At 34.8% G+C, this 69764-nt stretch overlaps 10 protein-coding genes and 3 long non-coding RNA genes across 24 annotated transcripts in view; 6 read left to right on the forward strand and 7 right to left on the reverse strand.

Moving 5' to 3' along the window:
- The first annotated feature begins 1872 nt into the window (after positions 1 to 1872).
- Positions 1873 to 4151, forward strand: LOC108843622 (protein WALLS ARE THIN 1-like). The gene is made up of 6 exons (XM_018616853.2): positions 1873 to 2151; positions 2248 to 2310; positions 2392 to 2508; positions 2815 to 3235; positions 3335 to 3486; positions 3594 to 4151. The coding sequence occupies exons 1-6, from the start codon at positions 1937 to 1939 to the stop codon at positions 3793 to 3795; spliced, it is 1170 nt and encodes a 389-aa protein (XP_018472355.1). The 5' UTR covers positions 1873 to 1936; the 3' UTR covers positions 3796 to 4151.
- A 561-nt stretch (positions 4152 to 4712) lies between these two features.
- LOC108841244 (dehydration-responsive element-binding protein 2D-like) lies at positions 4713 to 6519 on the reverse strand. Its single transcript, XM_056992180.1, has one exon. The coding sequence runs from the start codon at positions 6219 to 6221 to the stop codon at positions 5637 to 5639; it is 585 nt and encodes a 194-aa protein (XP_056848160.1). The 5' UTR covers positions 6222 to 6519; the 3' UTR covers positions 4713 to 5636.
- Positions 6520 to 12704: 6185 nt separating this feature from the next.
- Positions 12705 to 14086, reverse strand: LOC108831125 (purine permease 14-like). Its single transcript, XM_018604693.2, has 2 exons — positions 13977 to 14086; positions 12705 to 13876 (listed from the first exon to the last, which is right to left on the reverse strand). The coding sequence occupies exons 1-2, from the start codon at positions 14011 to 14013 to the stop codon at positions 12705 to 12707; spliced, it is 1209 nt and encodes a 402-aa protein (XP_018460195.1). The 5' UTR covers positions 14014 to 14086.
- A 10717-nt stretch (positions 14087 to 24803) lies between these two features.
- LOC108837742 (uncharacterized) lies at positions 24804 to 25955 on the reverse strand. Its single transcript, XM_018610763.2, has one exon. It carries the CDS (start codon positions 25881 to 25883, stop codon positions 25050 to 25052), a length of 834 nt encoding a protein of 277 aa, XP_018466265.1. The 5' UTR covers positions 25884 to 25955; the 3' UTR covers positions 24804 to 25049.
- Positions 25956 to 29087: 3132 nt separating this feature from the next.
- Positions 29088 to 30831, reverse strand: LOC130499955 (uncharacterized). 7 transcript variants are annotated; one of them, XR_008938817.1, is made up of 5 exons: positions 30610 to 30831; positions 30207 to 30359; positions 29789 to 29979; positions 29575 to 29701; positions 29088 to 29491 (listed from the first exon to the last, which is right to left on the reverse strand). It is a non-coding gene; the product is annotated as an uncharacterized LOC130499955 (long non-coding RNA). The 7 variants fall into 7 exon arrangements; XR_008938814.1 differs by having other exon boundaries at positions 30237 to 30359; positions 30610 to 30823; XR_008938815.1 differs by lacking the exon at positions 30610 to 30831 and having other exon boundaries at positions 29789 to 29976; positions 30237 to 30589.
- Positions 30832 to 30986: 155 nt separating this feature from the next.
- LOC108831174 (26S proteasome regulatory subunit S10B homolog B-like) lies at positions 30987 to 36490 on the reverse strand. 2 transcript variants are annotated; one of them, XM_056994518.1, is made up of 9 exons: positions 36251 to 36490; positions 36052 to 36174; positions 35664 to 35965; positions 35506 to 35592; positions 35348 to 35434; positions 35132 to 35269; positions 31460 to 31633; positions 31263 to 31361; positions 30987 to 31184 (listed from the first exon to the last, which is right to left on the reverse strand). In XM_056994518.1, the coding sequence occupies exons 1-9, from the start codon at positions 36411 to 36413 to the stop codon at positions 31119 to 31121; spliced, it is 1239 nt and encodes a 412-aa protein (XP_056850498.1). In that variant the 5' UTR covers positions 36414 to 36490; the 3' UTR covers positions 30987 to 31118. The 2 variants fall into 2 exon arrangements, with proteins under 2 accessions (XP_056850498.1, XP_056850493.1); XM_056994513.1 differs by having other exon boundaries at positions 31442 to 31633.
- A 4060-nt stretch (positions 36491 to 40550) lies between these two features.
- On the forward strand, positions 40551 to 43310 carry LOC108816902 (BEL1-like homeodomain protein 3). 2 transcript variants are annotated; one of them, XM_018589465.2, is made up of 4 exons: positions 40551 to 40710; positions 41197 to 42316; positions 42484 to 42544; positions 42654 to 43310. In XM_018589465.2, exons 2-4 carry the CDS (start codon positions 41277 to 41279, stop codon positions 43035 to 43037), a joined length of 1485 nt encoding a protein of 494 aa, XP_018444967.1. In that variant the 5' UTR covers positions 40551 to 40710; positions 41197 to 41276; the 3' UTR covers positions 43038 to 43310. The 2 variants fall into 2 exon arrangements, with proteins under 2 accessions (XP_018444967.1, XP_056850487.1); XM_056994507.1 differs by lacking the exon at positions 40551 to 40710 and adding an exon at positions 40775 to 40902.
- Positions 43311 to 45639: 2329 nt separating this feature from the next.
- Positions 45640 to 46275, forward strand: LOC130499958 (uncharacterized). The gene is made up of 2 exons (XR_008938818.1): positions 45640 to 45830; positions 45903 to 46275. It is a non-coding gene; the product is annotated as an uncharacterized LOC130499958 (long non-coding RNA).
- A 426-nt stretch (positions 46276 to 46701) lies between these two features.
- On the reverse strand, positions 46702 to 48272 carry LOC108820047 (uncharacterized). Its single transcript, XR_001944288.2, has 2 exons — positions 47738 to 48272; positions 46702 to 47171 (listed from the first exon to the last, which is right to left on the reverse strand). It is a non-coding gene; the product is annotated as an uncharacterized LOC108820047 (long non-coding RNA).
- On the forward strand, positions 48248 to 51660 carry LOC108820039 (disease resistance protein RML1B-like). Its single transcript, XM_018593034.2, has 4 exons — positions 48248 to 48650; positions 48805 to 49921; positions 50040 to 50339; positions 50419 to 51660. Exons 1-4 carry the CDS (start codon positions 48301 to 48303, stop codon positions 51580 to 51582), a joined length of 2931 nt encoding a protein of 976 aa, XP_018448536.2. The 5' UTR covers positions 48248 to 48300; the 3' UTR covers positions 51583 to 51660.
- Positions 51661 to 53611: 1951 nt separating this feature from the next.
- Positions 53612 to 54671, reverse strand: LOC108840671 (bZIP transcription factor 44). The gene has a single exon (XM_018613497.2). The coding sequence runs from the start codon at positions 54220 to 54222 to the stop codon at positions 53737 to 53739; it is 486 nt and encodes a 161-aa protein (XP_018468999.1). The 5' UTR covers positions 54223 to 54671; the 3' UTR covers positions 53612 to 53736.
- An 8157-nt stretch (positions 54672 to 62828) lies between these two features.
- Positions 62829 to 63427, forward strand: LOC108831141 (uncharacterized protein At4g04775-like). Its single transcript, XM_018604708.1, has 2 exons — positions 62829 to 62984; positions 63071 to 63427. The coding sequence occupies exons 1-2, from the start codon at positions 62829 to 62831 to the stop codon at positions 63425 to 63427; spliced, it is 513 nt and encodes a 170-aa protein (XP_018460210.1).
- Positions 63428 to 68957: 5530 nt separating this feature from the next.
- The window catches only part of LOC108841185 (uncharacterized), a 2053-nt gene continuing 1246 nt past the window's right edge, over positions 68958 to 69764 (forward strand). Inside the window, exons 1-3 of one of the 4 annotated variants that reach the window (XR_008937969.1) lie at positions 68958 to 69408; positions 69476 to 69611; positions 69710 to 69764. The exon at positions 69710 to 69764 is cut by the window's right edge and continues 16 nt beyond it. The gene's annotated coding sequence lies outside the window, so the exon portion shown is untranslated. The remainder of the gene's footprint in view (positions 69409 to 69475; positions 69612 to 69709) is intronic. The other 3 variants (XR_008937970.1, XR_001948077.2, XM_056992844.1) reach the window with 3 other exon arrangements.

The following is a 69764-nucleotide window of genomic DNA, read 5'->3' on the forward strand; positions in this document are numbered from 1 at the left end:
ACCATTAATCATTAAAATTTATTATTTATTATTTATTATTTATTTTAATTGCAGTAGCATGAGATAATAAATATTGTGAAAAAATTAAGGTTAAATAATATATGTACTTCAATTTTAATAATTTAGACGTAGTTTCATGTCAATGGTGTTGCTTTAAATCTGTGTTATTCTCCTGGCACTTATTGTATAAGTAATAATTAGTAGCAAAGCCATGCTCAAAATATATGAAAATAAAGGACAAACTAAAACCATTATATAATGTCTAAGATATTGAGTTCATATCGAGGGATTATAACTATAAGCGCTGGGTTATAAGCAATTGTGATTTTACTATTTAGTTTTACTTTTTTTTTTTTTTCAGATTAAAAGTTATTTTAGATACAATAAAAAATTAAGAAGAATAATGATGGTTGCGTTAATGAGTAGTGGCGTGAGGGTTGTCATGTCAGCTACAATAGGCAAAGATAAAAGAATGTGGGAGACAGCCTTTGAGCCTTTACACATTTTTAAGTTCTGTTCTTTATTTTCTAAGAAACACATTTAAAATCGCGGGACTTCGTTAACTTCATTCGTGTAGTTAAAACTTAAAACCTATCATAATATTTTTTGTTGAGAAAATGTTTTGTTTATTTGCTTGACCAGAATTTCACTTTCGATGATTTTTTTCTTTTTTTTACGCTGATTAGGGTCTCAATAATCAAAGTTTAGAGATGATGCTGAAAGTTTTATGATCTATATACTTTCTGAGCATTTTGATCTCAATATTAACGATCATTTAAGTAATTGATCCTTTTTTTTTGTCGTTCATTCATAAATCACAGAAAAACCATATCATATCCCCGTAAACATAAAATTATTCATAAATTACGGCAATACCACGTCATATTTAACTAATTGATCAAACAAATATCTTTTGTGGTTTATTGGATTTGACGTCGCTAACAATATATATGGGGTTTTTATTTGCATCTGTAAAATATGTTTGATTCTAAATTTCTAATATCATCTTCTTTTGAAAAAGTTTTTAGGTAATGAATTATTGTTGAGTTTGTTTTTTACTTCTTGAAATAATTCATATGTTAATAATAGCACAACACACGCATATATATAACCAAAGTATACCTTATTTGATCATGCTTTTATTTGGTTAAATATTAAAATTCAGATGGCAAAAAACTAAAAAAAAAAGATTGAATTGGTAATTCGAATTGGCGGCAATGATATTATCGTCATGTACAACTTCTAAAAAGCTGTTGAGCAAATAGGATTAGGAAGACCCTTTTGTGTAAACGGTAATTGTGTTCATGCTATTAAGCAGTAAAAAGTTTACTGCACCACAATTTCCCTGAGAATCTGATCATAATTCATAAAAAGTATATAATATTTCCGTTTCATTTTACTTATCGTTTTAGACTCGTGCACATATATTAAAAATATTTAATTTTGTATATTTTTAATATAAAACATCATTACTATACAACTAATTAATCATATTTAAATTAATAAAAAATAAACATGAAAATAAAATTAATAAATTTTGTCTAGAAATTCTAAAACGACCTTTAGTTGGTAGCATATTTTTTTCTACAACTACAGTTGATTTAAAACAGATGGAGTATCAAATGGTAATAAAATCAAGGAGTGAGTGAATGCATGCTTTGAAAATTCCAGAATATACCGAAGTAACAACAAAAACATCATTAATATGCCTAATTCCATTTATATTCAATAGTATTTCAACATTGTTACAAACTTATATCAATACACAATTAATAGAGATACCATATTAAGAAAAACTAAAATGTGGTGGTTCCCACAGCAAAGGGGAATGAGATAGCCATCTACCTATATTTATATCTCCATAACTTCACTCATTTTCCTCAATCAAACACACTCATTCATTCTCCATCGTCGTCGGATACAACGGTCTGTTCCAATGGCGGATAACACTGATAACCGGAGAGCGATATGGGGAGTTCCGGAGAAGCTTCAGCTTCACATAGCCATGCTCACGTTACAATTCGGTTACGCTGGATTCCACGTGGTCTCGAGAGCTGCTCTAAATATGGGAATCAGCAAACTCGTCTTTCCTGTTTATCGTAACATCATCGCCTTGCTTCTTCTCCTTCCCTTTGCTTACTTCCTCGAAAAGTAACCTTTTCATATATAAAACCCTTTTCTTTCTATAAGTTGTGATTAACTAACAATTAATTGAGTAATCTAATTACTATAACTTACGTCGTTTAGGAAGGAGAGACCAGCGATTACTCTAAACTTTCTCATCCAGTTCTTCTTTTTGGCACTCATCGGGTACATATGTTCAATATATACTCACTTAGATATTTTCAGTAACAGAATTGTGTTACTAATAAATAATATTACACGACACAGAATAACAGCGAACCAAGGGTTTTACTTGTTGGGACTGGACTACACTTCACCAACATTTGCTTCTTCCATGCAAAACTCTGTCCCAGCCATTACCTTTCTCATGGCTGCTCTTCTCAGGTATTGATCCACCTCTCTTTCTCTTGTGAGCTCAATTATGAAAACAAAAATATAATTTAGATTTAAAACTCATGGACGACAGCAAATTTTACGTAACATAACGACCCACTTTTTGATGACAAAAAAAAAGAAGGAACCACTTTAATAATTTCATTTGACTTTGTCAACGTAGAATAAACCTACCATAAGTGGACAATGTATATACCTAGACGATATTAAATGCCATTTCCGGTTAACTTACAAAATAATGTGATCAATAATAGTAACAACACTGTTTATGGGTTGTATATGTAAAAAAAAACACAGGATTGAGAAAGTTAGAATAAACAGAAGAGACGGTATCTCCAAAGTCTTAGGAACAGCTCTTTGCGTAGCCGGAGCTTCCGTCATCACTCTCTACAAGGGTCCAACCATCTACACTCCCACTAGCCACCTCCACGCCCACCTTCTCACCACCAACCCAGCCGTACTAGCGCCGCTTGGAGACGCCGCGCCGAAAAACTGGACTCTTGGTTGCCTCTACCTAATTGGTCACTGTCTCTCCTGGTCCGGTTGGCTCGTGTTTCAAGCTCCGGTTCTAAAATCATACCCGGCCAGGCTCTCGGTTACGTCGTACACCCTTTTGTTCGGAATCATCCAGTTCGTGATCATCGCTGCTTTCTTTGAAAGAGATTCTCAGGCTTGGGTTTTTCACTCTGGCTGGGAGCTTTTCACCATCCTATACGCCGTTAGTTCTTTTTTTTTTACCTTTTCATTTTTATCCCTTAATTTCTTAAATATTTCGTTTTTAGCCCGTATGTTTTAAATCGATATTTTTGGTCCTCAGGGAATAGTGGCGTCTGGAATCGCGTTTGCGGTTCAGATTTGGTGTATTGACAGAGGGGGTCCAGTGTTTGTTGCTGTTTACCAACCTGTTCAGACTTTGGTCGTTGCGATTATGGCTTCGATTGCTTTAGGCGAGGAATTTTACTTGGGCGGGTATGAAACTAATAAATTATATATTCGGGTGCTTTATAGCAATTTTAATTAGTTAAGGACCGGAAAGAGAATTTAAATTGTGTCACGTGGCCACTCCCTAATGGCAGGATTATTGGTGCTGTGCTGATCATAGCGGGACTTTACTTTGTGCTATACGGTAAGAGTGAAGAGAGGAAATTTGCAGCTCTTGAGAAGGCAGAGATCCAGTCCATCGCGGAGCATGGTATCGAGCGAGTACCCGTTTCTCGGGGCTCCATCAAGTCGTCCATCACAGTTCCACTGCTCCATAAGTCAACGGACAACGTTTGACTTGTTCAGGGTCTCTCCAGCTAATAATAATTACAAACGCCATTACCCATTTAAAAGGGAACAAGAATGGTGTGCCGTTGTGTTTTATGACTTTTGTGTCTGCTTTTTTCTTTACTTTTTATTTTATTTTAATATTAATCACCTAAGCAAGGTTTTTGAGGGGGAAGAAAAGAAGCGGATGAGACATCATTGTTCATGAGGATAGTAGTGAAGATGACGATGATGATGAAGAATATGTGGGGGCTTGGATAGGGACTTCAATATATGTTATATTTGGCTGATAATTAGTGCCCTTTTGTTACATTTCTTGTGGTTTTTGGCTTCTATATCATCAATAGAATGTTATAATTTGCATTTATGGTTTCTATTATTGATCACTGTCAGAATATTCAATTTGGACCGCCTCACCTGCATTCACGTAAAAATACGGATCTACTATTAAAAATGATATAATATTCATGTATCCGAATTCCAAAGCCTTGACAATGAATTTAAAACAAATGCACAAATGGTTAAATGGTTATGAACTTATTTATCTTAGAAAATATCCCTGTTCAAAACTACGCTAAGCGTTAGTCGGGCGGCGACTCCGGGCCTAGCGAGTTACAAAAAAATCGAGGATTAATCGGGGTATACGCGAGGATTAGTTTATATTATTTTTAAATTGTAAATATAGGTATATATATGACTACGTGTTAAAATCAGACAAAGAGATGATGTAGGTCAGTGGTACGAGAGTCATCTAATTTGGGGAGAGGTGCCTGGTTCGAATCTTAAAAGGTGAATAAATTTTCTCTTGTTTTTAACTCCGCGAGTCAGAAAAAAAAATTAAAAACCAACTACATTTGTTCCACATCGACTAATTCTACTTTCAGAGGAGTCTTGAGTCTTCTATATATACAAACACAAGTTCTCCCTTCATCCCAGACGAATGGGCCTGTATCACGGGCCAATCATTTGTCACTGAGCCCAAAATTTAGCTAAAATAAATCGGTTCAAGCCTGATTAGGCGGCAATTAATCGCATCTTAAGCCATTAATCGCATCCAAATCGAGACGTGCCTTTGACGCCGAGCGCCTAGGCGGCCGCAAAATCGGCTAGGCGCCCGCGTTTTAGAACATTGGAAAATATCATAGAAATTTCTCTTTATTTTATTTTTCTGGTCTTTATATACAACATCTCCATTAAGAAAATAATTTACTATACTTCTTCTTTGATCAACTTCTATGACCAGAGAGACACACGAATTAATCGAGTTAGGCCTTTAACCAAATGTTAGTGGACTGTGTGGATTCAAGATTTGTTGTTTGCATCAACTATCAAGCGGAGACCAACTATATGGGCCGAAAATATATATTTGGGCTTAGTACAATCGTGCTAGCGTAGGTAGTGTACCTTGCCATGTAGTAAGGACACGCGAGGGTACATTATCACAGAGGCCAGGTAAGAATAAGATGGAAAGAAATTGCAACAACTAACCAGAATACAAAAAGATACAACACAACAAACAAGACAATAGTCAAGCCCACATGAAACGGACATGCAATCTTTAACACTAACCGTTACACAACGTAGTATCACGTTTTCATTACACAGATACATTGCACTTCTAAATTTTTCCATGACCCATGTCTGTATTCGAGACAAACAAATGTCGTTTTTATGTTTTTGATGGAGTAAGAATCTGATTTCACATTACAAAGACAAACCACATTTATATGTACCATATATAATTACACGGAGTTTATAGATTATTCACACATATGCATATATCACATTGATTATTTAGTGTATTTATATTGTATATGACAATGCCTTAATTAAGAGACTTTAGTGAAACCTTAAAGTGGCGAATGAAAGGAATCCCAATTAGAATAGCCACCATTAATACAAGTACTAAACGGAGAAATATCATCATCTCCTTCATGAACCCATGGAAACCCTAACGACATTGTAGCTTCTTCCCATATAGAAGAATCATCCGTCACCGGTAAATCAACGTTCATATGTTCCCATGATATCTCCTCTGTTGTTCCCCATGATGACATCTCGTTGGATGAACTAGGCGACTCCTCGTTGATCGAGTCGCTGCTTTTCCCACTGGTGATGCTGCTTGGCGTATGGGACACTTGTGTTTCCGGGTAACTTCTTAAGGACTCAGGGAGGTTGAGGTGAGCCTCGGCCCCATAGAGCTTGCGAGCTGCTGAGTCATAAGCCAAGGCGGCCTCTCGGGAGGTGTCGAAAGTACCGAGCCAAAGACGAGCTCCTCGGTTAGGCTCACGGATCTCAGCCACCCATTTGCCCCAAGTGCGTTGTCTAACGCCTTTGTAAGTACAAGACGCGTTGTCGGGTCCACCTTTTCCTCTCATGCATCCTTTCCTCGAACTAGCTTGGACCGTTCGTTGTTTCTTATTTGCACCAACCATATTGTCTTTGTGGAGTGGATAAGGCAAAACATGAGGGAATGTCTAAGTGCGTATATATAGTGGAAGATTGTGATGAAACGTGGCAAGGAGGAGACATAGCTGGCGCAAACATGACGGAGGGTCGTGTCGAGAAGAGGAAGCTGTAGTGTTGTCTTTGTGATCCTAACACTACACTTGTCTCGAGAGGCCCTTCTCTTTTTGGCAACAAAGATCGTAAAACCAGCAGACAGAGATCGAGAGATGAGTTTTAGATTTTCTAGTAAGAAAAGAGAGATATGGATAAGGTCTTCCGTGATTGGGGAAATATAAAAATATATCACTGAATTACAGGACCGGTGTGAACGCTCTCCACTCCAATAGTTAAAATTATAAATTATAAATTCAAGTAATACCCAACAGATAAATATGATAAGAGCATATAGTGGAAGACCTTATCAGGTTATTAAATTTTACTGGAAAATATAGTGGAAAATATAAGGTTATATAATTTTACTGATAAACAAAAATATTGCTTTTGTAAGAAGTATTACACCATTATTTATTTGAAACAAAACATGATGTGCGTTCTGCAAATAAAACATCTGGTTAGCCTAGGGCGATAGCTTTTTTTCTTTCTGAGAATGGCTTAGGAGTTATGAAAGATATATCACAAGATCATCCTACTTGTAAATTCAGTGAAATATTATAATCTTTTAGTACTTGGAGTCCAATTTTTTCTAAGTTATCTGTTCTTTCTGCCTTTGAAGTTTTAACTGTCACGTGGAGTAAAGCCCTTTTTCAAAAAAAAAAAAACTGTCACGTGGAGTAACAAAGCAATACACAAGTAACGTTTGCATGTAAGAGTCAGTCATGTGGCGGTTAAGTGTACACGCATACAGAACTCAGGGACCAAAGTTGGCTCCTCGAGAGTCAAAAGACTCAAAACAAAGTTCACTGAATCTTTGCTCTCTATTTCAGAATACATTTGTGGTCGAGAGTCGAGACACATGTGAAAAGGCAATCTCTTCGCTTATAATCTTTTAACCGATAACTACAAAGCTCTGATTCCGATATATATACTAATATACATTTTCCCTTCTTTCCAAATAACAATTCTTTAAAAATCTATAAGTAGGTACAGAACTGTAGAAAGATTATTGTGGTAGCTACTAAATATAACTCACAGAATCAGTGTTTGACAAAAAAAAAACTCACAGAATCAGCGTAATTGCAAAATTATTATCTAGTAATATAAAATTTTGGCCAAAAGTAACATATTAAAAAACCGGCCTTATGTACAATGGAAATTACATAGAATTTATTTTTAATAATACAAGAAAATAACAAGATTATTCAGCGTGATTTATCTTTCTTATAAAATTACAAGACGTCGAAAATAGTTCGGGAGTACACTTGTCCCTGATCCGATAAAATTAGGAGTGAGCGTTCGGATACTCATTCAGATCAGTTTCGGGTTTATTCGAGTTTCGGATTTTCAGGATAAAAAATTTCAGCCCTTTCGACTATTTATAAAATTTTGGTTCGGGTTTAGTTCAGATTTTGCGGGTTTAGATAATTTATTTAAATTATTTTTTCAATTGTGAAATTTATATATATTTAAAATTTCTCAAAACGTAAAAATAAAATAACATATAACATATAAATTTGAGTAATGTATCTCAAAATACTTAAACCAAACATAAAAAATGGTTTGATTGAATATTTGGATGGACAATTCAATAAATATTTTGGTGTTTTGAGTATTATTTAGGTATTTTAGATATTTATTTTTGACTATTTCTACATATTTAAAAAATACTAGATTCTGACCCGTCCTTGAAAGGACGGGATTATTTTCTGATATATATTTTTTATTGCGTATATAATTTGAAATGTTACACATAAAGTCTTATATTTAGTGTTTTGTAACCCGGTCTGAACCCGCTGTTAAACCAATAAAATCGATGACTCTATATGTAATCTGGTTAAACTCGCTATTTAAAAATTCTATTAAACCTGTAAATTTATTGTAATCTTTTATATTGTTAAAATTTATTTTATTATTATGTTTTCTGTCATCATTATTTTAAAATTAAATATTGTCGTTCAACCCGTTTTATACTTGATAAATAAAATAAAATATTAATATGAAATTATTTATTAGTTTATATATCATACTTTAATATATTTTTTAATAAGTTTAAGTATGTTGTAAAATTCATGCATATATTTTATTATGTTTTTTATAATTTAGAAAATAGTTAATTAGATGGATTAAGTTACTTTATATTTATTACTTAGTGTACTAATTTAATTACGAATATAAATTATGTATATATACATACTATAGAAACTTTATTTCTTAGTATATATACTTTTAGGCAGAGTTAGTTGATATATGTTTAATGATTTTGGGTTATATGTTTTGTTAGGTAAGGTTTATCCGATTGTGTAATTTTTGACATTGGAAAAAGATAACACAAAATCAGGAGTTGTTATCTGCGATTTAAAAAAAATTAAATAAAAAAAATAGTCTAAAAATTACTCAGTAGCATATAAATACTTGTGAAACAGAAGGTTGCCTTAAGAAAAGTCTTATGTTTAAATAGTATTGATGAATTTTGATATTTAGTTATTTAAGAAAAACAAATCAAGAATTTTTTTTGAAAAAAGATCTTCTCTCTTACTATATTGTTTTGGTGGGGAGTAGTTTTTAGAAATTTTTTTGTTTTGTTTAAATAAATAATAAAATATATTTTTAAATTAGTAAGTAGTGGCAGTCCTGTAAATACTTTGAAAGATCATGGATATCTAAAAAAACTGTTGTTTTAATTGTATTGATGGATATCTAAAAAAATGTTGTTGTTTTAATTGTATTGATGAGTAAAATACTTAGATTTGTTACAATTCAGTTAAATTGATTATTCAAAAATATTGTTAGTGTATAAGAATATCTTGTAAGCAAAGAATAAAATATATTTTGCTAAAGATATTAGATGAAGAAAAAATATTGTTTACCTAAATATTTAAATTTAAAAACACATGTAAAAATCTTTGTTAAATATATTAGAGTTTTTAACATTATTTACTTTTTTTTTGTCGGCAATATTATTTACTATGTATATAAATTTATAATTAAATATGATTACTATAAAAACATGTGAAACAGTTGTTTGATTAAACATAAGAAAATGATATATTAAATAGGCCTCAGACTTATTATCCGGGATCTGGATTCGACGCGAGATATGCTCCGTCAAAATCGAATCTAGAACCTGGTATCTTGATTATTAGATCTAGATTCATATTTTTAAATTATTTTATAATATCATAGTATATTTTGTTTTCTTATGTTTTATATATATATATATATATATACATATATATATAACTAATCTAAATATTTAAAAGAGAGCCCAAAAACACCAGAAAGCCTTATGTACCAGAGATAATGAAGTTCTAAGCATCAATACTAACAGCCATATCAGGGAATATTGTTTCCACACCTCGAAAAATAAAATATCGACGAACACCACATCATTCCAGACTCAATACACAACAAACATAGATTAGTACATTCCATCGTTTCTGTTCTGATGTATCTTTTGGAAACCTTAAGTTTCTCACTTGTAAACCCACCACAATTAATCCACCATATAAACCTCATCTCATCAGTATTAAAATCAAACTCAATACTTATAGAAATCTCAAAAGAAATCATTGTGATTTCATCCCTCTACCATTCGATAGCCATAATTATAACTAATACTCTGAATTGCATCCTAACTTAAATCACCAGATTTCAAATCGATTTTAAACCTAGTCATGTCCGTTCACGATCCATCTCGTCTCCGTTCTAAAATGATTAAACGAAGTACACGAAGAACCCTTACCTTTGAGAGAACCAAAAGATATGGTGTCGTGAACCACTGTGAAATCCAAAGCTTTGCGGGGGAAAATCAATGTTTCCATCACCTCCGTAGTAGAAACGGAAAGGGAATTAGAAAAATAATAAATAGTTCTTGAATTAAATTGTTTATCGTTAATATATTTTATATTTAAAACTATAGGTTTTAAATATTTCAATGGCAATGATCTGTAAATATTGTTGAAAAAGAAGGGCACCTCAAAAAAGGGCCTTCTGTTTTAATAGTATTGATTTTGGACAACTTCAGAATATCTTATACATTTTGGATAATTTTTGGATATTAAATATAAAATAGCTAATATAATCAAGTATATGAATTTGATTCAGATATATTATGATATCCAAAATATTTTGGTTTGGATCAGGTTCGGTTACGATTCTCTAGATACCAAAATTTTGAATATATTCGGATATTTAACAAATTTTGGTTCGAAGTTGGTATTATTTTTTTAGATTGAATTCAGTTTTCCGGTTCAGAATTTTTTGTCCAATCTAGATAAAATACTTATTAATAAAGTTCTTTTTGGAAAAAAAAGGTTCATCAAGGTAAAATTTGTTTATTAAAACAGCGACTGGTGTTAATATATATTGAAATGGCATTCAATTTCATTCTGTTGGAGAAAAGGAATGATATTGGAGGGAGAGGACTGTCATGAAACATCTCAAGAAGTCAAGACAAGTAACTCAGCTAGCAAAGTTGATTGGGAAAACAGTGAAGAATCCTATTTTATAAGAGCATCTCCGAGAGCAATCTTATATTTGAGGTTGGATGAACCTTATATTTGAGGTTTGAGGGTGCTCTTCTCCAATGGTAAACCTTAAAATAAACCTTAAAAATTTTAGATATTTACATTATAGTCCTTAACATTAGACAAAAATCAAAGAAAAATACAAAACTTTTATAACAACTAAAGTGTACAATAAAATGTTATAAACAATATTTATTAATAAACTATTACACTGTAATAGAAAATTACAGATATATAAGAGATTATTACAAACAAAATCATTTTTCTAAGAAAATATAATTATTCATCATTGTTATTTATGTAATAAACTATTACACTTTAATAGCAATTTTTGCTTTGTTTTTTCATTTAAAACTTATTTATTTATTTAAAGTTATATGCAAAAGTTGAATTTATAAAAAGATATATAAAATTTATAAAAGAAATAAAATTATATGGACTAAAATGATAAACAAAAAAAGTTATCAAGACTATTTAAAAAACATAAGAATACAAGGACCACAAAAATATGAAACCTCAAATATAAGGTTTTGTACAGTGAAACTTCAAATATAAGGTTTCACTGTACAAAACCTTATAATTTGAGGTTTTGAGATTACTCTTGGAGTACATAAAACCTTATATTTGAGGTTTTAAGGTTGCTCTTGGAGATGCTCTAATTAAAATACTCAGAGAAGTCACGTCTGCGGGGATTGATATAACTTTGGTTTAGCACACATAATTAGTCTATAGTTTTTTTTTATAACGTCAATTTTATTAGAGTTTATGAAGAGTTTACATAATTCTCATGAAGAGGAGTTTTAATGAATCTCGGTACATAATAATGATAGACAAATAAATTATCATTTTGAATTCTAGATTTAGCTAAAATGCCTGCCACTTTATTTGCTTTCCTTCCAATCCAAACAAACTAAACATCTTCAAATCTTTGTTTCGCGAATCCAATTGTAAGCATCAAAATGGAGTTTTCCAGTCTTGATCACATCAATAGCTTTTTTGCAGTCACTTTCAATGATTATCTTCCGGTAACCCATGATCCAACAGTGCTGCAGAGACATTACAATTCCTTGTAGTTCACCCCTGTAGCTTGAACATATTCTTTATATCCTCCATACTCATCTCTTAATATCCAACCGGCTGCAGCTGAAGTTGTAGCGTTAATAAAACTTCAATCCACATTACATTTATATTTCCTTGACTTGGATTTAGTCTATAGTTATTTTTGTTTCTCATGTACATAGCTATTCTCTCCATTAGATCATTGATCAATGATGATTAATAAATTTAACATTTCATTAAAGAAAAAGGAATGATATTATTGCACAAACGAATGTAACTGACAGTCTGACACACCGTTACCAGTCTCTTGTTTTGTATGTGAAAATTTTAAATTTGGTGAATGATGGTCAGTCCATTTCAATTTTTATGATGAATGATGGCATCAGTTTCTTTTTTTTTTCAAATAAAATCTGACTTTTCTTTAGTATCTAGTCATGTGTTTTGTTATCTTTCAAAGTGAAACCGTCAATATGGAGAATCTAGAGAAAGCAACTCGTAACGGATTCAATGACTTTGTCATTCAATTTTGACTTTATCTATAAAAAGGGCCGGGCAATATGATTTTGCTAATTTATCCATGCATGTTTGGAGTTGAGAAGATAAGCTAGGGGAAATAAACTAATAAAATTGAGATCCAACTTAAGAATTTATACAAATCTTGTATCACACGGCACCATCACAAACACACGCACATATTGATAAAACTGAAAAGTACACACAGATACTTTTTGTTATTTCAGTTTGAAAATTATCTAGAAGTCAAAAACCTCACAACAACTCAAATCCCGTTGAGGGAGAGATGTAATGATCAGGGTTTAACAACTCAGACAAGTAAAAAGAATACATGACAAATAAAAACAAAAACAACAAAAAATTTGGAGGCTTCCAGTTTCCAATATCTTTCAAGAATCTTATGTGCTTGTAAAAACAAGTCACGATAGAAATAAACGAAAGCCCTAAAGCTGCTCCAAGAAAGCCATCAAACTCATCTTCTTCGTAGTTGCAAAACATTATCTTCAGAACCATCACGATAGAGTAAGCGTACACAACAGGTCCCACACTCTCAACGTTCGAGGTCACGATAGAGTCCACGAACAAAACAAGCCCTACGACCCCCACCCAATAGATCTGCCATGAGACGACTTGACCAATGATAGTCATAACGTAGACACTGTTTCCTTTAGAGAAACCATCCATCTCTCTCTTTAGATCGTGATTCTCGTCGGAGATGAAAACGGCTGCAAAGGTGGCGAAGAGAGACGAGAAGATCAGCAGTTCAAGAACGTATGTGAATCTTGGTATCTTGTTCTTGCTATTGGTGATGGAGTTGTGGAATATGACCTGTATGTTGCTGAGGAGAAAAGAGAATGTGATGGCTGATAATAAAGCGGAACGCTCACCGTCTACGTTAAAGGAGAGAATGGTGATGGCTACAGTGAAGATGAGAGAGATGACAATCCATATATTGGATCTGATTCTGTTGAATATGCCTGCCAATACCGTGGCGAAGTAGAGTTGTGTCCCTTCATAGAGAATGAACTTTGTAGAGGGTGCCTCGTGTTTACCCTTGTTGTATAGTTTTATCTGAACCACCATGGCTACACCTATACATAGGTAAAGTAGGGCGAGGGAAGATTGACCGGAAGTAATGAGAAGTTGGTTGTGGTTTTTGGAAGAGAGGAAGAGGAAAGGGAGAATGAGGAGAGGGAGACCGATGACATGGAGGAAAGGTTGAGCCCAAACGCAGTCGTGTAGGCTGGGGTTAGTGGTATGGTGGTGGTGGAAGGTCTCGAGGAGTCTGGCGATGGATTGACCTGTAATGGTCAAGATGATGCAAATGATGATGCTTGTCCGGTTTGATCTTACGGTTTGGTTTGTTAGTGTGGTTGAGTTGTGTTCTTCCTTGTTGTTGTTGATCGCAATATGCACAATCTGCTCCTCTGCATCCAATAAAAAAAAAGAGGGAAAAAACATGACTAAAAAGTTGTGCACGATAATGAGACAACGTTCATGAAACTCTTGGTAGAAGAATCTACCTACCTTGTGGTTTGGTTTGTATCGGCTCATTATATCCCATAATTTATTGAATTCTTGGGATGTCAGAAATTATTTTGATCTCGGACAAGCTTTTTGTTCAAGGAAGAGGTGATTATTGTTGTGTTTTGGTCCTTTTGGATGATGTTTGCGCATTTATATATTAAGTCAGTGTTGAAAAGTAAACTTGATTTGGGTATTGGGCTAATATTTTGCTAATCAATGTTTAGCCCAAACTTAGTCCAAATTCTAGAATTATCCTCCACCTCCTTAAGATTAAAAATCTAGATATTTCCATAGAATTATCTAGATAATTAGAATAAAATAATCTAGATATTATGTTAGAATTCTCTAGATTTAGAATTAAAATATGTAAGATATTTTGTATTTTGGAGGCTATAAATACCTCCACTCTCCTCTCATTTTGAATCAATCCAAGTTTGTAAAAACCATCTAAGTAATAAGAAATCTTCTTCAAAGTTATAAAAAGCTTTCTTCTTCATAAAGTTTCTTTCTCTTCAAACACTTAAAATACTTTCTCCATTTCTATAAAGTTTTTCATTCCAACAAAGTGGTATCAGAGCTACAAGTTCCTTTTGAAGATGGCAAACAATGGTGTTCTCCTCCAAGTTCCATTGCTCACTAAGAGCAACTATGACAATTGGAGTCTTAGGATGATGGCTATCTTAGGAGCACATGATGTGTGGGAGATAGTTGAGAAAGGCTTCAATGAACTGGAGAATGATGATGGTCTATCTCAAACTCAAAAGGATGGTTTGAGAGATTCAAGGAAGAGAGACAAGAAGGCTCTCTGTCTAATCTATCAAGGATTAGATGAAGATACATTTGAGAAGGTTGCTGGTGCAAAAACGTCCAAAGAAGCATGGGAAAAGCTTCGGACTTCTTACAAGGGAGCGGAACAAGTTAAGAAGGTACGACTTCAAACTCTAAGAGGAGAATTTGAAGCATTACAAATGAAGGAAGGAGAACTCATCTCAGATTACTTCTCAAGAGTCTTGACGGTTACTAATAACCTAAAGAGAAATGGTGAGAAGTTAGATGAGGTGAGAATCATGGAGAAAGTTCTTAGATCGTTGGATACGAAATTCGAGCACATTGTTACCGTGATTGAAGAGACAAAAGACTTGGAGACTATGACGATGGAGCAACTTCTTGGATCACTACAAGCTTATGAAGAAAAAAAGAAGAAGAAAGAAGATATTGTGGAGCAAGTTCTCAAAATGAAAATTGATCAAAAGGAAGAAGCTGGCCGAAATCATCCGAGACGTGGTGGTGGTCATTTCCGAGGACGAGGTCGTGGTGTCAATGGACGAGGTTGGAGACCATATGAAGAAAGCTTCAATCAAAGAGGAGAGAATTCATCAAGAGGTCGTGGAAGAGGAAATCCAAAATCAAGGTACGATAAATCAAGCATCAAATGCTATAGTTGCGGAAGGTTTGGACATTATGCTTCTGAATGCAAAAATCCAAACAACAATAGATTTGAAGAGAAGTCCAACTATGTTGAAGAAAGGAGTAAAGAAGAAAATATGCTATTGATGGCTTACAAGAAGGATGAACCAAATGAGGTTCACAAGTGGTACCTTGATAGTGGTGCAAGCAACCACATGTGTGGGAATAAAAGCATGTTCGTGGAGCTCGATGAATCAGTGAAAACTGATGTGGCTTTGGGAGATGAATCGAAGATGGAGGTGAAAGGTAAAGGAAATATTCTCATCCGCTTGAAGAATGGAGATCATCAGTTCATTTCCAATGTTTACTACATTCCAAGCATGAAGACCAACATCTTGAGCCTAGGACAACTCTTAGAGAAAGGTTATGACATTCGACTAAAGGATAATAACCTTTCTTTAAGAGATAAAGCAAATAATCTCATCACAAAGGTGCCAATGTCAAGCAATAGAATGTTTGTCCTAAACATTCAAAATGACATTGCACGATGTCTCAAGATGTGCTACAAGGAAGAATCTTGGCTTTGGCATCTTCGATTTGGGCATCTCAACTTTGGAAGCTTAGAGCTACTTTCTAAGAAAGAGATGGTGAAAGGATTACCTTGCATCAACCATCCAAATCAAGTGTGTGAAGGGTGTTTACTTGGAAAGCAATTCAAGATGAGTCTTCCAAAGGAGTCAGAGACAAGAGCAAGAAAGCCACTAGAATTTATACATACAGATGTATGTGGCCCGATCAAACCAAGTTCACTTGGTAAGAGTAACTATTTCCTTCTCTTTATTGATGACTTTTCAAGAAAAACATGGGTTTACTTTTTGAAACAAAAATCAGAAGTGTTTGAAAATTTCAAAAAGTTTAAAGCCCATGTTGAGAAGGAAAGTGGTCTTAAGATCAAGTCCATGAGATCTGATCGAGGAGGAGAATTCATGTCCAAGGAGTTTCTGAAGTATTGTGAAGATAATGGCATCCGAAGACAGTTGACGGTGCCGAGAACCCCTCAACAAAATGGAGTAGCAGAAAGGAAGAATAGGACAATACTTGAGATGACAAGAAGCATGCTCAAGAGTAAGAAGCTACCAAAGGAGTTGTGGGCAGAAGCAGTGGCGTGTGCGGTCTATATATCAAACCGATCGCCAACAAAGAAGGTTTTAGGAAAGACACCACAAGAAGCTTGGAGCGGAAGAAAGCCAGGTGTTTCACACCTAAGAGTCTTTGGAAGCATTGCTCACGCTCATGTTCCAGACGAGAAGCGGAGCAAACTAGATGATAAAAGTGAGAAGTATGTCTTCATTGGATATGACGCTAACTCCAAAGGCTACAAGCTTTACAATCCTGAAACAAAGAAGACAATCATCAGCCGGAATGTCATCTTTGATGAAGAAGGAGAATGGGATTGGAGATCAAATAATGAAGACTACAACTTATTTCCGTCTTTTGAAGAAGATAATGTGGAACAGCCGAGAGAAGAGCCCGCTACACCACCAACTTCACCAACACCAAGTTCTCAAGGAGATGAAAGCTCAAGTGAAAGGACTCCACGTTTCAGAAGTCTACAAGACATCTACGAGGTAACTGAAAATCAAGACAATCTCACTCTATTTTGTCTATTTTCGGATTGCGAGCCTATGAACTTTGAAGAAGCTCAAGAAAAGAAGTCATGGAGAAGTGCAATGGATGAAAAAATCAAGTCCATTCAAAAGAATGATACATGGGAGTTAACTTCACTTCCAAATGGGCATAAAGCAATCGGTGTGAAGTGGGTGTACAAGGCAAAGAAGAATTTTAAAGGAGAAGTTGAAAGGTACAAGGCAAGATTGGTGGCAAAAGGCTATAGTCAAAGAGCCGGGATCGACTATGATGAGGTATTTGCTCCAGTTGCTCGCCTAGAAACCGTTAGACTAATCATTTCATTGGCAGCCCAAAAGAGTTGGAGGATACATCAAATGGATGTCAAATCAGCATTCCTAAATGGAGACCTTGAGGAAGAAGTCTATATTGAGCAACCACAAGGCTACATAGTCAAAGGAGAAGAAGACAAAGTCTTAAGGCTGAAGAAGGCGCTTTATGGATTAAAGCAAGCACCAAGAGCATGGAAAACTCGGATTGATAAGTACTTCAATGAGAAAGGCTTCATCAAGTGTCCATATGAGCATGCACTTTATATCAAAACACAAAACAATGATATATTGATTGCATGCTTGTATGTGGATGACTTGATATTCACCGGCAACAATCCGATTATGTTTGAAGATTTCAAGAAGGAGATGACAAAGGAGTTCGAGATGACTGATATTGGATTGATGTCATACTACCTTGGCATCGAAGTAAAGCAAGAAGAAAATGGAATCTTCATTACTCAAGAAGGTTATGCAAAAGAGGTGCTTAAGAAGTTCAAGATGGATGACTCAAATCCAGTTTGCACGCCAATGTAATGTGGAGTTAAATTATCAAAGGAAGAAGAAGGAGAGAGTGTGGATCCAACTCTCTTTAAGAGTCTGGTTGGAAGCTTACGCTATCTAACGTGCACAAGACCCGACATCCTACACGCAGTTGGAGTTGTGAGTCGATACATGGAGCATCCAACAACAACTCATTTCAAGGCAGCTAAGAGGATCCTACGCTATATCAAAGGTACAATCAACTTTGGCTTGTACTACTCTATCTTTGAAGATTACAAACTTGTTGGATATAGCGATAGCGATTGGGGTGGAGTTGTAGATGACCGGAAAAGCACAAGTGGCTTCGTGTTTTTCATTGGAGAAACCGCTTTTACATGGATGTCAAAGAAGCAACCAATAGTCACCCTTTCTACTTGTGAGGCAGAGTATGTGGCAGTTACTTCATGTGTTTGCCATGCTATCTGGTTACGAAACTTGCTAAAGGAGTTGAACCTACCACAAGAAGAGCCAACAAAGATCTTGGTGGATAACAAGTCGGCAATAGCATTGGCAAAGAATCCAGTCTTCCATGATCGGAGTAAGCACATTGATACTCGTTATCACTACATTAGAGAATGTGTTACCAAGATGGATGTGCAATTGGAGTATGTGAAGACAAATGATCAAGTAGTTGATATCTTCACCAAGCCACTCAAGTGGGAAGATTTTATCAAAATGAGGAGCTTACTCGGAGTAACCAAATCAAGTTTAAGAGGGGGTGTTGAAAAGTAAACTTGATTTGGGTATTGGGCTAATATTTTGCTAATCAATGTTTAGCCCAAACTTAGTCCAAATTCTAGAATTATCCTCCACCTCCTTAAGATTAAAAATCTAGATATTTCCATAGAATTATCTAGATAATTAGAATAAAATAATCTAAATATTATGTTAGAATTCTCTAGATTTAGAATTAAAATATGTAAGATATTTTGTATTTTGGAGGCTATAAATACTTCCACTCTCCTCTCATTTTGAATCAATCCAAGTTTGTAAAAACCATCTAAGTAATAAAAAATCGTCTTCAAAGTTATAAAAAAAAATTTTCTTCATAAAGTTTTTTTCTCTTCAAACACTTAAAATATTTTCTCCATTTCTATAAAGTTTTTCATTCCAACAGTCAGACCACTACGCCGTCAAAGTATATAGCTCATGTCTGACTATTACTTGGTCGGACTTGGTTTTTAGTTACACCTTGCAAGCATCATATATAATTTCATGATAATCCTATTGACTTGGAATTTTGTTTTAAGGATTATTATGACTATGATATCTAACAACTAAAATTTTCAGTAGAATAAACCCTTGTTTTCGTGCCAAAGAGTTTCTAGGTGTCGTTACTTTAATAATTTAGTTGAAATTACATTCAGTATTTCTTTGGTTAATAACTCGTAGCATTGTTGACAGGAGAAAAGGACTAAGTCACTGAGATAAAACATTTGACCTTGAGTACTTTTACCTTTTTATTCTTTGATCAAGGGTCCTCAAAGAATATATTTTGATTTCTAATCACATTATATTCGACTCTGCATTCTAAAAAATTTGATGTATAGGTTTTTCAACATATTAAAAACAAATACTACTTTTATCTATTATTTATTTAGTTTTGTATTTTGTGTGTTTCCGATAGAATTGTATCATTGATATTTTAACACTTCAATTTTTGTTTTTATTTTTAAGTAAAACGCACTAATTGAAGCTCATTTCTTCAACCAATTAAGAAACATTTAAACATACTAATTCAACTTCCTGTGTTATGGATTGGAACTAGAAGAAGGCTTGACATTCACAATTTGAAAATATTTAGGGGATTTTAAAACTGATACTTGCAAGACAGGCCTATCCTCATTCATATTGCCTTTGTTATGACTTATAACGTTTCCTGCGAGTTTATGCGACTCAGGCAAGATCCCTTTTTTTTTTCTTTTTGACAGCAAATGAGTATATATATACACTATAAGATCCAACTTTATAGTATATACGATGACAGTTAGCCATATGTCCATTTGACAAATTAAACCATGGACCCATTGCCCATACATCAATCAATTGTACTCTCAACTCTCGAGCAAAACACACCAATAGACTATACTCACCTCATATAATTAGACCTTTGACTCAGTGAATAAACACACTACTAGACTAGACTCACATCCTGGTAAACCTTGAATCGTCCAATGGACCATTCTTAGATCACAAAACATTCTCTTATGACATAGACACAAAAGTCATCCAAAACCGAAACTAGATGGTGAAACAAGCAACTGACTAACAATATAGCGCCTAACATTGATTTAGTGGCTAGATAAAAGAAAAAATTGGCAAATTGGACAAATCGCAAGTTTGAAATTAGGAAATTGGGCGATCTCAAGTTTAAATTAGTCAATTGGGCAACTTTTTGCATTTGCCCATGTAAACTTATGTCTAAATATCCTTTGGGACCTTTGTCAGATTCATTATTTACATCTTTGCCATTTTAATTAAAATATATCTAAAATAAAATTTGTCACATCACCTCTCTCATTCTTTCATTTGTCACACCACCTCTCTCACTCTTTTTCTCTTTCTTTCTTTTTCTCTCTCCTTCTTTTCCACACCACCAACCATCATCTACGAAAATCATCTCCCTCTCCTTCTTTTCCTCTCATCTTCTTTTTCTCTCTCATTCTATTCTACACCACCACCTTTACAGTTAAATTAACTGAAGAAGAAAAATCATTTTTTCTTTAACTGAAGAATAAGAAACCATTACGCTCATGTACACTCCAAACCCCTGTTTATGAAATTTATACATATGACACCTAAATGTAATATTTATACACTAAAAATGATTAAAATAAATGCTTAATATCATACAAAAATACTATATATCATTTATTAATTATTAAAAGTATAAATACTAAAAATGTTTATTAAAATTTAAAAATTGATTTCTTAAAAGTAATCTAATGGGAAAAATTATCTAGGTTAGATTTCGATTTTATTGAAATTTATTGTAATTGTATTACATATTACATTCTCTTAATTGTTTGGTTTTTAAAAAAATATTTCATTATATTTCATTATCTTTTAATTGTTTAAATTATATTTCATTATCTTTTAATAATTTAGTTTTTAAAAAATCTTTGAATAATACAAGATAATATAATGTCTATTTTCTATTAAAACATCTTATATCCATCTAAAATTCTAGTTTTCATCGCTGTGATTTTATTGAGAAAAACTAAACAATTAATAGAAAATATCTTTTTTCTATTGAAAAATTATCTAGATTTTATTTCGATTTTATTGATTTTTTTGTAACTGTATTATATATTTCATAATAAAAATATGATGTATTTTTTTAAAGAAATCTTTCATTATATTTCATTTTAGATGTCTTTAATGTCAATTATTTATTGTTTAATCTTTAATTGTTTAGTTTTTTAATTGTTTAGCTTTTTATTATAAAAAATATTTAATTGTTTAGTTTTTTTATTATAAGATGTATTTCACTTATTTATTTCAACATTTCATTTCTAAACAATCTTAAATTTTATATGAAAAATTATGTTGTCTAAATGAATGTGCTTCACATATATGAAAACACAATTAAACTAATATGTTAATTTATTTTATTGAATTTAATGAAAATATTTTGGTATATCAGCTTTTACAAATGAAATGTTGTTATAAATTATTTCATTGTTTTTACCACCTTTTAGTTAATTAGATCATCTATAATGAGATTGACAAAATTTTAGATTATAATACCAATAGGTTATTAGCAAAATATTTAAATTTTATATAGAGTAAAATGTGAGTTCTAAATAATTAACGTATAATTGTTTTGGAGAGCACTGTGCTCTCGTTGTATTCGTAGATGTATTTAAATTTTATACTTAATATGTATTTAAACTCTCCAATGCAATAAGGGATATAAACAAAAGGTATTCATAGATGTTATGTATTCGTACACCGATGTATTCGTATACATTAAATATATGTATACTTATGTATACATATACTTGTGTATTCGTACACCTTAAGTATTCGATGGGTTATGTTGGTATTCATATATTTTATGTATTTGTACACCTTATGTATACTTATGTATATGTACACCTTATGTATTTGTACATCTTAAGTATTAGATGAGTTATGTTGATATTCGTACACCTTATGTATTCGTACACCTTCTGTATACCTTAGGTATTCGTACACCTTAGGTATTTGTACACCTAAGGTATTCGTACACCTTATGTATACTTATGTATACGTACACCTTATATATTCGTACACCTTAGATATTCGTACATCTTATGTATACGTATACTTATTTCTTGAGTTATAGTGAATTAGATTGTATTAAACGTTAGGCATAGGGTTCCAGATTTACCCAAGGGTTCCAGATTGTTTCGGATTCTGGATTTACCCAATGGTTCTGGATTTACCCAAGGGTTCCGGATTTAGGATTCAAGATTTAGAGTTTAGGATTTTAGGTTTAGTGTTTTGTTGATGGTTTTTAATATTTAAGATAAATGTAGACAAATTTGTTCTTCCTACCATTTTGACAAAAAATGAAAGATCCATGTAGGTTTCCAAGTTTATTAAATTTACCCAGATTTATGAAAATTACCCATAAATTTATATAATTTTATGAATAATTTATCATTTATTTGGGTAAATTTCATAAATATGAAAGTTTCTTTTATGGGTCAAAATATATAATTTATTCGGATTCTGGATTTACCCAAGGGTTCCGGATTTACCCAAGAGTTCCGGATTTAGGATTCATGGTTTAGAGTTTAGGAGTTTATGTTTAGTGTTTTGTTGATGATTTTAAATATTTAAGATAAGAAGTTTATGCGAGAGAATTTGGTCAAACTCAGGTTGAGTCTTAACTTCTTAAGACATAAAAATCACTAGATACTTGACATGGAGGCACAAAATTATCCTATATTTTTTGGACTTAATCTTGGTGTACCCCTAGAGTAAACCTTAAGGTTCACCAACCAATAGAAATCACTCATTTCACAATTGATATCTTTTAAAAAAGTAAACAAAATATTGTCGAGTTATATTACATTTTTAAAATAAAAATATTAAAAATAAAAATAATAATATATGCAAAAAAAAGATTTTTAAAAAGATTTTAATTTCGTCAACAAAACACTAAACTCTAAACTCTAAATCCTAAACCCTTGGATAAATACTAAACCCTAAATTAAAAACATTAAACCATAATAGTATTTTTAAGATTTAATGTTTTAGTGTTTAGTGTTTTTGATTTAGAATTTAGGATTATCCAAATGTTTATGATTTATCCAAGGGTTTAGGGTTTAGAATTTAGGGTTTAGGGTTTAGAGTTTAAAATTATCCAAGGGTTTAGGGTATACCCAAGGGTTTAGGGTTTAGGATTTAGGGTTTAGGGTTTAGAATTTAGGGTTTAGGGTTTAGAGTTTAAAATTATCCAAGGGTTTAGGGTATACCCAAGGGTTTAGGGTTTAGGATTTAGGGTTTAGGGTTTAGTGTTTTTTGACGATATTAAAAATAGTTTTCAAAAATTCATTTTTTGTAACGGCTATTATTTTTATTTGTTTTTATTTTATTTATTTTAAAAACATAATATAACTTGACAATATTTTCTTTTCTTTTTTAAAAAATATTAATTATGAAATACTTGATTCCTATTGGTTGGGTGAACCTAAATGTTCACTCTAGGGGTGAACCTAAGGATAACTCTATTTTTTGGGGTGAAATAGCACTATAGCGGATATTTTTTTCAATAGATTATAAGCACGGCTCTACCTATGACTAATCAAGAACTCGAGATGATTGAAAATCTGCAGGTTGTACTCAATATAGAATTATATTGGTTCTAGCAAGTAGATATGATCCTTGAAAATTAAAGTTATTAGATCAGTTCATCGTGAAAGGTGTAGGGTTTGTCATTTTATTAACAAATTTGTCATTTCATTAACAATTTTTGTCATTTTATAAACATAAAAATTATAACGAATGCACTTTGCTGCCAGATCCCAATTTGTCATTTTATTTTTGGGAAAAAAATGTAGCATTTCGTGAGTGTTTCTATTTTTGGCAAAAACAAAAAGTGTGAGATCAATTTTACCAAAAAAATGTAAGATTCACGTAGGTTTCCAAATTTATTAAATTTACCCAACTATATTAAAATTAAATGTAGACAAATTTGTTTTCATGCCATTTTGGCAAAAAATGAAGGATCTATGAAGGTTTCCAAGTTTATTAAATTTACTCAGATTTATGATAATTATCCATAAATTTACATAATTTTATGAATTATCATTTATTTGGGTAGATTTCATAAATATGAAAGTTTCTTTTATGAGTCAAAATGTATAATTTATTGGGTAACTTTCATAAATTTTAGAGTTTACATCGATTTTATATTAATTTATATAGATTTATGTTGACTTTATATATGAAAAAAATATGTATTATATTAAAAGTAGTTGCTCATATATGATTTTTAAATATTAAATATGATCCAAAAGTTTAATGAATAAAGAATGTTTATGGGGTCCACAAAAGTTAGTTGTTAAAAGTTAGTGGGAAAAAAATTATTTTTTATAGGCAAAGTGGATTTTGGATCCCACGAAATTACTTTTCCAGCTTGCCAAGTTTAATAGGCAAAAAGGTTAAAAATATCATAAATTTATTCTCTCTCTACTAGGTTGCCCAATTGCCTAATATAAACTTGAGGTGACCCATTTTCCTAATTCAAACTTAAAAGTTGCCCATTCCCCTAATTGACCCTAGATAAAACCACTGAGGCAACTAGGAATGGCTGTTTTAAACGGACCATATTTCAGAAAAACAAAACAATTTCTATTTTTATGTTAAAAATTCAAAATCAAATCGAGAACCGAATGGGGGCACCCGAATACTTGGGACGAACGAACCGGAATGAAAACTGAATAAATTTATAAATAATGAAACGGTTTCTATATTCCAATACTGGAAAGAACCAAAAACCGGTTAAACCGAATGCGAACACCGAGAGAGGCAACCCATAGCTCAAGCAGTGAACTCACATTTTTTTTCATAAACATTTGTATATTCAATTACTGATATATAGCAAACGCACAAGAGATTCATAAAGTTCTATGTACTACCGGTAGATATCTTCATCAATCATCATGATCACTCACTAAGACGATGAAGGGAAGACATCTTTGACAGCAGAAGCAGCAGTCAAGTAATTGAGTGTATTCCTCAACGTCTCTCTCTCCCTCTTCAACCTCGCAGCCGTATCCTCAAGCTCCAGCAACGCCTGCTGCTCCCTAGGCGCACCTTCGAACGTGCTCCCGACAAAGAACGAGAACGGTGTCGGAAACTGATTCCTCCTCAGATCCTGCACCTCCTTCTCAGCCTTCCCGTTCAACCTATTCGACAACCTAATCACCTCCTTCATCAGAACCTCCACCTCACCCGCCAACGCGTCAAGATTCTCTTCCCCCGAAGGACGATCCTCAAGCCACGTCACCTCCCCGACAAGGTAAGGCTTCGTCCGGACAAGGCTCGTGACGCGAAACCTCTCCTGCCCTTTGCATATCAAAAAGAACCGGTCGTCGACTAGGCGCTCGTGCTTGACGACCTCCCCGACGCACCCGACCTCGGCGGCGGAGCCGGAGACGGCGTCGGAGTAGACGACGCCGAAACGGAGGTCGGACTCGAGGAGGGTGTGCATCATGATGCGGTAGCGGAACTCGAAGATCTGGAGGGGGAGGATGGCGCCGGGGAAGAGGACGAGAGGGAGAGGGAAGAGAGGGAGGTGGACGACGTCGTCTTGTTTCGGTGGAGGGTTCGCGTTGTGATGCTTCTCGGGGAGAGAGGAGGAGGAGCATCGGAAGGAGGAGGTGAGCTTGCACCGACGGAGAGTGCTACTACTAGCGAAGGACGGTGAGAGAGGAGGCTTTGGTTTGAAAGACGGAGATAACGATGTTGAAGAAGGTGAAGAAGAGAGTATGTGTGGAAGCGCCATTACAGGGGAACGAAGAAGAGACGAAAGAGAAGAGTTTTTTTTTTTAATTCTTTATTTGAATATATATAATTTTTGTGTGTTTAAATAAAAAAGATAAAAGATGTAATAATTGGCATGTCACGATTACAATAGATGGTTGAGTGATTGTGTTTTTGGTGGATAATAAACGAGAGGAGAGGAACAAGTTATGAATCTGGATGTGGTTTTGAATATCCCAGGAGTTATGTTATCCATTTAGATAATTATTTAAATGCCACGTGCTCTATTAGATACCTCACAGAATCAGTACCATGGAGTCAATGAGATGTTTGTAAGACTGAAGAAGAAGACATCCCCTGAAAAACAGAGCAGAGGCAAGTAGGACTTGGCATGGGCTTGTAAAGTGCTAGACCCGAAGCCCACTTGCTCCACCCAGATGTAACAACAGTTGAGCAAAATAAGCATAGATCCGAGTGTGTATGTAAAATATAGAGAAGTACTTACTATAGCTATTAAGATAGAGTATTTTGTTATTAGAGTTTTAAAAAATGAGAGTTCGAAGATTTAGTTTAGAGCATCTCCAAAATGATTCTCTATTTTATAGTTTGCAAAACTCTATATTTGAAGTTTCAAAGTATTTTTTTTTTTCAAAAATAGAATTTCAAACTTAACTTCAAAATTATTTATAATTTACTCTATAACTCTTATATTTATTATAATTAATGTAAATAAACAAAACCTTTATAAATAAATAGAACATATATAAAAAATATTACAACAATATTAATTAATAAAATCTTACACTACAATATAAATTATAAATAAAAATACATAACTAAACATTAAAATATAAGAAAATACCACATTATTCCCTAAAATTATTTTCATAATGTTTCATCTTCGGTTACACAAAATTTGTATAGACAATATTATAGAGATTTTGGAGGTTCCAAAACAAATTTACTATATCATTAGTGTTGTTGTAATATTTAAATGTGTGTCATAATTTTTGTCTTCACGTACTTTTTAAAAAATATTTTTGTATTAAGTTTCTTTTGTAATATTCTTATTGACTAATTTTAAAATAATATTAATTTAATTTAATTTTAAGTGTAAAACTTCAATTTATAAAAATAAATCTGAAATAATTATGAAATATAAAAAAATTTAAGATTAAAACGATAAACAAAACAATTAAGAATTATAAATGTGATGTGTAGTTAATTATAAGCACCAAAATGCAGATAAAAATATAAATTTCAAATTTGAAATTTTGAATAGTAAAACTTACCAAAACTCTAAATTTGAAGTTTTTTTTGAGACAAAAAAACTATATTTAAAATAGTCAACTTTTATATTTTAGTTCTTTTACATAATGGGTTAACCGCGGTTTTAATTAAAAAAAAGTCAATAAACAAACCTCAGACTGTTTCAGCTTCTCTTTCTTATATGCTTTAACTAGAGTCGGCCCGCCCTACGGGCGGGATACAAATTAACAAATAATTTAAATAGTTAGACTAAATATTTAATATAAATTGTTATTATGTTAAAATAAACATATTAGTTAAATTTTGTACATATTATTATATTTGAAGACAAAATAAAATATGTTATCTGAAAATTAGTTATGATTTTTAAAATAAATAATACTTGTTATTTTTAAAAATATAATTTTTCTTTTTTTTTTGTTAAAAGTTTCAGATGAATTGCTTTTGTTAAGTAATCTATGTTTAATTATATATTAAGAATTGAATGTGGTATTACATCATCTTGATATTTTTTTCCTTTCATTTTGCTAGTAGAAAAAATACAAACTTGTAAATGCACATATTTGTTTGGTTAAATTTATATACTTTAGTGGATTATTTTATTTTTTTACAGTAGATTATTCTTGAAATATTGTTTTAGTTAAAATGTATGATTAATTATAAAATTATTTATGTAATATTATATATTTAATGAATATATCTGACCAAGATAATAAAAATATACATGTTTGCTATAAGTTTCTATTTATAAATTTATTTGAAAATCAAGTAAACCATGTTTTAATATAAATGATTATAGTTTTTGAAATAAATGTTACTGATTAGTTTAAAACAATTAATGGTTAATTTTCATAATATAAATTTAAAATATTAATTTCTTAAAAGTCATTGTTTTAATTATAAATTTACTAAATTTTACGATAGATTATTGTTGAAATTTTATTTGATGTAAAATGTATAAATTTAAAATATTAATTATAGCATTATTTATTTAATATTAGATATTTTATTAACATATTTGACACAAATAATAAAATTAATATTCATGTGTTGCTTGATTTTTTATTCAATATATGTGAAAATCAAGTTAACTATGTTATTTGAATAAAGGATATCAGCTCTGAACTTTATGGGTTACGGGCGTGCAACAGGAGCATATCAGTTCTGCATGCTGAGATGGAAAGTTTACTTTGAGCAACCTCATATATAAGAGACATGAGGGTAAACGGACTGTTCGGATCTGGTCGACATGACTTTGAATCTGATGGATTGGCCAACCTTTACGACAGGGATAGAGGAGTTCCAAAAACTACAGAAAGATTTCAAGGTTGTGAATCTGTCTCATATACCTTGGAATCAGAATGGTCGAGCTGATGCGCTAGCACAAAAAGTAAGAATCAAATGATTTTTTTTTCATATAGATCAGACCCGGACAGACAGAGAGACTCCTATGAAAAACGGCATGTGTGCCACCACTTGATTTAGCATACATGGATAGTTGACAGAAAAAAAAGATTTTGATTTTCAAAATGAATTTTATTGATGCATTTTTCCAATAAACATTTTTGATTTCTGAAATCAATGTTTTAATTATAAGTTAATTTGTGAATGTTCTTTTTCATCATTTTGTTAAATTTTATGGAAAATTGCCTAACTTTTGCTTGCTTAATCCTTATGGTACATCAAAGATTATTGGTTCTGTCATTTTTTTTTGTCAGCATTGGTTCTGTAATTTAAAAATATTTGCTAAATCATTTGTTATTATTTTATGATTTATATTTCATACATCTTACCGGGTTGTTTATGGATTTTATTCTAAAAGAGACTTTTTAATTAAAAATACAAATACAAATACAAAATTCCAAAGAAAGAACTTAAGAATTTGTAAATATTATTATAATCTATATATTCGATTTGAAAAATCAGTAAACTTTACTTAGACTATTAAATTGCAAAAATGATCGGCAACCTTCATGTTTTGATAAAATGACATAAGATTCAAAACTTAGCAGCAAACAAACATGGCACCTTCAAAAAACAGAATCTCACTATATTATATGTGTAGTGCGTTTCGCATCAATTCATAGTTAGATCATAGCAGCAACTGTCTCCACACAGGTGTCAGCTCTTGCCTTGTCAGAATCCAAAACTTACTTTGAAGCTTTGATGACAATTTGATTATTGACATAATGCTTAAGACAAACAGGGATACAGACCTTAGCCCCACCCATCAGCTCGGTTCTGGTGTCACAAGTCTTCCTCACAGTGAAGAAACCTTTCTGTCCACAAACATCACACCTTGCAGTAAGCTTTGTCACAGAATCAGTTATTGGTAAATATTCAAGAACATCACCGAAGCTCCTACATTTTACCAATAAAGGATCATTAAAGTTAGAGCTCAACGGAAAATGTTAAAGATTTGAAGTAAAATTGTCAAGTAACACCTTAAATAATCACCATCAACGACTGCAACAATGCCCGTTTTGCCATCATCATCAGCGTCTTTGCATCAGCAAAACTCATAAAGATTTCCAGAGAACTGAGCTTCGTCAATACCAATCACATCACAACCTGCCAATCATTAAAAAAAAACACATCTTCAATCCAAATCTTTCACAATAAGACAACAATTACTACCAAAAGGACGAAAGACTTTACCTTGTGGTAAGCATCTTCACGATATTGAATGCATGGCCAATTTGGCTATACGTTCGGCTACCTCTACGATCTTGCTCAAAGTCTGGGGTCTAGATCCATAATAAAATAATGCACTTGCACAGACCATTTTACTTTGATTGGGCGAGAATGAACGTTTCTGGAAAGTGATACTTCATAACTCTTCAACTCTGCTACCATACAAAAGTCAATCCAAGATTATTTCAAGCGACACAAAAAGAATTCTAGAGTTCTACAAATCTATGAAAAATAGCTCTCATGTGTTACATAAAGAGGATAACATTAGATTTGTGGGTTACTAAATACTGTTAATGATCAATGTAAAGAGATCTACAATCACAGAATGAGAATGATTATGCATACATGATGAACACTATATGGTTGAAGATAAAGCCTTTACATCTAACTAATGTGGCAGAGTGCACTCAACTTGATTAGGTGACTCCGTTATCTCATCCAAAGTGGTTGAATCATGGAACCGTATCAATAGAGGAGAGACAGGTGACGCACCGAGTGAGGCGGTGGAGTTGACGGTGGCTAGCATGAGAGTCACCTGGATACAGAAAAAAAATAAAATCATAATAAACAAACAGATTCGAAATCATCTCTAAATGAATAAAAGAGTTGAAAACATAATTTTGATAAGCCCTTTTTCAAAAAAACAAACATAGTTTTGATAACTCTTAGTTTAAACGCCGCTGTGTATTTAAGAAACTACGATGAACTTGAGTTAGACATAACAAATAAATCTCTTGTCAGATTAATAAGATGGTGAGGATGATGTCTATGGGATCCAGACTGACCTTTTTATAGGTGGTTCCACCGCCTAAAAAAGAGATAGGGAGCACCGACTGAGGAATCATGATTTGTGTGTGCTAAGAATTAAGAACGCTCTTAATGGCGATGAAGCACTTGATGACGAAACGAAGAACACGAAATGACAGAAACTGGATCGTCTCTGCACCGATCGAAGATGAACGAAGAACACGAAGGTGAGCATAGCGACTGATTAGGGTTTCCATAGAAGTATGTGGTCCATGGGCCGCAGAAGCGCAACACGAAGCCCGCAACAATGGAAATCATACTTTAATGAAACGGTGCGCATCTTACGTGTCGCAACAGGAGCACTCGAATTTCTGATGTGGCAGCTGACGTGTCAGCAGGAGAGAACCAACTCTCTTTTATATATATAGATGCTATTGGTAGGTATCAAACTGGTTTATAAATGATAAAAGACAGTACTGATAAAAGAGATGTACAGAGACGAGTTTGGATGTGCCCCTTCTATTTTACGTTTTCCGATCTCTTACTTTCAGAAACCAGCATTGTAATGTGCACTGGACTCAAGCTTCTTCGCTTCCCCTAGTTTTGTTACAGCCTAGAAACAAGTTTAAGTTTTGTACCATAAGAAGAAAACAACAGCGTTATATATAATATAAGTACAAACTTTACATACCCTGATGAAATCGTTAGGGACGACGTAATCGTGCCCTGCACGTAAAGCTAACATCCCTGCTTCGGTACATATATTACGCATATCTGCTCCATTGAACCCCTGTCAAAGACAAGTTTTAACGTAAAACTGTTTGCTCTGTTTTGCTTAAAACAAACACAAAGACATGTGCGACAACGAACCTCAGATAGTTTCACGACCTTTTCGTAGTCGATATCTCCTTGTTTAGTAATACCAGAAGCATGAATCTTGAGGATTCTCATTCTAGCGTCTTCGTTAGGCAATGTGAACTCTATCTTCTTATCGATTCTACCAGGTCGTAGAAGCGCAGGGTCAAGAACATCAGGTCTGTTTGTTGCCATTATAACTTTCACCTAAAAGTAAAAGTGTATCGTTAGACACATGCTCATCAAAACCTACAAGATGCAAGAAGAGAGGTAGATACCTTAACAAGTTCGTTGAATCCATCAAGTTGAGAGAGAAGCTCGATGAGGACTCTGTAACACTCACTAGTTTCTCCTTCTCCGTAGCTGGATCTACGTCTACCAATAGCATCAATCTCATCCATAAAGATGATGCATGGCTACATAATAACCAGAAGAATGTTTCTTTCAATACAAGTCACAACAAGTTGTAGTGAGCAAGAAAGAGAACTTACTTGATGTTCACGAGCATACTTAAACATCTCTCTCACCATCAATGAACTCTCTCCCGTGTATCTACTAACAAGCGAGCTAGAAACAACCTAACAACAACAACAACAAACAAAAAAAAACAGATTATCTTAAGACTTTCAGTTAAATAAACCATAAGTCTTAAAAGACTAACCGTCAGAAAAGTTGAATCGGTATTGCTAGCGATCGCTCTTGCTATCAATGTCTTTCCGGTACCAGGAGGTCCATAGAGAAGCACTCCCTGTTACATACGTCAACATAATGAATCACTTTGCAGAATCTAAATAAAATAAGAAGGGATCCAAACCAACCTTGGGAGGCTTTATACCAAGTCGTTCAAAAATGTCAGGATCTATGAGAGGACGTTCAATCCAGTCTCTTACATCTTTGAGTTGATGAGTTAACCCACCGAGATCCGAATAACTCACATCACCATGATGATGTTGATACACCATCTTACGAACCAATGGATTAACCTAGAATCCAAAAGCGATATCAGAAAGAAGGAAACAAAGACATAGAGTGTTCATGACAAAGACAGAGAGTTAAACCTTAGGAGGGAGGAGTCTCGTTATCATAAACGTTCTTCTCTGAAGAGTAACTCTGGTTCCAGAAACTAGCTTCGATTGAGCCACTAAGCTTAAGCAATTCACTATAAGACGAACTCCTTCGTTTACTTCCACAAGAACTGAGATCAAAACCGTATACATAAGCGAATGATCTTGAAACAAGAACCAAAAGTCAAGAAAATCAAGAACGAGCAGAGAATAGTTACATCTTTCTTTGCCTAGAGGTCGCACGACTTCTCCAACCAATTCCGAATGAGTAGTGGTAAGGTACTTGAGCTCATCTCCAGTTTCTTCCAGCCTTATCTTCAAAGCTTCCAGATTCTCTTTTTCTGGATCAGAAACACGGAAACTTGAAGCGCAAGCAATCGAAATGGGAAACCTTAGGGTTTAGAAAAAGGAGTATAGACCAGTTTTGATTTCTTCTTGTAAGCGGTTGCGATGAGGGAGAGAACACGTGTACTCAATAATGGCTTGGATTCTCCTCTCTATCTCTTCTTCTCCGTCTTCCATGGAAGCCATGTACAAATGCCTTTGAAGAAGTTACAGAAATCAAGAAGACAGAAAGCTTTGTTATAAACACCTGAAAAACTTTTCTCTTATTAAACCCCGCTATTTTATACATACACAACTTCTGACCATAACCATTTTTGGTTTTATCAGCCAACCCCCACATACGCACATATTCTAAGAACATCATCAGTGGTAAAATTTCTCAAGTGGGTATCTCAATAAATTAGTGTTAGTATAATTTATCAAGTAAATAAATTTAAATATAGAATAAATAAGACCATATAGAATTGGTAGTCTTTCACAATCATAAGAAACTCTTCTCACTTTTTTAGATTCTCTTATTTTTCTATTTTTGTTTAATTATTTTTATGTTGAAAGACTCATCCTCAATGCAGATGGTATAAGGTACTTTACTTTCAGATTTCAAAAGTAAAACTAATCTAAAAAAAAACAATACAAAAAAAAAAAAATCTTTCCTTTGTACATTTCTATGTTCTCATCCTTAAGCATGAGCATCTGCGTGTTGCAACACTTCTCTGAGGACAGAAGCTATTCTATGAGACGTATAATGTTCTAAAAACATCTCTTCGACTCTTTCAGACCCATTTCTCCCCATCCTTAGCCTTGACTGATCAGCTTCCATCGCCAGCTTTACTATGCTCTTGGCGAGAGGTGTCACGCCTTCTTTACGGCTGCTATGTATGGAGCTACGGCTAGTGTTTTGTTGACAAAGTGAACGTGATTTCTCAAGTTTCTTGTCTTGGACAAAGTTGCGCACTTCTGTCTCGAACTTTGTCTGTAGCGTGTGAATCAATCATCACCCCTGCAAAAAACGGAAGATGCTTAACCAGCTCCGGTTTAAAATAATGCTCTCTCATCTCATGAATCCACCAAAGGATCTTATGAATTGCTTTTCCAGCATCTTCCTTGGGACCAGCATCCAGGACCAGACATTTCCCAGCCACAGCAGTATTCAGAACAATCAAATCAGTCTTGAGAGCTGTATCTATCGCTTCCTGACCCTTTGCAGAGCCGACCTGGAACATATAACTAGTTAAACCAAACAGTAAATGAAATTCCTTTTGACTCTAAAGTTGCTATCTAGCTAGCTAGGCCTGTGATTTCGGTTTATTAGGTTTGGGTATTTTCTGTTTCGGTTATTTCATTTGGCCACAATCCCACCTAGGGCAGTGAACCGGAAAAGATGTCGACAACGGTCCCTTTTTTAAAAAAAAAATACAATACAACGGTCATGATCCAGCGGTCGACTGGTGAGTGGTGACTTTTATAGTTTTAGTTCTTTTACATAATGGGTTAATCCCGGTTTTAATTAAAAATAGACAATAAACAAACCTCAAAGACTGTTCTCTTTCATATATGCTTAATGCTATTGGTAGGTATCAAACTGGTTTATAAATGATAAAAGAGATGTACAGAGAAGAGTCAACGCTAAGAAAAACACAACAGAGGTTCTCACGCATCTAACTCGATCCATAAGTGAGTTGTGTCCCTTCTATTTTCTGATCTCTACTCATTCAGAAACCAGCATTGTAATGTGTACTGGACTCGAGCTTCTTCACTTCGACTAGTTTTGTTACAGCCTGAAAAAAAAACATGTATTAGTTTTAACCTTATAAGAAGAAAAGTTATATAATAAGCGTAAACTTTACTTTACTACCTTGATGAAGTCGTTAGGGACAACGTAATCGTGGCCTGCACGTAAAGCTAACATCCCTGCTTCGGTACATATGTTACGCATATCTGCTCCGTTGAACCCCTGTAAGGACAAGTTTTAATGCAAAGTTTTTGTTCTGTTTTGCTTAGAACAAACACGAAACGTGACAGATGTGACGAACCTCAGATAGCTTCACGACCTTTTCGTAGTCGATATCTCCTTGTTTAGTAATACCAGAAGCATGAATCTTGAGGATTCTCATTCTAGCGTCTTCGTTAGGCAATGAGAACTCTATCTTCTTATCGATTCTACCGGGTCTAAGAAGCGCAGGGTCAAGCACATCAGGTCTGTTTGTTGCCATTATAACCTTCACCTAAAAGTAAAAGTGTCATTAGACACACATGTTCATCAAAACCAACAAGATGCAAGAAGAGAGATAGATACCTTATCAAGTTCGTTGAATCCATCAAGTTGAGAGAGAAGCTCGATGAGGACTCTGTAACACTCACTAGTTTCTCCTTCTCCGTAGGTGGATCTACGTCTACCAATAGCATCAATCTCATCCATAAAGATGATGCATGGCTACGTAATAACCAGAAGAATGTTTCTTTCAGTACAAGTCACAACAACAAGTAGCAGTGAGCAAGAAAGAAAACTTACTTGATGTTCACAAGCATATTTAAACATCTCTCTCACCATCAATGAACTCTCTCCCATATATCTACTAACAAGCGAGCTTGAAACAACCTAACAACAAAAAAAAAACAGATTATATTAAGACTATAAGTTACATACACTATAAGTCTTTAAAGACTAACCGTCAGAAAAGTTGAATCGATATTGCTAGCGATCGCTCTTGCTATCAATGTCTTTCCAGTACCAGGCGGTCCATAGAGAAGCACTCCCTGTTACATTAGGTCAAAATAATGAATCACTTTGCAGAATCTAAATAAAATAAGAAGGAACCAAAACCAACCTTGGGAGGCTTTATACCAAGTCGTTCAAAAATGTCAGGATCTACGAGAGGACGTTCAATCCAATCTCTGACATCTTCGAGTTGATGATTTAACCCACCAAGATCTGAGTAACTCACATCACCATGATGATGTTGATACACCATCTTATGAACCAACGTATTAACCTTAGGAGGGAGGATTCTCATTATCGTATACGTTCTTCTTTGAAGAGTGACTCTGGTTCCAGAAACTAGCTTCGATTGAGCCACTAAGCTTGAGCAATTCACTATGAGACGGTCTCCTTCGTTTACTTTCACAAGAACTGAGATCAAAACTGTATAAGCGAATGATCTTGAAACAAGAATCAAAATTCAAGAAAATCAAGAACGAGTTTAGAATAGTTTTTACATCTTTCTTTGCCTAGAGGTCGCACGACTTCTCCAACCAATTCTGCATTAGTAGTGGTCAGGTACGTGAGCTCGTCTCCAGTTTCTTCCAGCGTTATCTTCAAAGCTTCCAGATTCTCTTTCGCTGGATCAGAAACACGGAAAACTTGAAACGCAAGCAATCGAATGGGAAACCTTAGGGTTTAGAAAGGAGTACTGACCAGTTATGATTACTTCTTGCCAGCTTTTTCGATTGGAGAGAAAACCCTTGTACAAATCAATGACGTCGACGTGGAGTCTCCTCGCTCTCTCTCTGATAGCTATAAGCGTGGCTTGGAGTCTCCTCGCTCTCTCTTCTTCTCCGTCTTCCGTGGAAGAAGCCATTTACAAAATGCCTTTGAAGTTACACAAAAAATCAAGAAAGCGAAAAGCTTTTATAAACACCTGAGACTTTGCTTTTATTAAACCCCGCTATTTTATACATATTCAACTCCTGACCATAAACATTTTGATTTTATCACGTAGACTTCACCGCTTGAAGTGTGATCGCGAAGGCTTCACCGCTTGAAGTCAGTGAGATTGGTTTTTTTTTTTTTTAAGCTTTGCAATTCACGCCGTTTGACGATACTCATGAAGGAAGTCTTGCCATTTTAATTAGAGCGTTACTTTCTTTTGTATCCCTCTGGGCCAGAGAGAAAGGTTAGCAGCGAGAGTTTTCTCCTTCGTATGCTTATTATAATGGGCTTTTAAAAGGCTTTTAAAGTCCTCAGAACAGTAACGCCACTGAAGTTATCATATTAACAAAAATTCGTTTTTAACAAAAGTGGTAGCATACATGTACGTCGAGAAGAACAATCTGAAGAGAAAGCCATATATGCTTTACCCTATCCGATCCACATACTCGAGGACTCTAGTCACTCTACTGCGATGTAGACATACTTACTATCCTTTTGAATAATATGTCAAAATACGATCGTTTTCACGCACCAACAATTATCACGAGATCATTTGTCACATAATATACGTGTTCTTTATATTAAGGTACATCTATTCGAGTCATGCACGAGCTATAATACTTTCACATCTCATCACTCATATCATATCTATTTTTAGAAACTTCATCAGCTCTTGTATATATGTGTAATCTCTCTGATACTCTAATCAGAAGCACATCAACTATATTAACGCAGCCTCACACATTTTAATTCCTAATGTTTGTTTTTTTGATCAAAAAAAAAAAAAAAAACATTAGGAATTAAAATGTGTTAGACTAATGTATGTTCATGTTTTTAGTCTAAATTTTGGTTTATAAGTTTTTCTACGAAAAATACTCAAATTTAGAAACTAAACATAATTTATCAGAAATTAAACTAATACATTCTAAAATTTTAGATTAAGTTTTTTGAAAGCATTAGTAGTAGCCATGGCTTTTTCCATCTGGATAAATACATTATTTGATCCTAAAAGACGGATAACAGAAAATCCACATAATCAAGAACCCAAGGAAAGGTAACTAGAACCTACAACGGAACAACTTACAAAAACAACACTACCAAAAATCCAAGGAAATGTATCTAAAACTCACAACATAGCAACTTACAAACACAACACTACGATGACATATAATCTATCTTAAACACATCAACTTAAACCATCTAAACAAAGACAAAGTACATTCCAATGCAGTAACCTCCTAAGTAGCAGAAAGCGGTGATCTGAATATATCAACGCTGTTCTCGCAGCCAAATGATACCATATCCACTTGTAGAATCGAAGACACCACGTCTTCTCATCCCGAATCTATCGTTACTGCCTAAAGTCTGTCAAATGATACTATTCCCACTAGAAACCAAGAACCAAGACTTCACCACCCGACAAGAAGAATCGTGAAAGCTTCACGATACACACAGCTTTTGGATACTGATACGGCATGAACGTACTCTCGAACGGCCCACCATAGACCTTCACATAATCAAGCATCTATGGTCGACTCCCATAACAAATACAATCACTAAAACATCAAATCGACGAGAAATCACTGCATTCGCCACAACATAAAGAGAATTGTGCAATTGGAACTACCACACACCAAACAGCTAAACTGAGCTGGAGTGCAACAACATTACACAAGTAAGATAAACCAAAAAAGGTATGCAAAAAGCAAAATAGCCGTATAACTCTCCTTGAACCTATAGAAGTCCGTACATGAATCAAACTTCCAGTCTACTGAAAAATAGATGAACTGAAATCATGTGCCTCCTTCTCAGAGAAGGGAAAAGACCGATCTGAGGAAAACGATTCTGATGCTTTATACCACTAAACCCTAAAATCTGACCCGTCTGGGAGATCTCTTTACACCTAATTCGCCATATGGCTTACATTCACAACATAAATTAAATTAAGAATATTGCAAACTAGTAAACTACCAATCATTCATTTAATAAGGCAACAGCGAACGAGTACAGCTTGTGCAAACAAAAGCTGTTAGTTTCTTACTCGCCATTTCCTCATTTAGCACTATCATCATTATCAAACAAAATTGATTCATCACCGTCTTAAGTTTTATATATTTTGGTTATTATTATTTCAAAACTCATCATCATAATTCGCTTTAGAAAATCACATTCATTTAACCTATTTTAATCATTTGATCCTTATAATGTATCTTTTGATCCCATATTCCACCTGCCATTTACCAACTCTACATTAAAAAGTTGTTTATCCAAAGAAAACAAATAATCCACTCATAAATCAACAAATATATAAAATAATTTTGTTAATACGTTGATTCTCCTCAAAAGGTTTTTGTCGGCTGTTCCAATCTAGAACAAAGCGAGGCCCAGTGAATGGATAAAATAAAGAAATTTTAAATAAAGATATACAGAAGGAAAATTAAAATAGACATTTATTAATATGGACACAAAGCTGTTCGTTGGGTTTCCTTCTGTTAGCGTCCACAAGGCAAGTTCGCGGCCAAGTCTTTTGTTTTGGTCACTTTCACCAACCCTTGCGTCCGACACATCTACCTTATTTATTTCATTTTTAATAGTTTCTTCTATTTCAAAATTTTTATCATTTATTACACAACCTCCATATATCAAATTGGGATTTGGGACAAGGAGTCGACCTATCAGAAAGCTCAAATCTCTTCCATTTTTAATTGTTTTATGAATAAATATTCTTCCCTCATGCCATGTATCTAATTATTTTATGAATAGTGAGCTTTTCCTCATGTCATATATCACTTGATGAAGTTAAGAAAATGTGTTTTTTTGTTAGCGAAGTTATTGCGTAGTCACCAACTGGTTGTTAAGGCCTTAATCCCTCAATTAAGCAATTGAGCAGACACCCTTCTTCCTCAAAGAACATTTCTGGCAAGTCAAATTCTCCAGATTTACCTTCACACAAAATATAAAATACAAAAACTCTACCTCTAAGGATGGTTGTGTAATTTAACATTTTAATATTTAATACTATCTATTATTATTTTGTTGACATATTCTCCGTTTGGAATTCACTAAATATTATGTACAAAGGAAACAGAAAATCCTGAAAAATGGAGTTAAGTAATTCCCTCCTTTGCACGTCACATAATAAGAAATGTGTGCCCTATGTATTACGCGGACAAAACAAGTATAACTAAACAGTATGATATACGCCTATAAAATGTTTATTTGAATACAAAGTTTTTTTTGTTAACTAGGAGGTGTCAGGTTATTGTAACCTTAACAACTATGTATTAGCATAGATTAGTTATGAAGTATCATGCCACGTACGTATTTCATGCTCGCTTATAAACAGGGATTCGCAATTATGTACTAAATAAAAACATATGTTGTTGGTTCACACTACTAACCGATTTTATCAGCACAACCACAACTAATCTGAGATGCTGTAGTTAAGTAATCAATTAGGCTTTGGTGGAACAAATTTAATAGTAAAACTATTCAAGGTTGCTTGAATTTATGTCCAAGCTATTAAACTTCTAAACAAAACAAAAAAAATAGGATACAAATTCAACTCTTTTCTTCTTCATATTAAAAAGGTTTTCATTATTTGTTTAATCCATTTGTTTGAATATATATAAGCACCAAGTCAAGTCAATGACCACACAGTATTTATTTCTGTTCAATAATATTGTTTGAAATATAAATGAGTATAAAAGTAGCATTTGTAAAAATATTCTCTATTATCTATAATAATCCAAACAGAAAAAAAAATGATGAATTTTCTGCTGACACGTTGTATTCTCTAAATGGTTGGCACAGGGTAAAAAAACAAAAAAAAATTATAGAAGCTTCGGTTGGAATAAAATTCAATAAAAGAATTACTGGTAGAGATTGTCAAATTTTCTCCTTATATTATTATGGTATTGGTTAATACTTGTTACATATTATTTTTACTAATTTTAAAATATGGTGTTTGTTGTCTAAGTTCCAATGATCAGATGGGTTGGTTCGGTTCTTTGTGAGTGACAAAAAGGTATACTTTAAATAAAGGAAAGAGAGAGAAGAATATTTGTTAATTATAATTGCAATTATTAATCTATCTCTTGGGATTGGGTGTCTTCTTCTTCTTCTCTCTCTTTTTGTCTTCGACTGTTCGAAGTTCTTCTCTTTTCCTGAGTTGTTCCCTGATTCAACCACATCCACAATCTCTCTTTTGTTGGGTTCTCTCTCAGGTCGTGATTTTATATCATTATAATAATCGATTGTTCTTGGTTTCTTGATTTTTTTTTTATAACGACTGTTCTTGGTTTCTTGATTATAACCTATGATTGATATGTACTTTCTTTCTTTCTATTTAAAAAAAATTCCTTTTTGAAAAGAAATTATCATCTTCTCCGTGTTTACCACCGTCACCGTTTATGAAAGTATGAAATCATCAGAAACATATAAAGAAAAGAAAAACACTTTATACATCGATCTTTCATGATTTCATCATCATCTTTCTGCTCAATCATTTTTTTGTTCGCGTCACTGAAATTGAAGTTCAAAAACTTTTATTCCGTATCAAAAAGATTATCAGGGTTTTAATTTCTTTATTTTTTTTCATCTGTAATTGCGGCGTGAGAATACGATGTGTTAACAAGATTGTTCCTATTTTTTTTAATTATCAAAGAATCAAAACTTACACGTCTCTCTTTCTCTTTCTCATTCTCTTACAGGGAAACTCGTTTTCAGACAAAACATCAAAAACTCTAATAACAACATTCTGATTACCAAAAAAAAAACACAACAAAAGCACATGGCAGTTTATTACCCAACTAGTGTCGGCATGCAATCTCTCTACCAAGAACCCATCTACCTCAACGAACAACCACAACAACAACAGCAACAACAAGCTTCCTCCTCCGCCGCTTCTTTCTCCGGCGCCGGCGCCGGAGTAAACTGCCTCGAAATCCCAAACTCCGTACCAAACGAGATGGTCTTCATCCCACCAACGAGCGACACATCTCTCATCAACGGAAACGTAACGGTGGTCTCAAGCAACGATCTAAGCTTCCACGGCGGTGGACTCTCCTTAAGCCTCGGTAACCAGATCCAATACCATTACCACAACCTCTCTAACCAGTTGAATTACAACAATCATCATCAGAACCCTGATGACAACGTGAAGAGTCATCATCATCATCAAGTTCCTTCCTTTGGATTCTACAACAACGGGTTTGTGAGTAGTGTCCTAAGATCTCGTTACCTTAAACCAACGCAACAGTTGCTAGATGAGGTCGTCAGCGTCAAGAAGACAAACAAGAACAACAACGAGAAAGGTCAAGACTTTACTAACGGGTCTAAACCTAATGATAACAACAACAACACAGAGAAGAACGACCAAAACTTGTCGCCTACGGAACGTCAAGAGCTTCAGAGCAAGAAGAGCAAGCTCTTAACGATGGTCGACGAGGTTGACAAGAGGTACAACCAATACTACCATCAGATGGAGGCTTTAGCTTCGTCTTTCGAGATGGTAGCCGGTCACGGAGCGGCTAAGCCTTACACATCGGTGGCGCTGAACAGAATCTCCCGCCATTTTCGGTGTCTGAGGGATGCGATAAAGGAACAGGTTCAGGTGATCAGAGGGAAGCTTGGGGAGAACAAGGAGTCTTGTGAAGATCAGCAAGGGGAGAGGATACCGCGTCTTAGGTATTTAGATCAGAGGTTGAGACAGCAGAGAGCTTTGCATCAACAGCTTGGTATGGTTAGACCAAGTTGGAGACCACAGAGAGGCTTGCCTGAAAACTCTGTCTCTATACTCCGCGCTTGGCTCTTTGAACACTTCCTTCATCCGTAAGTATTTCATCTAAATTGTTAATATTAGTTTCGTCTCAGTGGTCATTCGAACCGGAGACCTCTAACACAATGGATAGGATCCTTTCCATTTGAGCTAAAGTCCTCTGGTTAGAGACCACTTTCTTTATTTAGTTTATAACCATATCAAACCTTTTTTTTTGTAGATATCCTAAGGAGTCAGAGAAGATCATGCTTGCTAAGCAGACAGGACTATCTAAAAACCAGGTAATTAAGACAAGAAAACATGATCTTACTTCTGTTGTTGGTTTCAACTTTCAATCTTTTGGTCTTTGCTTTTATTTGAATAGTTCTTTGGTTCTTGACAATGTCTTAGGTTGCAAACTGGTTTATCAACGCGAGAGTTCGGCTATGGAAGCCGATGATCGAAGAGATGTATAAAGAAGAGTTTGGAGATTCACCAGAGCTACTCTCAAACTCTAATCAAGACGACAGCAGCAACAAGAAGAAAAGAATGAATGAAACGTCTCAGCTCAAACACGAAGACTCTTCTTCGTCTCAGCAACAGAATCATGGAAACAACAACATCCATTATACATCTGATGCAGAAGAAAACCTAATCTTTGCAGATCCCAAGCCAGACAGCTTGATGAACTATAACGGGTTTGGTGTGGGTGATTACAATGGATACATTGGCCTTGGTAACCAGCAAGATGGCAGATTCTCTAATCCCCATCAGTTACACGACTTTGTCGTCTGAAAAGAGCTTTCACAAGCTCATGAAAACTGGTAATGCCAGTTGATTGGATTCTTGAAGCGCAAGCAAGTAAAAAGACGCTTCTATAGATAGGAGGGGTGTATACCTGTAATATTTGTGGTGGGGCATATGGTGAAAGGTTATAGATATTGTGGAAACTGTAGATAGTCTCTCTTTTATATTTGTATATGGAAACTGAGCCTTATATACACTTTGGTAAGCCAGTATTGTAATGTTTTTTTGTGTATAAACAAAATACCTTTTCAAGTGTGAACATACATTGAGATCAACTCCTTTTCATGTGGGCATGTTTCAGCTGTATGGATCTTTTACCTCTATGCTTAGAACAAAACCCTTTCTTCGAATCTTCGATGTAGAGTCTTTGGAGGAGGGTTTAATCCATTTGGAGCTGATGGAACGCCATTTGGAGAATGACTTATTAGACGGGGGGGTTTGCTACTGCAACTAGGTTCCACCATCTTCAGAGCTTTCCCCCACAACTGTTTTTACAGAAAATATTACTATTTCTTTTTTAAGAAATTCTTCTTCTTTACCAAATATAAATATATTACGTGCAGCACTATAATTATTTATCAACTTATCATATATATAAAACTAGGTGTTTTCCTGCACCATGTGCAGTAAAAGAATTTTAAAATATTTTTTAAAAGATAAATATAAATTATATTTATTTTTATTAATATTATAAATTTTCTTTTTTCTTATCAATATTTTAATATAAATTTGATTTAACTGAACTTTAAAATTAAGATAAAATCAATTTTGTTTATTTGAATTATATTTAAGAATGTGCATGTATATATTTAAAATTATAATCTTAGGTAGATTTTTCTATCTATTTATTTTAATTAAATATATTAAATAAATATGTAAAACTTCAGAATTGTCAAAAATTATAATTAAACAATATTTATAAAATCTGTAAATATATATAAGAAACTAATGATTTTACGATTTAATTTTATTTTATGATTTAATTTTATAATTTTCTAAAAATATGTATAAATTTTTGAAATATTTTTAATTTAAATGATATTTCAAAATTTGAAATTCCATAATTGAATATATTTATTTTAATGATGATTTATATGTTATTGCCATATTTTAAAAAAGTCCAAAAATATAAATCGATAATAAATATAATATATGAGTTATTACCATATTTTAAAAATTTTATCAAAAATATAAATTAACATTATATATAATTGTCCATGTCATATTAATCTATAAGACATGTCATCAATTTTAGTAGCTATGTCACAATTATTAATCTAGGTGTTTTCATGCACCATGTGTAGTGATGAATTTTTTAAAAATTAAATTTTATATTTTAAAATGTAATTTATTAATATTATATATTTTATTATTTTGACTAATAATTAATACAAATATCATTAATTAAGCATAAAATTAAGAGAAAATATTTTTTTATTTTAAATTATATTTAAGAATATATATGTATATATATAAAGTTAAAATCTTAGATAAAAAAAATTATCTATTTCATTTGGTTAAATTATTATATCAACTTGTACAAAATTACTAAAAATCATATAAAATTGTATAGTTATCAAAATTTAAAACTAAATAATATTTATATAATTTGTAGATATCTAAAAGAAACTAATGATATTACGATTTATTTTTTTTAATTCAGAAAATTTAGAAAATTTTAGATAATAAAAATTTTATTATTATAAAAGTAAAATTATATAATATTTTGAAATTCAAAATATCATATTTGAATATATTTATTTTAGTGATGATTTATGAGTTATTACCATATTCTATAAAGTTTACCAAAAATATAAATCAATATTAAATGTAATATATGAGTTATTGTCATATTCTAAAAAGATTTCCAAAAATATATATTAGCATTAAATGTAATTGTCCATGTCATATTTAACCATATGACATGTCATCAATCTTAATAGCCACGTCACATTTTTTTGTGTGAAAACGATTGTAGAAAAGACATGTGGCAAATCACTTCTCAAATATAGACTAGGGGATAGTTTATTACACATTACCACCAAAAAAATTGATCGACAAAAAACAATAAAAAACAATTGTATGAATGCACGGATCATATTCTAAGTATAAGTTCCTTGTGTCAGAATTGAGAAATTCTAAACCGTAAAACTAAACAATATAAACTGTAAAATTATTATACTTATAAATGTTATTAAATAATTCTTTAACACAGGTTAATTTTTAATAATATATTATTTTACTAAATGAAACTATAAATGTCCAGATAAAAAAACTACCGTGAATGTATTTGACATTAAAATAAGTTGTAGCCTCCATTTAAAAATTTAAAACCGAAAAACCTAAACCTCTAAAATTGTAATAAAACTATAATAGACCTATCACATATGTGTGACGCGGATTTGAATTCTCCTAAAAAATCAAAAACTATTCCATCTATGAAAAATAACTAAAATAATTATGTAAAAAATCTAAATTGTATATAAAATTAAAAATAATTAAATTATGTACTAAAATCATAATTTAAATGAAAAATTGTCTAAAACTAATATGCGCGAGTTTGTTTTTAAATCGAGAAACAGTTCACTGCTCAACTTTAATACGGTCCTAGGGCCACCACTTAAGATACATGGCTGTAGATTTTTTGTGAACTGCTGAAAGTCTTAAAGAATGTTTATCTCTTTCTTTCAAGCTTCTTCTCTGGAAACGCGTTTTTAACGTTCAAACAAAAAACGCGTTTATGCCCCCCGCTTTCATATAACCTTCCAAGACTCACTCAAGGTATCTAAATTTTCGGTTATCTTCAACTTATCATTTACCTAGAGCATCTCTCATGGCTTCTTCTTCTTCTAGGTCTCGTAACTACAGCTACAATAGCCCTGTTCGTTTGGTTGCCGCCGGTTTCAGCGTCGGCGTCGGCGTCGGCGTCGGCGTCAGCGGCTGCGTCAAACTCGTTTATCTGATGTTCGTTTCATAGACGCTGACGCTGACGCCGACGCTGACGCCAACACTGATTGTTGTTCGTTTCGAAGACGCAGGAAATTGACGCAGCCGCATGACGCAGACGCATGATGCTGTTTTGGGTTGTTCGTTTGATTGACGCTGCGACTATTTTCATTTATTCATATTTTATTTTTAAAAAATTGTAAAATTGTATTTTAAATAAATAAAATGTAGTTTAAATATATTTACATCCATAAGAATATTATTTTCAATTGGTAATAAATTTTTGGTCAAATATAAAAATATAAAAATATTTGATGTCATAAATCATAAGCTAAATAAAAATAAAAATAATACATCAAAATATTTTATAATTATAATCAATCATATTAAAAAAATTATATTGAAGTAAATATGATAAAATTATATATTTTATTTTTATAAATATAAGATATTTATGTTTATATGACAGATATGTTAAACATTATGAGATTATATAAATAAAATAAAATATTTATGCTTAAAATATAATATAATGACAGAACGGTTTAATATTAGGAAACTATATAAATGTTAGTTGGTTGTTATGATGATATTTATGCTTAAAATAAAATATGCTTAGACCATCTCTACCATATTCACTTGTGATGTTTTCACACAAAGCTTGGATGATGTATTAAAATTGCTACAACATGGTCAACATAAGATATATTGTCAACATCATTTTAGTAAATATGAAACAAGAAGACAGAGCCTCACTTATCATAACAAAAGTAGAGAAACCGGAGAGAGGGGTTTGACTTCAAAGTTACTTTTCATATACAGACTAAGAAAATGTAAGAGAGCATTGATTAAAAAAAAAAAAAAACGTAAGAGAGTGATGTACAAAAACGAGCTCTGGCTCAATCAAAATGAAAACTACTTCCAACGATCATGTTCATGTGACTGAAGCTATGATTCTTAGCCGAGCAGGCTCTTGACTCTGTTCTTAGCAAGTGCCTCCTCGTCCAGTTCCAAATCTTCGGGAACAGCACTTCCCCATGCGTCTATTTTCTTCTCTTCAACCTTCTTTGGGCTCTCTGTTCACCAAGACACCATTCATTGTTTTGTTAGCACAAGCATACAAACGACATTACAAAAAGATATGCAGAAATGTGTGTGAGCTTGAGACGAGAGAGCCTGCAAAAAACAAATGCAATGAGGTCAGTATTAGTACATGTCTGAAGAACAAACATAAACAAACGAGAACAAACAGAAATAAGCAAAGCCAAAGGCTGTGAAACGTATAAACATCAGACTGATTGGCTATAAGCAACCTTAACATAACCTCTAATGTGCAAAAATACTGCATCAGTCTAAACCTCAAACAGTTGCAGATACTCAACGAAACTATAGACCATAGTAATCACAAGAAACATATTAACATGAGTGAAAGATCAGAAACAATAAGCAAGCTTAACATGAGTGGAAGAACAAGGACATACAGACACATGATGCATGAGAGAAACCATTAAGCTCAAGAACATGATCATAAATACAGAACCAAACGCATGAACCTAGAGCAAAGACAACACAAGACAAAGCAATTAAAAAGTGAAAAGCTGAAACTGAAGCTACGATCCTATATTAAAACTGAAGCTGAAATTGAAGCTACTATGAACAGAGAACAGAGATCATCTCGGCTACACTATCAGTATCAGTATACAAAACGATTACAACCAATGCTTTAGAACAGAGACAGATACCTCAAAGAGAGAGAGCTCGAGTGGTTTGCGTCGGAGAAGAGAGAGAGCTCGCGTCCGAGATCGAGAGAGAGAGTTCGGGAGATGGGTTTTCGTCGGGAGATCGAGAGAGAGAACTGCGCCGGAGAAGAGATAGAGAGCACTGCGTTTACGCCGGAGATCGAAAGAGGGAGCTGGGTTCGAGATCGAGAGAGAGTTGGAGAAGAAAGCTGTCTGCGTCAATGGAGGTGAGTCTGCGTCAATAGGTTTAGATATTTTTGTAATTAGGAAATCAAGTTAGGGGTAAAACGGTAAATAGGTAAAGTAGACGCAGAAAAAATGACGCGGCCGCTGGTTTTTTCGGCGTCTTGACGCTGGACGCTGCGTCTAGACGCAGACGCCGACGCCGGTACCTGCGTCGATGAAACGAACAAGCTTTGTGCGAAAATCATTGCCGCAGACGCAGACGCCGGACCTGCGGCAACCAAACGAACATCACTAATGTCTTCGCGAGCTTCCACGGGGCGGATGTCCGTAAAACACTTCTCAGTCACATACGCGAACAGTTCAACCGCAACGGAATCACTATGTTTGACGATCAAGAGATTGAGAGAAGCGCAACAATATCCCCTTCACTCACCAAAGCCATAAAAGAATCGAGGATCTCGATTGTGATTCTCTCCAAGAGGTATGCTTCGTCAGGTTGGTGCTTGGATGAACTGGTGGAGATATTGGAGTGTAGGAGAGCTATGGGACAGATAGTGATGACCATCTTCTATGGAGTGGAGCCATCCCATGTACGGAAACAGATTGGAGACTTCGGGATAGCCTTCAGTGAAACTTGTGCACGTAAGAACCCTACGGACGAGCGAAGGCAGAAATGGATCAACGCTTTGAACGATGTTGGCAACATTGAGGGTGAAGACTTCCTAAGATGGTACTTGCTCTTTTAAATTATTTCTTATGTTGGTCATTGATATTTTTTTAATAAATAAAAAAATTAAGAGGTCTCCTATTTTGTGATAAATAGGAGAAATGTTATCTCTATGACTATTTGACAGGAAATATCTTTTTTCTCTCTAATATATTAGGGACAATGAAGCAAAAATGATCAAGAAAATTGCAAAAGATGTTCTTGACAAACTGAATGCTACAGTACCTTCTAAGGATTTTGATGGTATGGAGGGACTTGACGGTCATTTGACAGAAATGGAGTCTTTGCTAGATTTAGAGGATGATGGAGTTAAGATGGTCGCAATCTATGGTCCTGCGGGCATTGGTAAGACGACCATTGCTAGAGCTTTACACAGCCTAATCCGTGATAGGTTTCAGCTTACTTGTTTTGTGGACAACCGTAAGGGAAGCTACTCACCTGGTCTTGATGATTATGGTCTGAAGTTGCGTTTACAAGAAGAGCTTCTCTCGAATATTCTGAACCAGAATTGTATTATGACTATAAGCCATCTTGGTGTGGTAAAAGAAAGGCTATGCGACAAGAGAGTACTTATCATTCTCGATGACGTGGACAACATAAGACAGTTAGAGGCGTTGGCTAATGAGCCTACATGGTTTGGTTCTGGAAGTAGGATAGTAGTTACCACAGAAAACAAAGAGCTTCTACAGCAACATGGCATCAACAATACGTACCATGTGGGGTTTCCATCTGATGTAGAAGCTATCGATATCTTGCGTAAATACGCTTTTCGAAAACGTTGTCCACATGATGATGATTTTGAAGTGATTGCTGAAAGGATCACGGAGCTTTGTGGTAAGCTCCCACTGGGTCTACGTGTGGTGGGTTCATCTTTGCGAGGGAAGACGAAGGTAGAAGAGTGGGAAGAAGTAATGCAGAGGCTAGAGACTGTTCTTGATCGAGATATCGAGGACGTCCTAAGAGTCGGCTATGAACATTTAGATGAGAATGATCAATATCTATTTCTCCACATTGCCGTCTTCTTCAACTATAAAGATGGTGGTGATGTCGTGAAAGCCATATCCGCTGATGGTGATGATCATTTGGAGGTCAAACGTGGGTTGAAGATCCTCGCCAATAGATCTCTCATTGATCTATCTGAAAACGGGAAAAGAATAGTGATGCACAAACTACTACAGCGAATGGCTAGACAAGTCATTCGTAGACAAGAGCCTTCGAAACGCCAAGTACTAGTGGACGCTAATGAGATTTGTGGTGTCCTCGAAAATGGAACAGTAAGTTCTGTTTCTTTCTTTTATATAAACTAGTATGTTGTATTCATATTTTAAACAAGTCATACGTGTAGGGGGATGCTAAATAGTTTTTTTTTTTTTTTTTTGGAATTTTGTTTAGGGTACTGGAGTTGTGTCCGGCATATCATTTGATATATCAAGAATCGATGAAGTAATGATAGGCAAGAAAGCTTTTAAAAAAATGCCTAATCTTCGATACCTCAGGGTCTACAAAAGCAGAGCTGGTGGGAATGATAGAATGATGTACATACCTGATACGATGGAGCTTCCTCGTCGTCTAAGGTTACTACATTGGGAGGCATACCCAAATAAGTGTCTTCCTCCTACATTTCATCCGGGATATCTTGTAGAACTTGAAATGACATGTAGCCAACTCGAGTACCTCTGGCAAGGAGCTCAGGTTGGTGTTGTTACTACTTAACACTATATGAATATATACTTTATGTCATGTTATATAATGATGTTGTTTTGCATTTCAGCTGCTTAAGAATCTTACGAAGATGGATTTGTCAGGCTCTTCTCGTTTGAAGGAGCTACCGGATCTTTCCAATGCTAAAAATTTGGAGACGTTAAATCTGAGAGGTTGCATGAGGTTGGTAGAGATTCCTTCCTCCTTTTCGCATCTTCACAAACTAAAGAAGTTGAAGATGGGTGGCTGCATAAACTTAGAAGTCATTCCATCTCACATGAACTTGGCGTCTCTCGATTCAGTCGACATGCAAGGATGCTCAAAACTGAGGAAATTTCCAGACATGTCCACCAACATAAGAAAACTGGATATATCCAAGACAGCGGTCGAAGATGTACCTGCATCGATAGCGACGTGGTCACGTCTTGAGTCTCTTTCTATGTGGAACAATGGAAAGCTCAAGGGGATAACACATCTTCCCCTGAATGTACTTTTGGTGAACGTAAGCTACTCCGGGATTGAGAAGATACCAGATTGCATGAAGGCTCTTCATCAGCTTCAGGAACTTAATCTCTCTGGCTGCAGAAGACTCGGTTCGTTGCCAGAGCTCCCTGGCTCACTCAACAACCTATACGCTGACGACTGCGAATCACTGGAGTCTGTGTTTTTCCATACGAAACACACTCCAGACACGGTGCTTAGCTTCATCAACAACTTCAAACTGAGCCGACAAGCACGGCGAGAAATCATCATAGGATCCTTGTTCCGTGGAAGCGCTCTCTTACCAGGAAGGGAAGTACCCGTAGAGTTCCATCGCCACCGAGCCAGAGGAAACTCGTTGACCATTCCTCATTGTGCTTCCTCCACGTTCAAGGTTTGCGTTGTGATCTCCCCGAACCCTAGGAAAAACAGAGAATATATGACTTCGCAGCTACTGTGTTGTCGCATATTCGGCAAGGACGACTTGTACCCCACTGACAGGGAATTCTACATAGGCGATGATGTCTCGAAATATCGAGCGGAACATCTGTTTATATTTCACTCTCACTTACTTGACGAATACATCAACCCAGCTAAAGTGAGGACAGAGATAACGTTCGAATTTAGCAGCCCATCCAGCGTCTTCAATATTACTGAGTGTGGTGCCAAGATCTGTACCCAACAAACCATCCAAGGAAGCTATGAATCTGAATCAGAGCATCTACATACCAAAAAAATAATTTCTAAACCTTAAATTTTAAAGTTTTGAATAGTGTGAAACTTATGATGATACAAACTCCGTAGTTTAAAAGTTATAAATAAATAAAAAAACTAGCATTATTCTGGAGTATATTTAAATAAAAATGTATTTATATTTTTAGAATTTTTTTCTATTTTTGAGAAAAATATAAATATGAACTGGAGATAATTTAAGAATGCTAATTTTAAAAAAATTAATAACTAGATTTTGATCCGTGCTTTTCAGCGCGGGGTTGAATCTTGGTTAGTGAAGATTACAATTTCTATACATGATCTATAGATATTTTAAGTTTATATGAAATTTTATGTCTAATTTTGTATTTGTGATTTATTTTAGTTATTTTTTATTATGTGGATTACAATTTTGAGAATTCCTAATGATTGGATTCATATTAGGGGTAATATATTTATTTCACCTGTTTATTTAACTTGTTTTGCAGTAATTTTATTTTTAATGAGTTAAACTAAAATAGGATAATCAGTTTTTAATCGTCTCATATTGATCAAAATTTATTTAAATTATTTTCTAGAAAATTTTATTTAAAGATATTTTCAACCCATCTCTGATTTTATATATACTTTTGTATATTTCATTAATAGCCCAAAAATCATGAGCTTATTTAGTTATTATAAGTAAATATTTACAATTACAATATTATTGAAATGGAATTTAGAATGAATTTTTATGAATGTTTTCAATTATTTTATTTTCAAAGATTTAATTTTTATATGTTTCGTGACATGTTTAATATACCAGATATTATCTTAATGAAATTATAAGGATGTTTTTCTTTGTTACATTGGTAACTCAATTGATATTTTTAAATTCGTTAGTTGTTTGTTAAGTTTATACAACAAAATATTATATATATTTGCTAGTTTCCTGATAATCTAATGTTTATATATATACTATCATTTATATTTTGACAAATATTTAGTAATTAATGTAGATTACAAAATATGATATATATTTGCTAGTTTTCAAATATTTGTTAGTGGAGCTTCACTTTTTGTCGCTCAGTCTCAGTATTTGGACTGAGACATGATGACAAATATTAATATCAAATCTATTCACAAAACATTCTAATATTTATTTTCGATGGCTAGGAATGAAATGTTCATTCATTAAGTGTCTAGTAACCTATAACATTTTTGATGAATATATTAAGTCTAGGTTCATGCACTGAGTGATTAGCTTAGCATAAGTAGTATGAGTTATGATGAACGAAGACAATCAAAATATTAACTTATTTATGTTTAGCTCGCGGATCTACCACCATATACTAAGCAAGCTGATTAATCAACCATGAAACGAAAAACATACAGAAATAGAGACTGAATAAAAACATGAAAGACGTATGCAGTTTTATGGTCTCGTGAAATTAATTAGAAATTGGCTTATATATGAAGCTCAATAAAGAATTAACTTTTAGAAATCACAAAAGTCATAGGAGGTTGCAAGTTGTAGATTATACTTTTGGAAGAAACACATGTGATCTCCAATTGTAAAAATTTAACAATTTTATTATAGCTATTTTTAACATCATAAAACACTTAGACCAACAGATTTTAAGCAAGGATGTAGTTGAGTTCTTTAAGAATGAGTGAGAATCTTTCAATTGAAAAGCAAACATATTTCTTTTTTACTTTTCAATTATGAAGTATAAAATTTTTCTTTGGCCAAAAAAAAAAGAAGTAGAATTTTTTTTAAAAAAACTTACCAATGCATTAATTTTCTTGTAATTTCAAAAATACATAATTACTTATCACAATATAGCCTTCTCCACCACATTTTTTTTGTCAACGCCTCCAGCACATTAATGGTAGAATCCATGTCAATATAGTATTTTTTACAGAAAATGGACCACCTATAATATATTGACTACGAGCTTTCACATTATCTTCAGTCTTCACTAGTATCCAAAGTTGCATCTCTAAAAATGCTCCGAGAAAAAGGAAAAAAAACATAAACTATTTAATAAAAAGACAAAATAATACTCATCAATTTTTAATTTATATAAAGAAAAAAACTTGAATATTTTCCCCATTAATCCATTTTTAAACAAGCGTTGATCATTTTATTTATTTTACTGACGAAACAAAACAGAGCACCACATCATTCATAAAGAAACTGTAATTGGTGCATGGTTTAGCAACAGTTGAAAACATCAGCAGGAACAGTACAAGCAGAAGCCATAAGTGGTTGGTTATGAAACCCTAGATTGACTCCGTCGTAAAACCCTCCTCCGCCGCTGACGTAACCGACACCTCCTCCTCCCTGACCCTTCTCCATCCAAAATCCTCCGGCGGTTTCCACAATCTCGTTGAGGGAAGCTAGTCGCTGGTCGAGCTCCAGAAACTGAGCTCTGAGAACGGAGTTCTCTTCCTCGATAGTGACGTAGTGCTGCCTCGTGACGGCGATCCCCGCGACCATATGGCTGTTTTCTTCGCGGAGATGAGCGAGCTGAGCCGTTAGATCGTCCAAATGCTTCTGCTTCCTCATCCTCGACCTCCTCGCCGACTCTCTGTTTGACTCTTTCCTCTTCCTCTTCCGCTCATCCGACTCAGAACCGTAGTTTTGTATACCGGACGAGCAGTTTCCGCTCGTGGGCGAACCCATTTCAGTTTTATTCATATTTAATTAAAACACACGAAATACGACGAAAGTTACGTAAAAACTATATAGTATAGTTTAAAAAAACTATATAGTAGTAGTATGATATACGTATATATATGTTTATATGGTGTGTATATATATATTAGGGTTAAAGGAGAGATGATTTATGAGAAAACATAGAACCAGTAGAGAAAGACGACGGAGAAAGATTGAACAAGATGGGTCCTGCGTCTAAGAGAGGAGTCTATAGTTAAGCCTGATCTAAGGATTTCACTAATTACCGGAGACATGAATGTTTGAACATCAAGATCCAGTTTTAATACAAACACACGGGTTTACTTTTTTCTGGCAAAAACAAGAAAAGAGAAGAAGAAAAACAAAGAAGAGGATGGTGATGAAGAAGAGAGTGATAAATGTATTCGAGAGCTAGGGGAGGTAAAAATTAATAAGGATTTGGGAGGGGGTTTTATAGAATGGGAGAAAGAAAAAAAATAGTGATAGACAAGATAAACAAAGTTTAATCAGAGTATGTTTTTCTTTTTGAAGAGTACGTGATTATTATGAAAAATAAGTAAAGGAAATTGGGGAAACTGTTTCCAGCTGTTTTGCAATATTTTTTTATTTATGTGTTATGTGTATGGGTTTAATTTTAATTAATGATACTGTGAATAACCAATAGTCGTTTTAGACATTTTATATGTAAAGTAAGCTTTTTCGGTACGTATTCTTTTTTAGAACGTTATAAATTTCTAAATATTCTAGACATATTCTCCGATTTTGTTTTTGTTTTTATAGAATGATATTCTTTTATATTTGAAATGAAGATTTTCTTAAAAATACAAATTTATTTAGATTTTATTTATTATTTATTATTTAATGATAATTAATTTGAATTTTATCTATATACTAGATTTTGACCCGCCCTTAAAAGGGCGGGTATATTTTTTGTTTTACATTTTCTTTAGAAATTTAATTTTTATATTTGTGTTTTTATTCATATTTTTGTTTTTCTTTGTTTAATATTTGGCTTAAATGTTTAATAAGATGTTTTATACCCGTCCTTTAAAATGATGGGTTATAAACAGGAACATGACATATTGATATATGTGTGGTCCAACTATTTTAATATAAATATTAAAATCACGTATTAATCATTAAAAATATATATATTATACAATGAACTACACGAATATGACTAAAACACACACAAATATAAAAATTATATTTTAAAACAAAATATAAAACATAAAATATATTTACTCTTCTAAGGACGTGTCAAAATCTAGTATTTGTATTAAAATAATTGGACAACGCCTATATCAATATGTCATGTTCTTCTTGTTTTAATAGAATAGATCCTTTACATTTATTTTAAAATCTAATAGAGTTATTTGTTTGCATCCTTAATAATTAATTGTCTCATATAAAGTCTTTTAGACTATTTAAAATTATTTATATTAGACCATATTAACCCATTTACATAAATATATTTAACTTTTAAATAATATTTTAAAAAATATTTTAAAATTTGAAAATACAAAAACTTTATTTTAGAAAAGTTAAATATATTTATGTAAATGGGTTAATATGGTATTCATTAACTTTAAGTAAAATCATATTTAAAGTACGAAAATTTTAACGGAATAATACTTACAAAAAATAACATAACCGAATAGTATGTTTCAGATTTCAATCATAATTTCAGTATTTTAACAATTTGCATTTGGAATCAACCCAAAAGAAAAGAATAAATGTAATTATATATCGTATATATACATCAGATATGTACAATAACTTGTTGTGATTGATACTTCCACAAAGTACGTACATGCAAAAAAGTCAAATTAGAAAGAAGTGGGCACCGAGAATTATGTGGACAGAAGAAGTTACATTTTTTTCTTTACAGCGAATAGGAAGTTACAGGTTTTACAGTTTAATTAAAACATGGAAATAATTGATTGTAATTATTTGGACATAACTTACTATCAATTGGACATGTTAAAGAATTAATAGAATAGATTGCTAAAATTATATCACTTATTTTTTGCATTTTATATTAAAAATATCAACTTTTAAATATGAACACTGTAAGTTTTTAAGTTTGATGATCATCGTCATTTCTGTATTAGTGCTAGATAATCCTTAAAAACACACTAACAATAATAATCGAAACTTTCATTGTTTTTAATTCAAATGATGCATGTAGAGGTGGTAATTCATAATGCATAAAAAGAAAAAAAATCATAATGCTAGTATTTGTATACGTTTAAAAATTAATTATCATGGTACTGACATCTCACGTGTCTGCTGTGTGCGCATGTCGATATAAATCGCCCAGATGGATGTCAGATCGACACGTACCACCTATTATAATTAATAATCAATTTCTTAATAATCAAAATTTTGGTTAAAGCAAACAAGTGAGATAGACGTTAATTAGAGCATTATTAATTTTTAAGTATCTTACCACAAGTGTCTAAGAAATATAAACTTATTAATTTGAAGTAACTTAATTAATAACTAAATTTAAACCACAGAAAAAATGTTAAAGTCATTCATAAAGTAACATCTATGCAAGGAGTATCTAACTTTTGATTTTTTTACCTTCTAAGACACAATTTGTCTTTTGAATTACATGGATAGACACTTTCCACTTGCCCAACACTTTCCTCTTGTACAAAGTCATCTATACCCTTTTTTTAGTCCACACCACGTTTTGCTAACCACAGATGAATTAACCATGGTTAGATAATTTTGAAACTTTTTTTATTCGGTGTCGGACAAACCAAAACACTCCTACACAGTTCCGATCCAAAATCTCACTCCTCTTCTTTTCTCCATTAGAGCAAAACCTCTGTTCCATCGACATCCATAGATCTGTAATTTTCGAAGATATTGACGAACTCTAATGGCGAAGAAGAAACCCAAGTCTGCTCAGGCGGCGGCGAAGAAGAAAGCCGTCCCCTCACCGCATCCCGATCTTCCCCCATCCACTTCAGGTTAAATCGAAGCCACTTCTGCTTATTCTCTTTCGTTTTTTTGTTCCTTTCTTGGATAAAGTTGCAATTTCGATTTTGTTTGAAGAGAGTTCCTTTCCCTTTTATTTTCCAATTTTAGGGTTTTCTGACTACCATTTTTAGGGCTTTTTGCTGTATTTGTTGGGGTGTTTAAGATTTAGCAGTAGCGATTTCAAATCTAGGGTTTTTGATTCCCAATTTTGTTAGAGTTTAACTTTTTTTTTCCAATTTTAGGGTTTTCTTTCTCTGCTTTTTTAGGTGTTTTTGCTGTGTTTGTTTTTGAGATTTACCATTCCCGTTTTCAGATCTAGGTTTCTTTTTAGGGTTACCTGTTTTTTTTGACTCGAGTTCTTCTAATTTTGTACTAAGAAGATCCCTTACTGTCGTTTACTGTTTATTGGTTCTGAAAAACAAATTACTGAAGATCAATTTCCTTTAGTTTTGTTTCTTAAGAACCATATTGGACCTCCGGCATTACTTACTTTACTTTTGTTATGTTTCTGAAAAACATATTACTGAAGATCAATTTCCTGGTCACACTTTCTGCAGGTACTCAGCCTGATCCGCGTCTCCCTTTGAGGCTTTTTGCGACTGACAGGTTCCCCATAAAAAAGCTCAACATATATTCTTCACCGGAGATCCTCCCTTTTCTTCGTAACGTTCTCAGAGGAACACCGGAGTTCCAGACCATTCGACAGTCATGTTTTGGAAAGCTTTTTGACATCCCAGCACGACAAGCTCCTGTGTCTGCAAAGCTCATTCACTCCTTCCTTACTCGCCAGCTCTTATGTGGGGACGACCATACCCTCTGGTCTGTTTTTGGTGGGAACCCTCTCCGTTACGGTCTCCAAGAGTTTGGAACCGTAACAGGTCTGAATTGTGACTCTTTTCCAGAAGGCTATCACCCTAACACCTCCAAGTCGGTTTTTGCGGGCAAAGATGGAGTTTGGAAGAAACTTTTCGGGGACAAGAAGATGATAACTATAGCAGAGCTCTGTCGGATGCTCGAGAAAGACAAGAAAATGCCCGGTTGGAAGAAGATCCGTATTGCTCTTATCATCATTGTCGACGGTGTTCTAATTGCTCACAAACAAGTTGCCCGTCCCACTCCTCGATATGTAAGCATGCTTAGGAATCTCAAATCCTTCTTTGCCTTCCCTTGGGGTAGAGAGTCATTCTTGAAGACAATTTCATGCATGAAACCACCGAAGCCTGCTCCACCTAAGATCACGGACCCTCTCGCTTGGCTCGTGAAAAAACTCAAGCAGTCATCTTTCCGATTGCAGGGCTTCCCTCTTACACTGCAATTGGTTGCCTTCCGCGCCATCCCACAACTGCTACAGTTCATCCCTGCTCCCAACGACGACCGCACACTGATGGACCTTGAACAAAAATACCTACCACAGCACGGCTCCATCAAATCTAATGACATCTTGCGCGTCGAATTCTCCGAAAATGTAAGGGATCCCCCTAACACACTCTTTTGGTTCTCAATAACATTTGGATATTTTTGAATTTCTGTCCACGTCCACGTACACTAGGAAATAATGTCCACGTCCACACCTAAAATATTTCAAAATCTTACCGAGAACCTAAAAGATTTTCTCCAGGGATTTGACTTTCTAATTTTGTTCTCAGCTTGCTTTCTCACCGGTCATACCTATTGAAACTCAACCGCAGCCTGGGTGGGGAGAATGGCCCAATAAAACCAAAGACGATCGTCTGATTTACATGGAACAATTGATATCTGATGGGTGCAGTTTCAACAAGGCAATGTGGCCTGGTGGGTTAACAACGGAGACTTTGCTTCAGAAGCCTCAAGATCGCGGTAACCGTACGGTTAAACATAATCTCACTAGAGTCAAACTGTCACTAAGACCTAAGCCGTTAATCAACAAGGACACGTCTACAAGGAAGCAAAGACGCATCAGTTCTTATTTCACACGCTCCAAGGCCAACATTCACACCAACGAAGAACTAACTGAGATTGTCTTGGGTCTTCAACAGCAGATCAACGATTTGAAGAAATTGCTAAAGAACAAGAAGAGGAAAGCTCGAGGAAGGCAATCGTCATTTAATACACTGCTATATGCTACCAAGAAACATCGGACGTCTACTCAGGAAGAAGAGAGAGGGACAATTCAACAGGTCAATTCTAGACATACTGATTGTTCTACCTTTATTTCTTTGTTAACTTTCACAGTTACCTAACCAAGTTTCTCATGTACCCTTCAACTTATGCTTATAGGATAATCCTGCCACACAACAGACCCAGGATCAACCAGCTGACGTCAATCCCCTACACTTCGATCCTATAAATGATCAGGTGATGTGTGCTTCTAGAGCGATTGCATTGTATTATCATGTAAATATAGTAACAAATTCTCTGTCTCTGGCCCCCTGTAGGATCTGGATGATCAGGAAGAGCCACACTCACCTATCATAAGTCAGTACGCAGCTCATCTCCAGCGCGAGGCGTCTGAAAACGCTATCACTCCTCCATATGAGAAGCACACAGAAATCATCCACAACAAATCTGTCCACACTGCCAACTTTGATGACAACACTGAAGTAAATTCAATGCTACTTTTACAGGAAATTATAACTAATCCTAATCCCTTTATTAAGCATCTTTATATTTTTCGGATGAAAGGATAAGGATGCTGAAGCCGAGCAGGTGGAACCTGTTTTCATAAAAACAATACGTCCTACACCAATGCTTTCCGAGATGATCACTGATTTGAACAATTCAGATGACGAGAAGGTGAGGTTTTCCTCACCTAAATCAAATGTGCTTTGCTTGTTCCTTTGTTTGTTCCTTTGCTTTTACTGACTTTTGGTTTCTATTCTCTATGCTCATATTTTGACAAACATTTTTTGTTGGACATTGTAGGATGGTTGACTAAAAAACCAGTAGCGAAGGATGTCCAAATTTTGGGTCCAAACAAACATGCCGATCCCGAGCTGGACACGGATGAGCAGAATGTTATGGCCATGGTAATACTCACCCATAAACCTATGCAATTCAAAGATGAACTCCAATAAGGCTACTAACATATAACCACTCATTCTCGGGGTTGCACTGTAGGCTGCGGAGGCTATGGATTCCCTTCAAAAACAGGATGTCCACAACTCACCTGAACACTTCAGCCAAGAGGATGAGCAGGATGAGCAGGCTGTTAACGCTCAGGTTGTAATATCTAATTAACCAAAGTTTTAAATATTAAAACAGTGAGCAGTCTTTGCACAAATATTCACTCTTCTGAGTTTCGTTCTTCAATGTAGGATGAGGATAAGGATAAGAGGAATCAAGTTCAAGATGAAGTAAACAACTCAAAAGAACAAGACCAAGAGATCCTCCCTGACGACCAGAATTACATTGGCCAGGTCAGGCTCAATCATACCATCTTTCACATATGTTTACAACAAACCAACCTCTGCTCATCACGATAACTTCATGTAACCATTCACTGATCGCTGTTGTAGGATGTGGACGATGGGGATGACCTCAACAAAATGGTCCACAACACACCTGACCACGAAAACGAAGGCGAGACTCAGTCAATGCGAATTACTGACGATGCCACCGCTGATACAAAGCAGAACACCACCGAGACTCGTACTTTTGGGACACTATACCCTGGTCGGTGGGACCCCCCTTCAAAAGTCTATGACAAAGCAGACCACCCAAACAGCCCGGAGATTCATCACATACTCCATCATGGTATGACCATATACGACCCAATAAGTCCAGACCCTCCTCTATCTGCAGGTCCAATATTTGACCAAACCGCAGGGCCATCATCTCCAACTGGCATTCGTTTGCGGTTATCACCCATTCCTTTCACTCCACTGACATCACCGGTCAAGAGCAATGAAAATGGGCTTGGATTTGCGAGCCACTCAGGAACCCCCAATGCATTTAAAGCCACGGCTTCCTCGAACTCTCCACCAAGCATCGGTCAACAAACTAATGCTGAGGAGGTATGTCTCCTTAATAGTGGAAATGGAGAATAACTTATTGTAAAATCACACTACTAACTTACAGTTTCTTGAACTAAAACAGAACCAGCCTGCAGACGACCCTACAATCGATCTAACAAGCATTAAAGATCCCCCGAGCCACGTTCCAACACACCTAGAAAACCTTCTGGCTAAGGAATTAATAAGCTCCCCACTAGTACCGGCTTTGGATCTAATCACTCCACTACCAGACAGGGAATGGGAGATTTTCGATCAAGTTCTGAAAACCAACATTAATGTGTAAGTTTACTCCCTCAAACATCTTTACTTCTTTGCTGCAAACACTGAAACCTTATCAATCCAACTTTAAATAATACATTTCTATGCTTTCACAGGTTCCATAGCACTCCATCTGAATTCGAGTTTTCAAACAAATCTCTCCTCGAAATGGCTAAGCCTAAACAATGGACAACCACATATGTAAGTATAACTTTTATTATTTTCGGTCTGCTTATTGTCTGCAATTTTGAAGGCTTACTAACATATCCGCTTAAAATTATCAGCAAATGGAAATTCTAGTCCACATGATCTCCAAGAGGCACTCCGATATTCTACAGACAGAGAAAGCAGCATTTGCACCTCCAATACTTTGTTCAGCAATCGAAGAGGATTTTGATTCTTTCACCAAGTGTGGTAAGAAAAAGAAGGAGAGTTTCGAATGGGACCAGCGATTGGTCGACATCGTGCTCTGCCCAGGGAAGAAATGGATGGAGGACATCCACACAATCTACACTCCCATGCTGTGGGACGAGTCACACTGGGTTGGGTTAGCAATAAACCTCGATATGGGATTGGTTGAGGTGCTTGATCCTCTACCCACTTTGCATGGCGTAAGACGCATGGCTAAGTGGATGAAACCGATCCTTGCTTTCCTCCCTTACCTTGTTAAGAAAGTAGCTATGTGTGAGCTTACCCAATTCGCAGGTGTGAAGCCGTTTGTCTGCACGCGTATTACAGATATCTACGTCAACCACCGCTCTGGTGACTGCGGCCCTGTGACGATGAAGTTCCTAGAGTTGCACGCTCATGGTGATCCACCTCCTGGAATGGCCGGCATCACTGACAAGATTGTGGACAACATACGCATGCAGTACGCTATGGACATCTACAAGACTTTGGTCCTTCCAGCTTACTATGACTGAAATCACAGACGAGATGAATCCAAATCCCTTGTCTTGCTATTTTCTCCCCATCTTTTGTGAAATTTTTTGGGGTTCTCGGAGTACTTACTTATCTTCTTCTTTTGTTTAGCTAATGCAACGGTTGTAGTTTACGCAAACATAACGATTCCCTGAAGTTTATGCATTCCTATTTAGACTAAAAATTATAGTAAATGTTTGTACAGAAAGAAAAACCAAAAAAAAAAGGAGTGTTACTTTTAGTCCACATCCACAACGAGAAGACATAATCTAATCAATATCAGATAGACGGAGTTCATTTTAATTATTTTAAAAAGCAAAGACGGACTTCAACCAAAAGTTCTATTTAGCAAAGTCTTCGAGACCTACAAATCCCTAAGAAATAGTAGCAAATCTAAGAATCAGCGATACTACTCTTCCATTCACAACCAGAATAAAAAAGGACATGAGCTCTTCAAATTCATCCTCAAGGTCTCATACAGGCCGTCAAACCACCGGAATTCCAAAGAGATGTTGGTGTGGAGCGGATGTGACTACATTCGGCGCTCAGACGAAGGAGAATCTTTTCCGCAGGTTCTATCGCTGTGAGATTGGGCTCAAGGTAAGATAAACGATTGAATTGCCTAGTTCTCTTACCAATTTTCATATCTGTAGTTAGTCAGATCTAAAAATCCGCTTCATTAACAGAGGAAAAACGAGCACCATTTGTTCAAATGGGTGGACGAAGCAATTCTGGACGAGGTGACCATTGTTGATGAAAAACACTCACAACTGCAAGTAGATGTCGACTCTTTCAAGATGCAAACAGCCAGACGATTTGAAAACCAGGCGAAGCAAATCGACCAAACCATTCAACAAATCAAACTCCTAATCGCTGAAAACACAGAGAACAGTAAGACCAAGGAGAACTCGACTTTGACCACCGAAGATACTCTAGCATCGGCTACGATGGCCTATGGTGGGAGCCACCCTTTGACAAACATAGCTGCCGCAGCGTTTGCCCTAGGCGCTATGGCTTGGATCTACTCTAGGATTGCTAACTGAAGGTTATCTTGAAAGTGTGAACTTCCAAACCACCTACTTTTGTAATCTTCGGAATGAGTTGTTAGGGTATCGATTAATATTCTCAGCTATTAATTTGTTTCTAAGTTAAATACAGTTTCAAAGAAGTCTGTTATGAACTTGAGTATGCACTTTTGCTTCAGTTCCTTATTACTCTTGTCTGTTATAATCCATCGATTGAATTATATGGAAAGGATATGCGACCAAACTACTCGTCCACGTCCACAACAAACAAATAAAGAAAGAGGCCTTGTAATACGTTTACAATTTATCAACACACACAGAGACAATCAGAAAGGGGGATGTAGACAAAGGAACATTTTCTAAACAGGTTACTGTCTAAAAAAAAGGAAATAACTATCAACCAACTTTGTTTCTAATCTAATCTTCAAAGGCAATTATAAAGAAACAAAGGGCCATCAACGCATGGGTGTTCCAAAATATAATGTTTCGTGTCTCCAAAACAAGCTCAACAACACATAACCCCCCCAAAAAAATTAAACTTGATTTTGGCATTGTCATATCCAAATCAGGTATCCGCAGCTAGTACCAAAAAGGAGAAAAACAATATTCCGGAAAAAAGAGTCTAAACAAGAACAACCAACTTGTTCCAAAAATAAAACCCACACAACCACAAATGCTAAATGGGACGAACGCAGTTTGTTCGGTTGTGTCCAAATCCTCCACACCTACCACATATGTTCTTACTCTCCTTCTTCTTCGGTGCCTACAAAAAAAAAAAAAATAAGTGGATGAAACAACATAGTAAACAGAAACAGAGGAGTTACAGACCCTGAACTCTCCAATGGAGGTTTTTCGTGCCTTGCGACGACGCCCGGGCTGCAACTTCGTCATGGGGGGGTATACAACCTGCTCCCTTACTTCATCTGGTAAGTCAACATCCCTAGGGGCTTCGTCAGGATTGATCTCACCTGCATAAGTCTCCCTCCAAACAGATGTCTTATACCAATGACCGCATAGTGTCTCCGTAGACACCCCAATTCCGTTGGCTGCAAGAATAGCATGACCACACGGTATTTTGATATGGTCAAAATACTTGCAGCTACACTTTCTCTCTGCTAGCATCACCTTGTCAGACCTCCCAAACTTGCCCAGCACCTGACAAGTCCACTCATTAACAGAATTTATGTAACTTCCATTAACAGTCGCCATGTTTTTCGTCATCTCTTTGTCAACCTCAACAGTTACACCTCCAGTGTGTTTAGCTGCCTTCTTACGACGAGCACTAAACCACCTGGTCATCATCCTCTGTATGAACTTAACCAACTCAAGAATGTTAGCTCCCCTCCCTTCCAATAGGGCATTGTTTAGCTGCTCAGCAATATTGCTGGTCATGATGTTATATCTGTCTCCGGGGAAATTGCATCTTGACCAACGAGCAGTCCCAATTTTCCCAAGATACACACCACACGCACTGTTTGTTGATCTAACCTTACCATACAGTTCCTTGTACTCACGTGGCATGTGAGCCATCGCTGTCTTAGTAACCAACTCAGCAAGGTGCTTACTTGAATACCTCGAATTCACGTTTCTAGCCAAGTGTACTATGCAAGCTCCATGCTTGGCTTGGGGATAAATCTTACTCACAGCATTGGAAATACTCACGGCCCTGTCAGAGATTATGGCGAGAGTTGGGGAATCACTAAGAATCCTCTCCACTTTTTGCAAAAACCATGTCCACGCATCCTCATCCTCAGCATCCACAATTGCAAAAGCAAGGGGGAAAATCTGAAAATTAGCATCCTGGCCACTTGCTGTCAACAACACCCCCTTGTACTTGCCGCTTAGATGGGTACCATCAATAACCAACACATGCCTAAGCTTTCGAAATCCACTTATGGAAGCACCAAATGCTAGGAAGAGATAAAGAAAACGTTCATCGCCATCATCGTCGACGTCTGTTTCCAAGTCAGCAACTGTACCAGGATTTGCAAGCTTTAGCATGTGAAGATACTCAGGGAGCTTGGAGTATGCATCCTCATCAGTTCCACGCACACCAATTATCGCTTTTTCTTTTGCCCTGTAGCACGTCATATAAGATGCATTCACACGGAGGTCTTCCAAAAGGAGTTTCTGTAAATCCCGAGCAACAGGAGCTTTCCCTGGGTTTCCAAACTTTGCTTTGTAAACAGCGGCAATTACTCTAGAAGTAGCTCTGCTCTTGTAACCTTGTCGAAACTCAATAGGGCAGAGATGCTCAAGTTTAGCCTTCCTTATCTCATAGTATCCACATCCACGGATCTCGTGAGCAGTCACACGCCAATCACACCTCTTGTCAGGGCACTCAACCACAAAAGAATCAACCTTTGTCCTAGTCTGCGTGTACCTAAACTGCTTCTTTATAGCATAGATTGCCAAAGCAATCTGACAATCCTCCTTGCTTCCAAAAACTTTTCCAACAGCTATTTCACCATAATGATCTCCAACATCCATGTCTGGGATTTCTGAAACATCGTACTCTGTGTCATCAAACATGGGAGGTATGTCGAACTCGTCGTCGTCAACGTCAGCGAGTTTGCGAGCTGGTCGCTCTCCCAAGTCGTCAACACGAGGTCCGCCGCTACCACCGCCCATCCAAGGGTTATAGTCCTCGGGCTTTGGTGTGTTTCCGTAGCTATCACCACCCCTGGAACCGCCAACATCTGCATAAGTTCTCGGCCCTGATCTTCTATTCAGACCCGATAAAATCTCTTCCTCGTTGAACACTACGTTAACAGCATTGGAACCTTTGTAGTCCCCTTCCAACAACGGCTTCCAAAACTCCTCGTCGTAGCCTCTCGGCCTCAGTTCTATCTCGTCAAGTAGGACATCTCCTTCATCGTTAACTCCAGAACTGAGGACACTGCTTTCTCCTCTAACTGTGCCCCCGCTAATCACATCTTTTTCGACCCTCTCAATCTCCTTTATAAATTCATCGTCTTCCACGAGGTTTATGACCTTAGTTTTTGAAGCAGCTGATGAGACGTAACCCCTTTTAGATGAACCGGACGAAAACTTAGCAACATCTGGTGACACGAAACCCAATCCTGAATCGTCCACGAAATCGCTGTCCACAACCGGGGGGTTCTCGGTAAAATGAGCAAACAAATTCATCCCACCTTTCACTTTTAGATGCTTGCAGAAATACTTCACAATACCGTCGCTAGTTATCAACACCGGTGGGGTCTTAATCCCAGTTGCAAGCTCCAAGCTTGTTGGTGGCCAGTAGCTCAATGCAACACCAAACCGCGAATCGTCTACTCCAAACTCCCGTAGTACGTTAGCCTCAAGCTCCTTAAATCCAATACCGTCGTATACAGCCACCATACGACCCATTCGATGCTTCTCTACGACGAAATCCCAGTTACCTCCATCTCCACAAACCCAGACGCCGCTAAAAACCAAACATTGTTCGTCCATCCTCTACGTTCTTTCCTTCGAAAAAACACAGATTCGTCAAAGTTAAAGGACACAACACAAGAAAAAATGGATGACAACGTTTATTATCATGTAAAAATCAGAAATTTTGCCCAAAAGAACACCAAATGAGTCACCTTTCTCAAACTACAGCTGCAGCTAGTTGGCCTCCTGCTTGGCGACCACAGATAATATGCATTTATGGAAGATGACCTACTTTTTCAAAACTCATGAATAGTGTCTGTTCGATACCTCTCCATCTGACGGTCTATAATTGTCTCATAAACCCAAGCAGAAACCTAAATGTCTCAACAAAGGAAACACGTTTGCTCGATCTAACTGGTCCCCACAGAGTGGGAATAAACAAATATTAAAACTAACTCAGGCATACAAAGCGCTTAACTCGGGCAAAAGGATAGAAATGACAAATCACTAGGGAAGAGAGAGTAGAGAAGTGCCTCTCATGTGGCAAGTGTCTGAACGTGATAAAAAAAAGAAAAAAGTGTCGGTGGAAGTAATCAACTCTTCTATTGTTGAGGATGCATGGAGAAAACTTCCTCTCTATTTCTTTCCCTTGTTTTCATTTTTCATTTCTTTTTATCTTTAAAATCTTTAGATATTCGGTTAAGATCCTCTCAATAGGGCTGCCTTGATATCTTACTGTTTTAATCAATTTTTCTTTAGGTGTTAAAAAATCAGTTTCTTTCATTTATTGGAAAGAACAATAATTTGTACTCATTCTTTTTCTGAAAGCTAAGAACCTCCATCAATATAAATAGATATTTAGGGAGTATCTATGTAATTAAAAAAATATTATAGAAATTAAGAAAGTGAAGACAAAAGTTTCTAAAAAAAACTCTTGAGATACTCCTAATAACCTATATGAACATGTTCAAATAAAGCTTTTTCTAAAGATTAAAAGAAAAAGAAATTCAATAACTAAAATTATTAAAATACTATTTTTTTAGTTTGTAACATCAATTAAGATACTGCACTGTTTGTGGCCATAATGTAGTTTTTCTTCACTTCCATTTCAGATGATATTTAAATGTATTTTTGTTATCATCTTACTGAAAGCTTAAGTTTGCCGATACAAAACACAAGTAACAAATTTTTAGATGAATAAATTTTACATTTTCATAAACAAAAAAATGTCATACATTCAGATTTGGTGAGATAGCTTTTACATTGATGTGGTGTTTATTAGATCAGAAAGATTATTAACAAAACTAGTTCATCTAACGTAGCTAATGTAAGTATGTAACTACACATACATCTTAACAAATCCATCATTGCTAGCATGGGTTAATTATAAGAACATCTCGACCTTATTTTTGCTTCTATAACAATATTTAAAATCAAAATCACTCTAATTTCATCTCTATTTTTACCTATAAAATAGAAATTGATATTTTTCTCTATTTATATAGAAAAAAACATATCTCTATATTTTACTCAATGTTTGAAGATTTTTATTTTATAAAAATACATTAAAGTAAAACTCATTTATATTATAGAATTCATCTATTTTACAGATAAAAATAGAAAAATACATTGGAGACATTGAAGCTATATTTTGACATGCCAGTATGATTAAAAAATGTTATTATATTCTATGCACGTTGCAGCAGTCACTTTATTTATATGAAAGACTATCTTTCTACTCTCGATTTGAGTCCCAAAAATGATAAAAACTCATCAAACCGATCAAAGTAGAGATATTCAGCAAGTGGGTGTGTGTGGTCAGTGGTGTGAAGACTCTTTTTACCCAGCTCAAAAGGGTTCCAAGTTGCTAAGTGAAACATATACACAGATAAGGGAAAAAGTATTATAAAAGAAAGTTAAGGCAAAGATATTGCGTTCTGGCAAAAACAGGTTTCTATGCCAAAAGACGAAATGTAATCCCTTATAAGAGTTACTCTTTTATAAAAATCACGTATGTGAGAGAAAAATGAGAGAGATTCTCAAGCACATGCCCCTATCTTTCTTACTTAATTCTGATTGATTAGATATCATATATATAATGCCACAGTTTTCTCTCTTTATAGAGCATCCACGTCAGATTCTCATTATTGAGTGTGGGTCCCGCGTAATTTTGGTTTTCTTTGGTCGGATGTGTTGTTGTTTGGTCTGATTAAATTTGGTTTTGTTGATTATGAGAGAATCACACTTTGGGCTGCTGGGCTTCCGTGTACAAACTCAGTTTGTTGATAATGAGAAAATCATACTTTGGGCTGGGCTTTCTTTTATGTTTAACGTTTTGAGCTTTGGTTTGCTAGGACATCATTCTGACATTCTTCCATTGTTGAAGTCGTCGTTTTGTTTGTCTCTTTGCCTTCATCCACTGCAAACCATTTTAATCTCTTTGCCTTCCTCGACCTTCAACGTATTTTTAAATTCGAGAATAAGTTTTGGGTTAAGTGCAATAAACTCTGTAACGTTTCGGTGGTATTCTTCGTCAGTTGCGGTCGTATTCTATAAATAGGAGATGGATGATGCTGTGACGATCGTTCGCAATCACTCTCAGTTCGCCATCGAACCGTAAGGTAACAAATTTTTATTTCAGGAAACTTTTATGAACATGGCCTATTCATTGAAATTACTTTTTTCCAGCAATGTTGTGGTCTACCTGACCTTATGGGACGAAGCTGCGGCAACATTTCGGGGACTCATAAGTTCAGGCGAAAGAACACAGTTTATAATGGTGGTCACAACTGTGAATCCCAAAATCTTTGCAGCTTTGTAAAATGTTAAGATTATTTGTCAAATTGGTTTTCGTAAATTCAATTTTATTCCGTATTAATCTATGATACAACCCATTTCTAACGAAACACTTACTCTCTACAGGTAATCTGTACCTTAACTCCACCCTAGCAACAAAATTTTATTTTGCCATGAATCC

Source organism: Raphanus sativus, chromosome 2 (genome assembly GCF_000801105.2).
Source record: "Raphanus sativus cultivar WK10039 chromosome 2, ASM80110v3, whole genome shotgun sequence".
Classification (NCBI taxonomy): domain Eukaryota; kingdom Viridiplantae; phylum Streptophyta; class Magnoliopsida; order Brassicales; family Brassicaceae; genus Raphanus; species Raphanus sativus.

Bases quoted from the DNA above. Each gene is read 5' to 3' on its own strand.
- LOC108816902 (XM_018589465.2), top strand. From the start codon at position 41,277: ATGGCAGTTTATTACCCAACTAGTGTCGGCATGCAATCTCTCTACCAA. The intron at 42,317-42,483 runs GTAAGTATTTCA...TTTTTTTTGTAG, and splicing joins TTTGAACACTTCCTTCATCC to ATATCCTAAGGAGTCAGAGA. The intron at 42,545-42,653 runs GTAATTAAGACA...ACAATGTCTTAG, and splicing joins CAGGACTATCTAAAAACCAG to GTTGCAAACTGGTTTATCAA.
- LOC108840671 (XM_018613497.2), bottom strand. From the start codon at position 54,222: ATGAATAAAACTGAAATGGGTTCGCCCACGAGCGGAAACTGCTCGTCC.
- LOC108831174 (XM_056994513.1), bottom strand. From the start codon at position 36,413: ATGGCTTCTTCCACGGAAGACGGAGAAGAAGAGAGAGCGAGGAGACTC. The intron at 36,175-36,250 runs GTCAGTACTCCT...TTTCTGATCCAG, and splicing joins GCAAGAAGTAATCATAACTG to CGAAAGAGAATCTGGAAGCT. The intron at 31,362-31,441 runs GTTCGTTGTCGC...TGTCTTTGACAG, and splicing joins AGGTCGTGAAACTATCTGAG to GGGTTCAATGGAGCAGATAT.
- LOC108820039 (XM_018593034.2), top strand. From the start codon at position 48,301: ATGTTTGACGATCAAGAGATTGAGAGAAGCGCAACAATATCCCCTTCA. The intron at 48,651-48,804 runs GTACTTGCTCTT...CTAATATATTAG, and splicing joins GGTGAAGACTTCCTAAGATG to GGACAATGAAGCAAAAATGA. The intron at 49,922-50,039 runs GTAAGTTCTGTT...AATTTTGTTTAG, and splicing joins GTGTCCTCGAAAATGGAACA to GGTACTGGAGTTGTGTCCGG.
- LOC108841244 (XM_056992180.1), bottom strand. From the start codon at position 6,221: ATGGTTGGTGCAAATAAGAAACAACGAACGGTCCAAGCTAGTTCGAGG.
- LOC108837742 (XM_018610763.2), bottom strand. From the start codon at position 25,883: ATGGCGCTTCCACACATACTCTCTTCTTCACCTTCTTCAACATCGTTA.
- LOC108831125 (XM_018604693.2), bottom strand. From the start codon at position 14,013: ATGGGATATAATGAGCCGATACAAACCAAACCACAAG. The intron at 13,877-13,976 runs GTAGGTAGATTC...TATTGGATGCAG, and splicing joins GATACAAACCAAACCACAAG to AGGAGCAGATTGTGCATATT.
- LOC108831141 (XM_018604708.1), top strand. From the start codon at position 62,829: ATGAGCTCTTCAAATTCATCCTCAAGGTCTCATACAGGCCGTCAAACC. The intron at 62,985-63,070 runs GTAAGATAAACG...CTTCATTAACAG, and splicing joins GCTGTGAGATTGGGCTCAAG to AGGAAAAACGAGCACCATTT.
- LOC108843622 (XM_018616853.2), top strand. From the start codon at position 1,937: ATGGCGGATAACACTGATAACCGGAGAGCGATATGGGGAGTTCCGGAG. The intron at 2,152-2,247 runs GTAACCTTTTCA...TACGTCGTTTAG, and splicing joins TTTGCTTACTTCCTCGAAAA to GAAGGAGAGACCAGCGATTA. The intron at 2,311-2,391 runs GTACATATGTTC...TACACGACACAG, and splicing joins TTCTTTTTGGCACTCATCGG to AATAACAGCGAACCAAGGGT.